This window comes from Nycticebus coucang, chromosome 13 (assembly GCF_027406575.1).
Source record: "Nycticebus coucang isolate mNycCou1 chromosome 13, mNycCou1.pri, whole genome shotgun sequence".
In the NCBI taxonomy this organism is placed as follows: domain Eukaryota; kingdom Metazoa; phylum Chordata; class Mammalia; order Primates; family Lorisidae; genus Nycticebus; species Nycticebus coucang.
This window is the reverse complement of record NC_069792.1, coordinates 65,360,863-65,432,642: the sequence shown is the minus strand read 5'-3', so window position 1 is coordinate 65,432,642 and position 71,780 is coordinate 65,360,863. Positions and strand designations below refer to the sequence as shown.

Here is a 71,780-nt window from a genome sequence, read left to right as displayed (position 1 = left end):
TTCTTCGTTTAATCATAGACATCCTGAGTTTTAGTTGGGCATCTGGGAGCCTGACTGGACATTATACTTCCCAGCCTCCCTTGCACTACCTGTGGCCAAGTAACTAGGTTCTAGACAGTGGAATGAGAGTAGAAAGGATATGTGTAACTTCTGGGTCATGCCCTTAAAAGGAAAGGATAAGCCTTGCCTTTTACCCCTTCTGTATCCTTGGGACGCAGACCTGATGATGGGAGGTGAAGCAGCCACTTTAGATCTGGAGACAGAAGCTGTATGTTGAGGATAATGAGCCGCCTTACCATCTCTGGACGCTTAGCTGAGAGAAAAATAAATGTCTATTTTATTTGAACCATATGTTTTTAGGTCCCCTTTTAACCAAAGTTTCTACTATATTCTATCTAACACACGTGTGTGTGTATGGCTTTTTTAATTAAGAAAAAACTAGTTAATTAGAAAAACATGCCATAGGGCAGTGCCTGTGGCTCAAAGGAGTAGGGCGCCGGCCCCATATGCCAGAGGTGGCAGGTTCAAACCCAACCCCGGCCGAAAACTGCAAAAAAAAAGAAAAAGAAAAACACGCCATGATGTAGGATCATGACCTACAATTATAGACAGTGCATGGGTTATGAATCAGATAGGTTCTGTAGAGTTGAATTTGTATGTAAGTTGGAACAGGTACATTTACCTATTACCTGTAATAGCCTCTATTCTTAAGTGCGAGTCATATGTCAGTTCAGTTGGGTGTTTGTAACTCAGAGACTGCTTGTATATGATATTTGAGATACTTGTTTAATGGGTTGGTAGTAAATGTTTAAAAACCAGCTCTCCAGATTTATAGCATCTGCCAATTTCCTTGGTGTAAATACTTCACCAGGGCTGATCTCTGCCAACATGAAGAGACTGAGCAGGAGGTAGGAAGAGAGGCACACAGCTGGCTCCCAAGAGGAGGTATGGGCCACTTGTAGCAAAACTCTGCAATTATCTTTGTGACATTTGGAGAAAAAACTTGAAATACTAATTGCCACAAACTATGGGCACTATCATACAGGAATCTCAGGAACCTCCAACATAGATGAATTAGAATAATTTAAAAAATGTTTCTTTACTTGTGAGACATTTTTCAGGCTAGAAAACTTTATAAACCATTAAGGATATTTAGTTTCATGTATCAAACTATGGGTATGGACTCTTTATAAGTTTCATACTTATTGTTATAATAGTAGCCAAATAATATGAATGCAAGAAATGATGCTGGAAACACTTGGTCATTCAACAAACACTTATCATACTCTCCGGAATGGCAGGGAAAGAGATAAGTCAGATACGGCCTGTGCCCTTAAAGCATTGGTGGTTTTAACATTCAATGTCTAGAAATAAACTCCATTTGTGAGTTGTTGAGATTTATCATAGTCATACCAAAGAATATTTCTCTCCCTCCAAAAATAATTTTTTTTTGGAGTCAGGGTCTCTGTCACCTGGGTTAGAGTGCAGTGGTGTTATATAGCTCACTGTAGCCTCCAACTCCTGGGCTTAATCAATCCTCCTGCCTCAGCCTCCGAAGTAGCTGGGACTACAGGTGCACAGCCACTATACCTGGATAATTTTTAAAAATTTTTAGTAGACATGGGCTCTTACTCTTTGCTCAGGCTGATTTCAAACTGCTGGCCTCAAGTGATCCTCCCACCTCAGCCTCCCACAATGCTAGGACTAAAGCAGTCAGCCACTCTGCCTGGTCCAACAATACAAATTAAGACAAAGTCTTTGTTATGGATGATTTACGTCAATTTTACCTAAGTTGAATCCTCTTGGTAACAAATAGCGCCAAACTCTGCCAAGGGCACACTCCTCAGGACAAACTGGAAAGGGGGTACCTACAGGAAGGGCTGACTACACAGAGTAATTGCCACAGTTACAACATTTTAAAATCTGAAGGACAGTGAGGTTACAATAACACATGCTGGACAGGCTACAGAAGTTGAGTAACCTTTTCCCTGGGGATACGGAGGAAGCCCTGTTGCCTCACCAAGTCGTGAAGATAAATTCCAAGGAGCCTGAGAACACAAACATCAGCTGGTCAAATTTCCACAGACCTTTCCCAGTGGACCAGTATTAAAATAAAAAAATATGGAGTGACCCAAAAGTTGCTCATAAAGTCACCATACGTAGGTAAATGAGAAATGGTAGCTAGATGGACATTTATTTACAAAATATTCATTACAAAATTTTATAAAAGATTTGCAAAATATTCTCTATGTGTTGGCCACCTCTTTGCAAAATTTTGTATATATCTAGGTGAAACAGCTAAAGATATATTCATGGCCTGAATTCTTCTTTTACTTAAAAACATCCTCAACACCTACAGCTTGCTTTATTTAGGTCAGAATCAAGTATCGTAGCCCATGGCTGTGACACAATGTCCAGTTAGGACAATACTCAGACATCACCTGCAATCCATGTAAACAAATGCCCTTAATGTCACTGCTGCATTCAGAAGGACAGGAGCTACGTCTACTCTCTAGCAGTCCCAAAGAGAAGGAAGAAGCATACTGGATCCCAGGCTTTCTTGCTAGTGGTGTCTGGTGTCATTGCAGGGGTCACCAGTGGCCCGGAGTAGATCCAGCTGGCGGATGGCTGTACAGCCTGCAGGGCTGTCCCGGGCTTATCTTCTTCTTGGCCACCAGCCCTCCCGCTGCTGCCCAGACTTGCATCAGGAGCTAGGGGCGGTGTCTGAGCTGCCCGATTCCACCACTGCTAATGTCCAGCCAGTCGGCAATGAGCTTCTGGGCAATTCTTTCAAGAGACTAGATTGACACCGGAGCCAGACTTTATCAGACTCACTGAAGTTTGACCCTTATAAACAGTTCAGTTTTCCAGAGATTTCTGGCTGCACGTGGTTGAAAGCACGACTCTGCCAAGTTCTGAGTCCAGCTTTGAAATGTTTCTCTTCCACCACCTGCTCCAGATCACGAGGTAAGGAAGTGGCCAAGGCATGTGGCCAGGTATGTGTGGGGCTGCCTGACACCCCCAGGGGCATGTGACTACACAGATGGCCACCAGCTATGCTTCTGGGCTGTTAGCTCCTGTCAGTTTCCCGGATGGCTCCTCTGACAGGCTGTGGCTTTGGATAGTACTGGGGGGACTGTGTTTTCTTATACCTATTGTCACCAGGAAAGCATTATATATTTTGAGTGTATATAACACTGGTCACCAGAGTTCCTGGGGGTTAAAGTGCGGTTGCAGTGATAAAACCAACTTGCAGTACAAATAACTACCTGAACCCTGGGCAACAAAAAATTACTAAGGCCTCATAAATGTGAGATACTCTTCCAGGAAGTGTGATGTGGGGGAAGAAAATACAAAGAAAGAAATACATGTGTGTGCGTGTGTGTGAGTGCTACACACACAAATATATAAATGGTCCCTATTTTTAGGGAACAACCACCTGGTAGAGACTGGAAATACATTTCCCATGTCTTTTCTCCTCTGTGAAGTCTGAATGGCACCCCCAACCTAGTCCAAAGTATGTGGGTTAAACCACATTTGGGGGTGAACCATACACAGCAGCTGTTTTTCCAGTCAAAAAAGTAGAATGTCAGCAACTTCATTTGGTTCAACCTAATAATCAGATCTCCCACAGCCCCTGCCTGTCCTCACTACAGCCATGTTTCACCTTATCTTGTCAATAATCAGGGGTTTGCACGACCTTTTCCTCCATTTTATTACAAAGCTCCTTGAGAAGAGGGACTTTGACTTTGTGCATCTCTAGCTGAGTACTGCACTTCACACATGGTAGGTGAACGCATGAAGGAAGAAGCAACTTCGATACAGACACATATGTGTGTGTGTCTGTGGTTCTGTGCTGGGTGCTGGGGATAAAAGGCTGAATCAACAACGTGCTTGCCCAGGACGAGCTTGGGCCTCAGTGAGGACACAAGGAGAGACTTTCACTCTATCGAGCAGGGTCTCTCAATAGTGGTGGCACTACTGAAGTATTTTGGAAGAAATGATTCTTTGTTGCGAGGGGTGGCTGTGCTGTGCATTTAGGATGCTCAGCAGCATCTCTGGCCTCTATCCACTAGACAACAGCAGGACGTCCTACACCCACTCTACGCCCTCAGTCATGAGAACGAAAACGTCTCCAGACATTGCCAAATGTTCCCAGAGAAACAACTGAGAAGCCCTGCCATAGATGTGCTAAGGCAGCAAGATGCTTCTCAATCTAGCGTGGTGGTTCAGAGAAACTTCCCAGAAAGAATTACACTTAGAGTAGATTTTGAAAGATGAGTAAGAATTAGCAAGGTGAAGAAAGGCAGAGGCCACTGCACAAGCAAAGACATGATGGCTGACCTGAACTTCACGTTGACTGGGGCACACATACATACACGTGACAGGCAGTGCATTCAATCCCAAAACTCAACATACTTGCTCCTAAAAAAGTAGACCCTGCCAAGTCTTAGTTTCTTTCTTTCTTTCTTTTTTTTTGAGACACAGTCTCACTTTATCGCCCTTGGTAGAGTGCCGTGGCGTCACAGCTGACGGCAACCTCCAACTCCTGGGCTTAGGCGATTCTCTTGCCTCAGCTTCCCGAGTAGCTGGGACTACAGGTGCCCACCACAACGCCTGGCTATTTTTTTGTTGCAGTTTGGCCAGGGCCAGGTTTGAACCCACTACCCTCGGTATAGGGGGCCAGCGCCCTACCCACTGAGCCACAGGTGCCACCCTAAGTCTTAGTTTCTGATGGAACCTTCTTTTCATGAATTCCTCCAGCTTTTAGCAATGCTTGGCCCAAACACAGAACCTTTATGAATTATGTGAAATGACTCAGAATAGTTTTAGTGTTAGTGCAGAAGCAACACCAGAAGTTACAATATACTATTTTTCTCTGGCAAAGTACTTTACAAGGGCTTTCTCTGTCTACTTCTTTGCATTAATTTCTTTTTTACTTTTTAAAAAATTTCAGGTTAATATGAAGGTACATACCATTAAAGGTTACATTCTTTGCATTTGTAAGGTAAAGTTCAAATTGCATTTGTGTCCTTTACCCAGGAAGTATGCCATAACTCTCCCATTATTCCTGCAAAGTAGGAACTCACTGCACCCCCTCCTTCTTCTTGAATTTAATTAGGTTTTTCTCTCATTCGAGCATGTTGTTGTTAATCTTCAAGTTTCAAATTAGTATTGAGGCTGGGCATGGTGGCTCATGCCTGTAATCCTAGCACTCTAGGAGCCTGAGGCAAGTGGATTGCTTGAGCTCAGGAGTTCAAGATCAGCCTGAAGGCCGGCAAGGTGGCTCATGCCTGTAATCCTAGCACTCTGGGAGGCCAAGGTGGGTGGATAGTTTGAGCTCATGAGTTCGAGACCAGCCTGAGCAAAATCAAGACCCTGTCTCTACTAAAAATAGAAAAATGGAGGCAAGAGGATCGCTTGATCCCAAGTTGGAGGTTGCTGCATAGCAACCATAGCACTCTATCCAGGGGGACAGCTTGAGACTCTGTCTCAAAAACAAACAAACAAACAAAAAAAAAACAAGCCTGAGCAAGAGCGAGACCCCATCTCTACTAAAAATAGAAAAACTGAGGCAAGAAGATCGCTTGAGCCCAAGAGTTGGAGGTAGCTGTGAGCTATGATGATGCTGACACTCTAGCCAGGGCAACAGCTTGAGACTTGGTCTCAAAAACAAACAAACAAAAAAAATCAAATTAGGGGCGGCGCCTGTGGCTCAGCGGGTAGGGCGCCGGTCCCACATGCCGGAGGTGGCGGGTTCAAACCCAGCCCTGGCCAAATTAAAAAAAAAAAAAAAAAATCAAATTAGTATTGAGTACATGTAATGCTTGATTTTCCATTCTTATGATACTTTACTTAGGAGAATATTCTCTAAATCCATTCAAGTTTTAACAAAAGATACAAAGTGTCCATCCTTTTTCTGGCTGAATCATATTCCATGGTATACATACACCACGGTTTATTAATCCATTCACATGTTGAAGGGCACATGGGTTGTTTCCACATCTTTGCGATTATAAATTGGACTGCTATAAATATTCAAGTGCAAATGTCCTTATAGTAAAATGAGCTGTTTTCTTTTGAGTAGAGACCCAGAGATGGGATTGCAGGATCAAATGAAAGGTTTTAGTTCTTTAGGACTCTGCACACTCTTTCCGTAAGAGTCTGCAGTCCCACTAACAGTGCGTGAGTGTTCCTTTCTCTGCACTCTTGCCAGAATGTGTTGTTTGGGACCTTGTGCTGTGGACCATTCTCACTGGGCTTAGGTGATATCTCAAAGTGGTTTTGATTTGCATTTCTCTAATAATCAGTGACAATGAACATCTTTCATGCATTTTTTGGGCTGTTTGTCTCATGAGACAAGATTCTGTTCATGTCTGTTGCCCAGTTTTTATTTATTTTATTATTTTTTTTCTTGTTAAATCATAGCTGTTGTTGCCTAGTTTTTAATGGGATTTTTTTTTCTTTTTTTGTTGATTTGCTTGAGTTCTTTGTAGATTCTGGTTATTAGCCCTTTGGTGAATTCACAGAATTTGCATTAATTTTTAAAAAGTGCTTTTCATTAGATGTTAAATATGTACAAAAGAACATTCAACATACAAACACACAGTGTAATAATAAAGCACTTAACCCTGTCTGCTGCCTGAGACGTAGAATACCACCTCCACCTCTGAAGCCCTCTATGTGCCCCTTCCTGATCTCATTCCCCTCTCCACCCCAGGGGAGTAAGATTTTGTGTTCACTTTTATTCATTCAACAAACATTTTATTGAACACCCCACTATACTATGGACCAGGCTATAAAGTAGCAAACAATACAAAAAATTTCCCCTCCCATACTTAAAGTGTTTCACATTAGCCATTTCAATTTTCATGTGTTCTCAATATCCCAATGAAATAACTACAAGCAATTAACAATTACTACCCTCCACTTCCTTTAACACATGAGGAAGTGGAGGCTCAAAAATACTGACTTGTCCCTGGTCACATGGTTTGTAGGTGGCAGAATGGGGGCAAGAAACCAAGCACTTATCTCTTGTCACCTCCTTCTATTGCACCACAGCACCTTGCCCCTTGTCACCTCACCTCATGGCATGCCAGGAGTTCAACTCACTGTTGCCCAAGGCCAAGCTCTGCAGGTGAAGCCAGGCAACTGCAGGGCAGAAGGACAGGGGGGACCTGGAGACCTAATAGCCCTGTGTGTGTGTGCGTGTATAGAGGGAAGGTTTCTCTCCAACAAAATAGTCTCCAGTGGTGACAGGTACCTGGATCCATACAAACCCCCCACATTAAAGTGGCATCCCATCATATAAACAAAGCCATCTATTTTGTTGTTGTTGTTGTTGAGACAGAGTCTCACTCTATCACCCTGGGTAGAGTGCTGTGGCATCACAGCTCACAGCAATCTCCAACTCCTGGGCTTAGGCGATTCTCTTGCCTCAGCCTCTGGAGTAGCTGGGACTACAGGCGCCCACCATAATGCCCAGCTATTTTTTTGCTGCAGTTTGGCTGGGGCCCGATTTGAACCCACCACCCTCAGTATATAGGGCCAGTGCCCTACTCACTGAGCCACAAAAGCTGCTCACAAAGCCATCTTTTTACTTTTCCATTTGATTGGGGGGAAAAATGTTTTGTTTTGTGTGCATGTGGTTGGTTTATTGGTTGAGTAAGTTGTATACACTTGGTACCAGTTATTAACAACTTAATTTCTTCTTTCCTTGTTGGTATTCTTTGGTAAAGACCTTCCCATAAACAAAAACATTGATGCCTCAGATGGCACAGATGATAAGTAAGACAGGAATCACAGGCTGCCCGAGGGTAAAATATGGCTTCCATCTAGAGTGGCAATTCTGATCCGACAGCAGTAGCTATCTGGGTGTTCTCTGGAGCAGGTCTGAGGGCTGCAATAGATTAGTATCCATGGGCTATGGAGGATGAGGTGAGGGCTCTTGTGTTACATAGTTATCAACATGGATGTAGCTTGTGATCAGCCAAGATTGACCAAACACCCCACTGGTCCACAGTGGCCAGTAGCTGGCCTGAGTTGTAGAATGCCAGACACTCTATGGGAGGCAAAGATCTGGTCCCTGGTTCTAGACTCATTCAAATAAGGATACAGCCTGATAGGGAAGTCCCAGCTCCAAACTGTGTGTTCCCTCTACATCAGCGGTTCTCAAATCTGTGGGTCGCGACCCACAGGAACTATATTAAAGGCTTGTAGCATTAGGAAGGTTGAGAATCACAGCTCTACATAGATCCTTCACTCCACAAATATTTACTGCCTGCTCCTTGGTGCCAGTGCTGCACTGGACACTGGCATCCAATGGTGACTAAACCAGAGACACTGTCCCACGGGTACTCACTAACCCCACAGTATAGTGAGGGGTAAGACATGGGAAATACAGGATCCTACCAGAGCTTCTTCACATGGGTGATCAAAAAAGGACGGCTAGCCATGCCACTAGGGCAGAGAAAAAATGTACAATGAGCCAAAGAATTCCTACCCTTCCTGGAAACATTTTTATGGGGCCATTTCGTGACATGTCTATGCTTTGTGGACTCAAGGCCTCTTTGCAATAAGGAACAGGATAGGAGCCCAAGACTGCCACATACTGCCATACAGGTTGTGACCTGAGCAAGGACACCTGGCTTAAAGGAAAAGGCAGGAGGTATGGAACGGGTGAATTTTACTACTTTTGCCCAATGTATTGTAGTTGCCAGCAGAAAACTTGGAGGAATCACATTTTTCAATTAACCTATAGCCATGGAAGGTAAGGCTGATGGGTGACCTTATAGCTGCTTTGTGTGCATGTGGTTGGTTTATTGGTTGAGTAAGTTGTATACACTTGGTACCAGTTTATACACTTGGGGTTTATACACTTTAATATCCCATGGACATTCCTTTGCATCTAAGTGGAAGGCTAATTCCCAAGTCTTGCTGTATTTAAGATGTAGGAAGTGTTTCTTGACTGATCAGTTCAATCAGGGAAGCAGAACCCCTGTGAGTTATAGGACAAGGGCCTTATTAATGGAATTAGACTTTATGAAACTGTGGCAGGATCCGGGGAAGTGAAGGCCCAGGAGGAATCGGAGGATAGAGAAGGAGCCACCAAGCGATCAAGTGTACAATAGGAGCACTTCCTGCCACTGTGGAGGGACTGCAAAAGGAATCCCGTGGGGAGGTCTTTGGGAAGCAGTACCCTGCACAGTCCCCCCTCAGAGGAATGCCACTGAGCATCTGAGGGAGGGCCTGGGCTGCTGCCAGTCCGAGCATCATCGGTCAGGACGAGGAGCTGGATGTGGGGCAAGGGAGAGCAAGGAGAAGCTGGAACCTACTGGAATCTCTGTATCTGTCTGTCAACATATGTGACACTAACGACCTTTGAAGAGCAATGGTCACTGCCTCACATCTTCCCAATCTTGTAGAAATTCCTCTTCTACCCAACTCTAACTCAAAACCACACAGGAAAGGGGATCTGAAAAAGCTAGCTCCATCTTCGCCAAGCTGACAGAGCACAAACCAGCACACTTAAAGAAAAGGCAGTGGGTGGGAGCAGAATATCCTGCTTTAATTACAAAACGAATACTGCAGAAGTTCCTAGTTCTCTCTCTGTGTGTGTGTGTGTGTGTGTGTGTGTGTGTGTGTGTGTGTGTAAATTGTATGAGGAGTTGTTGAAAAGATAAACTTGCAGACATCATCTCTTAAGAGTCTGGGGTGGCTACTAAATTTGAAACAAGTGCTCACCTCTTAGACCGCCCTCTTTCTATGCCTTCCTTTTCTGCCTTTTAACAAGCTTAATAAGTGATATTAACAAACACAAAAGCTTGAAAACCACTGTCCTCAACCTTATGAGCAAACAAATCTGTTTCTAATTAATTCAGATCTAATTGCTGGCTATTGGAAGACCTCTATCCATAACCCGCCATTTAAGGACACTGGGATGGTGACCCAGATGCCTCCATTACCCCAGATAGCCTCCTGAGCTGGACCTTGGGTCCTCCCTGCCCAGATGATTTTAAAAATAAGCTAAAACACAACTGCAAGACCCATACCTGAACTCCCCTGGGTGTGGGTTGACAGCAAGAGGAATTTCACACTGATACCGCCAAGGGCTAATGGATTGGGAAAGCCAAAGGTATGCTCCACCCTGCAAACTGGGTTTACTGGTAACTCACATAGGTGATTTATCTCACTCAGATGGTCACCACTTAACAGGGTGCTTCTGACACCCCAAAGGGTGTGGGCATCATGCAGGGTTCTTTGTGAAGCAAGTGAAAATAATAGGTACCTCAGATGGTGCCTGTAGCTTAGTGGTTAAGGGTGCTGGCCACATACACCGAGGCTGCTGGTTCGAACCCAGCCCAGACCAGCTAAAACAACAATGACAACTGCAAAAACAACAACAAATAGTCGGGCACTGTGGCGGGTGCCTGTAGTCCCAGCTACTTGGGAGGCTAAGGCAAGAGAATCACTTAAGCCCAAGAGTTTGAGGTTGCGTGAGCCGTGACGTCTTGACACTCTACCCAGGGCAATAGCTTGAGACTCTGTCATTAAAAAAAAAAAAAAAAGAACGAAAGAAAATAATAGGTACCTGCCTTAGAGGTCCTACTCATCAAAATAGAAACGTTCTACCTAGCTGCCAAAGCAACTGACAGTGCCAGCCTCTAGCTCCTCGGTCAGCAGAGGATGGGTAGGGCCCAGAGTGGCCAGGCTGAGCTGAGCAGGCTCTCCCTGCAGAGCACACAGGGCCAGAGTCCAGGCCGGTGTGCTCACCTCTTACGCTGCCTTCTTCCCGTGCCTTCCTTTCCTGCCTTTGTGAACAGAACCGCAAAGGGACTGAGGCTCATTAAAAGGCCTGCTTTCTCTCCCACCCTCTTCTCCTAGTATGGGTCAGGTTGGCACTGCTGACAGGCTGAACAAGCCAGGGGGCAGGGGTCCTCTAGTGCCTCCCCCACCCAGGGAGCTTGTCAGTCACGCAGATTCCTGAGTTCCACCCTCAAAGAACCTGACTCAATAAATAGGGGGACTCAGGAAACTACGGGTACTATCAGGGCTTTCCAGGCAGATGGTCAGGGACAAGATTCCAGAAAACCTGCACGGGGCAGATGCTTGTGGAGGGGGGGAGGGAGGGGAAAGAGAGACAGACCAGATTAAGACTTCACAGTCCAGCTGAAAAGGCAGATCACACACAAATGATACCTCTACCAAAGTCAGACGTGGCATCAAAGGATTGGATGCTGGTGGTGGAAGGCATCCACCCTGGTGCTCAGGAGACGCTGGCAGAGTTGTGAAGCCAGGAGAGGAAGCTTCCCTCTGGGCCCAGAGCGGTCAGAACCCCGACTGTGGGGAGTACCATCCTACCGCTTACTGATATTTCTCATACACAGCTTTGCCTGCCCCCACCTCCCCTGGATACTTTCTGAATCCTCTTCCAGCACCCCTGCTCTTCTGCCCTCACCCTCAGCTAGGGTGCCAGCTCAGTTGAGATGGGCCCCTCCCCCAGAGGGATGGGCACCACGGGGTGCCCTCAGCAGGGCTCTGTTCCCTGTACAAGAAGAGAGGTGCCATCCTTCACATTGTTCTTGTAGGCAGATTTCTTCCCCAGGTAAATTATGAGGAAACAGCAGGACAAAGGAAAGCCCCTACACTCCAAACTCAGAAGCCCCCTTCATCATAGACAAGGAGAACACTTTCTCATAGAAAAGAAGGCCTCCTCCCCTCTGAGCACCATGCACCCCTTTCTCATGTGTGCCCAGGGAAAGAAAGTTCCTAATAGGCTGCTTCTTCTGCGTACCAAGCTTCTTCTAAAGGGAGGCATCAGCCAGATGGTGGCCACTGAAACTCAAAGGCCATCTCTTAGAGAAACCTCTGCTTCAGAGGTTGGCTGTCAAAACTGACTTTGAAGCGCCGGCCCTAGGGAGTCTCAAACCCTGAGCAGACAGGTCCTGGAGGTGGACCATCAACCTCGGGGCCTTTCTATACCACATTCTTGTTAGTAGGTTTGGGCACCTTTTACACAGGTGTCTGGGGGAGAAAACCTACCCTTTGTTTTGGAGGATTATGCAAGTGATTTATTGGCCTCTGTTTAACTTTTACTTAATTGGTCCTAATTTACTAATTGCTCAATGCCACTAAAATCTCTGGTCCTAGGTTTACAGCCTGCCGAAAAAGTGATTAAGCTGTGTAAACCCACAGCAGGGAGGTTCTTGTCATAGTTCAGGTCATAGGGCCTGAGTGTCCACTCAGAAAAAGAAATGCTATTTGTTTGAGATAGTAACTTCCCAATCGGCAGAACTGGGATGATGGGTGGGCACTACAGGGAGGATGATATCCTCTTGGCACAGGAAAAAACATTTAGCAATTAAAATCGTTTAAAAATTAAAAAGTTTTGGCAGGGCAAGGTGGTTCGTGTCTATAACACTAACACACTGGGAGGCCTAGGGGGGAGGATCACTTGAGGCCAGGAGTTTAAGACCAGCCTGAGCAAGAGTGAAACCCCTATTTCTACAAAAAATAGAAAAAATTAGCTGGGGATTGCTATAGTCCCAGCTACTCAGGAGGCTGAGGCAGGAAGAGTGCTTGAGCACAGGTATTTGTAGTTGCAACAAGCTCCGATGACACCACTGCATTTTAGCTCGGGTGACAGAGAGAGACCCTGTCTCAAAAAATTAAATTAAAAAATTAATAATTATGTATTATTAAATACATAAAACTTAGTGGTGAATTTCTTCTTCTTTTTTTTTTTTTTTGTAGAGACAGAGTTTCACTTTATCGCCCTTAGTAGAGTGCCATGGCATCACACAGCTCACAGCAACCTCAAACTCCTGGGCCTAGGCGATTCTCCTGCCTCAGCCTCCCGAGTAACTGGGACTACAGGCGCCCACCACAACGCCCGGCTATTTTTTTGTTGTCGTTGTTGCAGTTTGGCCAGGGCCGGGTTTGACCCCGCCACCCTCGGTATATGGGGCTGGCACCCTGCTTACTGAGCCACAGGCGCCGTCCTAGTGGTGACTTTCTAAGGGCACAGTCACTAAAACTCTGTTAACTACCCACTTCCCCAGTTATAGGAAATATGTGTGATAACAATGTCTGTAATGCCACATTCAAGTACAAGTTATGATAATTCATGTTCACTAGTATACTTAAGAATGCATATTTAGGCTCAGCGCCCATAGCTCAGTGGTTAGGGAGCCAGCCACATGCACTGGGGCTGGTGGGTTCAAACCAGCCTGCGCCTGCTAAACAACGACAACAACAAGAACAAAAAAAAAAAATAGCTGGGCATTGTGACGGGCACCTATAGCCCCAGCTACTTGGGAGGCTGAGGCAAGAGAATCGCTTAAGCCCAAGAGTTTGAGGTTGCTGTGATCCATCATGGGTGACATTTTATGAGACTCTGTCTCAAAAAAAAAAAAAAAATGCAAGTTCCGAGCCTGTGGCTCAAGTGGCTAAGGCACCAGTCACATACACCTGAGCTGGCCAGTTTTAATCCAGCCCAGGCCCACCAAACAACAATGACGGCTACAACCAAAAAATATCTGGGCGTTATGGCAAGCACCTGTAGTCCCAGCTACTTTGGGAGGCAGAGGCAGGAGAATCACTTGAGCCCAGGAGTTGGAGATTGCTGTGAGCTGTGATGCCATGGCACTCTACCCAGGGCGACAACTTGAGGCTCTGTCTCAAAAAAGAAAAAAAATGCATATTTTGTATATATAGGGACAATATGGCATAAGTATATGTATATTTACAATTACTCAAATATTCATTCTCCAATTCCTTAAAGTTAGGAAGTTGAGTAGTGAAAATAGTCATTAATAAATCAATCATTTATAAAATTGATCCCTACTAAAACATTGCTTCTCAGCTAACACTGCTACCCCACTGATGAGGTCTGTATGGGTCAGTCTCCTGCCATCATAAAAATTCAGCAAATATAATATAAATATTATACACATTGCCTGCAGAATGGAGCTGCAAAACTTGGAAAAGTTAAAGGAGTTCATGAAGTTGACAAAGGTGATATTAGAAAATTGCTTGAATCTCAAGCAAAGACATTGCCAAATAAAGATTTGGGGCATTTAGATTGATTTACAAAGAGCAGAATAAAGGGAACATTGGTGCCATACAAGTCCTTCAAAAGATGATGATTTAGATTTAGATATCAAAGGATGAAGAGAGGCTTTGGGGAAAGCTGATACACTCTTAAATATTTTACAGAACAAACAAAAACAAGTTAATTAAGTGAAGTTATGATATATATTACTGTCAGAAAATTTTATTGAGAAAAGTAACTAATATGTAATTCATTTTTTAACAGTGCACAGTTAGAATTATAACCTAGATTTGTTAAACCTAAGAAAATATATTCTAATATCTTTTAGTTTCACTCTCAACAGGAAGTTCCAATCAAACTTTTCTCCCAGTCCTTATAAAACCATGATTCTGGCTCGGTGCCTGTGGCTCAAGCAGCTAAGGTGCCAGCCACATACATCTGAGGTGGCAGGTTCGAATCCAGCCCCTGCCGCCAAACAACAATGCGGCAATCAAAAAATAGCCGGAGTTGTGGCGCCTGTAGTCCCAGCTACTTGGGAGGCGGAGGCAGGAGAATCGCTTGAGCCCAGGAGTTGGAGGTTGCTGTGAGCTGTGATGCCACTGCACACTACTCAGGGCGACAGCTTGAGGCTCTGTCTCAAAAACAAACAAACAAACAACAACAAAAAAAAAAACCCAAACCATGATTCTCTTTGTAAGTGGGTTTATTTTAAATGTCCTTGCCTGGCAGCAATTATCCTCAGATGTAGGAAGAAAGAGTATGAGCAAGTTCTGCGCCCGTGGCTCAGTGAGTAGGGCACCGGCCCCATATACCCAGGGTGGAGGATTCAAACCCAGCCCCGGCCAACAACAAAAAAATAGCCGGGTGTTGTGGCGGGCGTGCCTGTAGTCCCAGTTACTTGGGAGACTGAGGCAAGAGAATAGCCTAAGCCCAGGAGTTGGAGGTTCCTGTGAGCTGTGACGCCACAGCACTCTACTGAGGGCAACAAGGTGAGACTGTCTCTAAAAAAGAAAAAAAGAAAAAGAAAAGAAAGTATGAGCAAGCCCCAGGCTGCTTCTCCACAGTTACCCAATTCTTCAGCTAACTAGCAATAAGAAACAAGGACAAACAGACCCCCTGTCTTTTCCTTAAAGGCTTGCAAAATGCAGAGAGAAAGACATTTCCTCTTATTAGAGAAAGCCCTAGAAGTTACCTGGTTCTTTTATCAGACCTGTTGGAAAGGTTTGTTGGTGAGGTTGAAGTAGAGAGGAACTCTCAGATCAAATACTTTTTAAAAGCTTCAGAATTTAGGGCGGCACCTGTGGCTCAGTCGGTAAGGCGCCGGACCCTTATACAGAGGGGGGCGGGTTCAAACCCGGCTCTGGCCAAACTGCAACAAAAAATAGCCGGGCGTTGTGGCGGGCGCCTGTAGTCCCAGCTAATCGGGAGTCTGAGGCAAGAAAATTACCTAACCCAAGAGCTGGAGGTTGCTGTGAGCTGTGACGCCACCGCACTCAACCAAGGGTGACAAAGTGAAACCCTGTCTCTAAAAAGAAAAAAAAAAGCTTCGGAATTTAAATTTCAACTTGACTTTCGATTGCCATTTGAAACTCAAGAGTTACAGAGCTAGAAAATGGGGGCAGGGTAGGAATCAAAATTGTATTGTTTTGAGCGGAGTACATTTGCAAGGTAATCTTACTTTATAGGTAAGAAAACTAAAGAGAAAATGGATATGTGCCTGGGCAACACTGACTGTTAATAGCTTAACTATATCCAAGTCTCCTGAATCTAGAGCTGTGGTTCTCAGCCTTAGCTGCACAGGAATCACCTGGGGAGCTTTAAAAACTATGAGGTCGGGGTCTCCCCACCAGAGATGCTGATTAAATTGGTCTTGGGTGCGGCTGAACTGGGGATGTGTAAGAGCTGCCCAGGTGATTCTACTATGCAGCCAAGGTTGCGATACAACCATCTTTCCTAGCTTTTGCTTTTTTTTTTTTTTTGTAGAGACAGAGTCTCACTATACTGCCCTCGGGTAGAGTGCCGTGGCGTCACACGGCTCACAGCAACCTTTAACTCTTGGGCTTACGCGATTCTCTTGCCTCAGCCTCCCAAGCAGCTGGGACTACAGGCGCCTGCCACAACGCCCGGCTATTTTTTGTTGCAGTTTGGCCGGGGCTGGGTTTGAACCCGCCACCCTCGGCATATGGGGCCAGCGCCCTACTCACTGAGCCACAGGCGCCGCCCAGCTTTTGCTTTTTTTTTTGAGACAGAGTCTCACTGTATCACTCTCGGTAGAGTGCTGTGACGTCACAGCTCACAGCAACCTCCAACTCTTGGGCTTAAGCGATTCTCTTGCCTCAAGTAGCTGGGACTACCGGCTCCTGCCAGAGCGCCCGGCTATTTTTTGTTGCAGTTAACATTGTTGTTTAGTTGGCCCAGACCGGGTTCGAACCTGCCAGCCTCGGTGTATGTGGCTGGCACCGTAACCACTGTGCTACGGCCGCCGTGCTCCTTGCTTTTGCTTTTGCAAAGGACCTGTATCATTTTCCACTACAGCCTTTCTCCCTACCCTTCCATTTTTTCCCTCCCAATTAATTCTATTCCTTCTCTAGTGCTGCTGTGTCCCAACAATTATTAAAGTCCAATGCCCCCAAAGGCGGAGCTGTGCGAATTCAGACAGCAGGCAATGGGCCACGGAGGGTGGGAGGGCTGGGACCCCGGAGCGGCGGGGAAGGGAGGGTAGAACGCTGCTCCAAGTCCTCCGTCTGCTTCCTACAGGACAGACAGAACAGACAGGATAGACCAGGGACTTCAAAGCTCAATGAACCAATGCTGCTCCTGCAGCAGCATTATACTCAAGTTTAAATATAAATATTCTGCATATGCTTGAGGTTTGGATTCAATCCCGGAGCAGCCGGCAGCAGAAGCTAACCTCTCCGAGTGCTAGCAGACCGCAAATGACTTTTGGAGCTGAAACACCCACTGCTGTGCTGGTGGGGACCTTAGAGCCAGGCTCTAGCCTAGACCAACCTGTTTCACCGCCGGATTGCTCTTCTCCTGGCTGTGGGAGTCTTCACATTCCACCCAATGGGGTGCGTAAAAATGAGTGTTAGCTCCCAGACCGAGAAAGGCAATGGTGAAAAAACAAATTTAAAAATTAACCTTTCCTTCTGAAAAACGATATCAGTACAACAAGAAAAGCCTGTTCCAAAAACCAAAGGCCTGTACAGGGTCTAGTCCACAGCAGTCATAACAGGGAGCGACCCTGCCCTCTGAGGGCGTGGCAGCCTGCTGCTCATCCTCCATCAGGCCACACCCCTCCCAGATGTTGCCGAAGACTCTGGCCCCGCCTCCTGAGGCAGGTGCCAATCAGGACAGGCCCACTTGCACCCCAACTGGGCGCGGATTCCGGTGATCTCTTGTCACCTGACAGTGCCTGCAGAGGTGGGTGCGGCGCTACTGCCGGTTTCCATCACCCGAAGGCGGAAGAAATGCAGACTTTCCCGTAAACGACCAGCCAGGTACATGGTTTACCTGCTGGTAAAGTGCATGCCAGATCTGACTGCACACAAGTATCTTCAATTTTTCTGAAAGATGCGAGGTCTCAGTAATGTACAACCACTGTTTCCCTGCACGGCTGTTCAACTCCACAGTTTCACACGTTTCTGCTCTCTGTCCCAAACCGTGGGAACCCAAGAGTCAAACGCTTTCATGGTATCTAGACTCCTTTTTAATTTTATGGAATCGTTCCTGGAGCAGACATGCTGCAGTGTTTTGAAGGAAAGGAAATAGGCATAGTATCTGATGCCTCAGAACACGAGAACTTTGACAACACTCTCGTTATTATACAGTGGCACAGTCCAGGACTATAAAGAGATTAGATTGTGTTAGTTGGAGGCCAGATTGTTCCACCATTTGGATTCAGGGATTGGGGAATCCATTCATTTCTCAAATGTTATTAGAAACGAGCCTGTAATGTGATTAGGTCTGGGCAGTGGACACAGGCAAGAACTTACAGTCAAATGGACAATAGAGATACCTGAATTATAGATGACCATGTTGCAAGGCATGCTTCAGGAGAAAGAAATACAATTAAGTGACTTCCCAAAGGATCTCTGTCAAATCAGTGATGTCACCAAAGCTGGGGGAAACAAACTCTCTGATCTAACATATTCTAACACATCTTTGTTGAAAGTGTCCAATCACACTGTTGTGGAGACATACTAAAAGTGAATGTAGCAAGAAGCCAAGATAAAAAAACGTTAGAGAAAAAAATAAGGGTGGCGCCTGTGGCTCAAGGAGTAGGGCGCCGGTCCCATATGCAGGAGGTGGCGGGTTCAAACCCAGCCCCGGCCAAAAACCAAAAAAAAAAAAAAAGAGAAAAAAATAAAAAGTCAACAGAGGAAATCCAAGACTAGCTATGAAGTAACAGTGAGGAAGATGGCACTTGAAATAAGGAGTCAGCTCCAGGTCATGTCGTGCTGGGCTGGACTGTAAGGGACCTTGTGTCTGATAGAGGGTTTGGGGGTTGGTTTTACTCTTACCAATCAAATTACCTGAGGAAATTTGAATTAAAAACTTCAGTTTTGGGTGCTGCCTGTGGCCCAGTCTGTAAGGCGCCGGCCCCATATACCGAGGGTGGTAGGTTCAAACCTGGCCCCAGCTGAACTGCAACCAAAAAATAGCTGGGCGTTGTGGCGGGCACCTGTAGTCCCAGCTACTCCGGAGGCTGAGGCAAGAGAATCGCTTAAGCCCAGGAGATGGAGGTTGCTGTGAGCTGTGTGATGCCATGGCACTCTACCGAGGGCCATAAAGTGAGACTCTGTCTCAATAAAAAAAAAAAAAAAAAAAAAACTTCAGTTTTAAAGCATTTCATCATTAATTCATGCAATGTTCTTCTCTTATTTTATTTTTCCTTTTTACCTCCAAACCTTAATTATATTCCCTTAACTTCACAGCACTTACTCTGATATGTTTAATATATCTTTAGCTATTGCATGCATATTTTCTTGCAAAAGGTATATTATTTTATGTGAAAGTGTCTTTATAGAAATGGTAAGGTTCTATATGTCCTTTTCTGTTTCCCGTGTTTTCCCCCTTACCAGTGGTTTCTTAAAATTTCTCAGTGATGCAGTGGCTGGTTGGCTCAGTTGTTTAGAGAGTAGTGTTAACAAAATTTGTCAGTGTTGACACATAGTTGTCAGTTGTTTCTTACTGCTCTTTAGTATTCAACAGTGCACATCTTCCATATTTTCCTAATCCCTTTCTCTAGGAATCCCTTTCACCCAGCCTGCCTCCAACATCCCCTCCCCCAAGCAATCCCATGATGAAATCCTTATTAAGTTGTGGGAGAATTTACTTGGAATAAATATAGATTCCAGAGTTTTTCAAAGGTTATAGGGCATGCACAGCTTAATCTCGATGAAGCCAGATTGTTATCCTAAATGGTGGTCCCACTTCCAGTTGATTCTCCCTCTCACAGTGTCCAAGAGTTCCATCTGCCACATTCTCAACTGCAACAATAACTATCATTTTCTTTCTCATACTGATCATTCTTAAAGTTTAGAGTAGATTCAATCAATAGGAGCTATCCAAGGCTCTTTACATCATGAAAGCCAAGAGAAAGGGGATGCTTTAGAAGAATTATACAGAAATGAATAATCTGGCTCACATCTTTTAGTTGAAGCATATATGTACTCTCTGGGCATACTGTGAGATATTCAACATTACAAATACAAAATATTTTCTGCATATACTTTTTATTTTGCACAAATATCCCATTCAATCTTTGGTCCCATCCTTCATGTTTGTTTAGTTCATACTGACTTGGCCTGCCTGAAGCATTATTTGACTTGGCTGTGGCCAGTTTTCACCATGGCCTGGTAATGATGGGATGGCAAAGGGAGGTGGAGCTGCAAGACCAGAGTGTCCTGCTGAGCAGAAGGTTGGCTTCCCTAGATGAGCTGTGTCTCCCTGCCCATCTCCAGCTGTCATTCTCATTGTTGGGTAGAATATTAAAATGATCACAAAAAAAAAAAAATCAGGGTGGTGCCTGTGGCTCAAAGGAGTAGGGCGCCGGCCCCACATGCCGGAGGTGGTGGGTTCAAACCCAGCCCTGGCCAAAACCTGCAAAAAAATAAAATACAATAATAATAATAAAATAAAATGATCATAAGTGGGCGGCGCTTGTGGCTCAGTGAGTAGGGCACTGGCCCCATATACCAGGGGTGGCGGGTTCAAACCTGGCCCTGGCCAAACTACAACAAAAAATATAGCCAGGCATTGTGGCGGGCACCTGTAGTACTAGCTACTCGAGAGGCTGAGGCAAGAGAATTATCTAAGCCCGAGAGCTGGAGGTTGCTGTGAGCTGTGACACTACAGCACTCTACCGAGGGCGACATAATGAGACTCTGTCTCTAAAAAAATAAATAAAATAAAATAAAATGACAATAAGTAATAACAATGAACATTTGTAGAGTACAGTGGACTCTTGCTACTCAAAGCATGGTCCTGAGAGTACCAGTTCAGGTATGACCTGAGATGCTGCTTGAGAGAAGGATCTTGGGGCTCATACAGAAATGAATAATCCGGCTCACATCTTTTAGTTGAAGCATATATGTATTCTCTGGGCATACTGTGAGATATTCAACATTTTGATTCAGTAGTTCTGGGCTTAGCCCAGATCCCCAAGGGATTCTATTCCCATTAGAGTTTGAGAAGCGCTGCTTCAGTCTCTGTCAAATGTTTCATGTAGATTGTCTTATTTAAAATCTTCTGGGCTCAGAGCCTGTGGCTCAAGCAGCTAAGGCGCCAGCCACATACACCTGAGCTGGTGGGTTCGAATCCAGCCTGGGCCCGCCAAACAACAATGACTGCTACAACCAAAAAATAGCCAGGCGTTGTGGTAGGCGCCTGTACTCCCAGCTACGTGCGAGGCAGAGGCAAGAGAATCACTTGAGCCCAGGAATTGGAGATTGCTATGGGTTGTGATGCCACGGCACTCTACCCAGGGCAACAGCTTGAGGCTCTGTCTCAAAAAAAAAAAAAAAAAAGTTCTAAACACCCCTGATTTCCTTGAGTATACTTATGTAAATCCCGTGTTATAGTTGAGGAAACTGAGGCTGAGCAAGTTAAAGTAACTAGCCTAAAAATAACCAGAAGAACCCCATGAAAACAGATTTCCAAACTCTCACGGTCATATTTCTTTTAGACCCCTCCTCCCTATGCCCCTTTTTTCTCACTCCAAAGGCCCATTGAATGTTGGAGCCTCTGTCCTTAGGATACAAATTGCCTGCTTGAGACCAAGAAACCCTGCTCTTCAGCCTATTTCATTAACCTCTGACCAAACCTTAGCATTTTTTTGTGTGCCATAACTACAGAAAACAAACCACAGTAGGATTGGCAGGACCTATGACTCTATCACTAACAAAAATTGCATTACAACTGTTACACATCTCAAAATCTCATTTATGCTCATAACTTCAATATTATTTCTTATTAGATCAATGCTAGATCTTGTTATTAAATATATTAATAGAGAAGCACTAAAGTGGCAAATTATCATTTTTTGACATTTCGATAACTACATTATCAACATAATGGTTTCCTTTATAGTCTTATTAATTTTTTTTTCTTTGATACAGAATGTCAATCTGGCTAGAGTGCATAGCCACAGTTACAGCTCACTGCAGCCTCGAACTCCTGAGCTCGAGCAATGTCACCTCCTGACTCAGCCTCTTGAGTAGCTGGTACACACCACCATGCCTGGCTAATTTTTCTTATTTTTTGTGGAGACCAGGTCTCACTGTGTTGCCCAGGCTTGTCTCAGACTCTCAGCCTCAAATAAACCAAAGTGCTGGGATTACAGGCTTGAGTTACTGTGTCTGGCTGAATTTCATTTTATGAACTTTAAAAGCATTATTTTGAGAAGTAGTTCATAGGCTTCCTTCTTTTTTTTTTTGTAGAGACAGAGTCTCACTTTATGGCCCTCGGTAGAGTGCCGTGGCCTCACACAGCTCACAGCAACCTCCAACTCCTGGGCTTGAGTGATTCTCTTGCCTCAGCCTCCCGAGTAGCTGGGACTACAGGCACCCGCCACAACGCCCGGCTATTTTTTGGTTGCAGTTCAGCTGGGGCCAGGTTTGAACCTGCCACCCTTGGTATATGGGGCCGGCGCCTTACCCACTGAGCCACAGGCGCCGCCCATAGGCTTCCTTCTTTAAACTGTAAAAGGGCCATTTCCGATTCTGAAACCTTGATTACCTCTTCCAGTCAGTTTCTGGTTGTTTTGGGGATGGTTTATGTCACCCTTGTATTTGTTGTATAAGTAGTATCTGTGTTCAGTAGCAACATAGCACTTAAAACCAAAAGGGCCTATGTACTTGTCCTCAGGAGAGATACAAAGGGTTTTCTGAGAAGACTGCATTCCATTGCACAGCCAGGTGTGGTGGAAGTGGGAGCTTAAGACTCTTAGGGGAGAGCACACGTGACCTTGCCTCCTCCTGGAAGATCTTCTCCACTTTCAGACGATTTCTATTAAAAATGCCACGTTGGGTGTGGTGGCTCAGGCCTGTAATCCTAACACTCTTGGAGGCCAAGGTGGGTGGGTTGCCTGAGCTCACAGGTTCGAGACCAGCCTGAGCAGGAGTGAGACCCTGTCTCTAAAAACAGCTGGGCATTGTGGCAGGAGCCTGTAGTCCCAGCTACTCAGGAGGCTGAGATAAGAGAATCGCTTGAACCCAAGAGTTTGAGATTGCTATGAACTATGATGCCACGGCACTCTACCCAGGGCAACAAAGTGAGACTGTCTAAAAAAAAAAAAAATGAAAAAAATGCTGCGCGTGTTCCATGTTTCCTTGTCCTTATACAGATTTATGTTATAATCTTGATTATGATCCATGGAGAAACTGGGACATGTTTGGGCTTCAAAAAAGGAACATTCTTCTGGGCCAGTTGTGGTGGCTCATCCTGTAATCCTAGCACTCTGGGAGTCTGAGGTGGGTGGATCACCTGAGCTCATGAGTTCGAGACAAGCCTAAGCCAGAGACCTCATCTCATTTATTTTTTTGCAGTTTTGACCAGGGCTGGGTTTGAACCTGCCATCTCCAGCATATGGGGCCAGCACCCTACTCCTTTGAGCCACAGGCGCTGCCCATAGTCTCTAAAAAAAGTAGCTGGGCATTGTGGAGGGTCTGTAGTCCCAGCTACTTGGGAGGCTGAAGGAAGAGAATCGCTTGAGCCCAAGAGTTTGAGGTTGCTATGAGCTGTGATGCCATGGCACTGTACCAAAGGTGACAAAGTGAGACTCTGTCTCAAAAAAAAGGAACACTCTCCTTTCATACTCTTGACATCAGGCAAGATTACAGAATTCTGAACTGGTAAAAATTAGTAACTGAGACTGTCCAGAAAAAATGGAAGCTCATATATTTTTTGTTTGTTTGTTTTTTGAGACAGAGCCTCAAGCTGTCACCCTGGGTAGACTGCTGTGCCATCACAGCTCACAGCAACCTCCAACTCCTGGGCTCAAGTGATTCTCCTCCCTCCACCTCCCAAGTAGCTGGGATTACAGGCGCCTGCCACAATGTCTGGCTATTTTTTGGTTGCAGCCATCATTGGAAACTCATATGTTTAAGAAGCAATAAAAGTCAAGGCACGGGGCGGCACCTGCGGCTCAGTGAGTAGGGCACTGGCCCCATATGGTGAGGATGGTGAGGATGGTGAGTTCAAACCTGGCTCTGGCCAAACTGCAACAAAAAAAATAGCCGGGCGTTGTGGCGGGCACCTGTATTCCCAGCTACTCGGGAGGCTGAGGCAAGAGAATCACCTAGGCCCAAGAGCTGGAGGTTGCTGTGAGCTGTGACACTACAGCACTCTACCAAGGGTGACAAAAGGTGACAAAGTGAGACTCTGTCTCTTAAAAAAAAAAAGGCAAGGCACAGTGGCTCACCTAATTCTAGCTCTTTTTTTTTTTTTTTTTGTGGAGACAGAGTCTCACTTTATGGCCCTCGGTAGAGTGCCGTGGCCTCACACAGCTCACAGCAACCTCCAACTCCTGGGCTTAAGCGATTCTCTTGCCTCAGCCTCCCAAGTAGCTGGGACTACAGGCGCCTGCCACAACACCCGGCTATTTTTTGGTTTTGCAGTTTGGCCGGGGCCAGGTTTGAACCCGCCACTCTCGGTATATGGGGCCGGCGCCTTACCGACTGAGCCACAGGCGCCGCCCCTAATTCTAGCTCTTTGAGAGGCTAAGGTGAGAGGTGGACTTGAGTTCAGGAGTCCAAGTTTACAGTGAGCTTTGATCACACCACTGCACTCTAGCTTGGGTGACAGAGCAAGACCCTCTTAAAAACAAAAACAAAAACCAAGCAGTAAAATCTTTACCTTTATAATTATTGATGTGCAGAGATGTTTGCACTAGATTAAGTGAAAAAAGAGGGCAGGTTACAAAGTAGTAAATTTTATAATCTAGAGAAAAAGAAGTGAGAAGGCAGGACAGAAGAAAAAGTCTGAAAATACAGACACCACAATATTAACAGGGGTTAATTCTGGGTGGTGCGATTATAGGGGATTTTGACCTTTTTTTCTTTTCATTTATTTATTAATTAATTTATTTATTTTGAGACAGAGTCTCAAGCTGTCGCCCTGGGTAGAGTGCCGCGGTGTCACAGCTCACAGCAACCTCAAACTCTTGGGTTCAAGCTATTCTCTAGCCTCAGCCTCCCAAGTAGTTGGGACTACAGGCGCTGCCACAACGCCTGGCTATTTTTTGTTGCAGTTGTCGTTGTTGTTAGCTGGCCCGGGCTGGGTTCGAACCCGCCAGCCTTAGTGCATGTGGCTGGTGCCATAACCACTGTGTTACAGGTGCAAAGCCTGTATATTTTATTTATTTATGTATTAATTAGACCAAGTCTCACTCTGTTGCCATGGGTAGAGTGCTGTGGCATCATAGCTCACAGCAACCTCAAATTCTCGGGCTCAAGTGATCCTCTTGCCTCAGCCTTCCAAGCAGCTGGGACTACAGGTGTCTGAATGCCTGGCTAGTTTTTTCTATTTTTGGTGGAGTTGGGGTCTTGCTTTTGCTCAGGCTGGTCTCTAACTCCTGAGCTCAGGCTATCCTGAGCTCAGGCTATCCACCTGCCTTGGTCTCCCAGAGTGCTAGGATTGTAGGCATGAGCCACCACACTGGTTTGTTTGTTTGTTTATTTATTTATTTATTTTTGAGACAGTCTCCCTCTGTTGCCCCAGACTAGAATTCTGTGGTGTTAGTCTAGCTCACAGCTACCTCAGACTTCCGGGTTCAAGTGATCCTCTTGTCTCAGCCCCCCTGAATAGTTGGGACAACAGGTACCTACTATGACACCGTGCTAATTTGTCTATTTTTAGTAGAGGGAGCGTCTCACTTTCGTTCAGGTTGGTCTCAAACTCCTGAGCTCAAGTGATCCTCTTGCCTCCACCTTCCAGAGTGGTAGAATTACAGGCATGAGCCACAAAGCTTGGTGCTGTATTTTTTATGATCAGCATATATTACTTTTGTTAAAAAGAAAAGCAGTACAGCTATTTTCGTTTTGCAAAAGTAAAAATGTTAACTGTATGTACTGTTATTTGGAACCTTGCAGAGCCACTTAGCCATTTAACTGGCTTCTCACCTCTTGGGGGAAATAAAAGGAACAAATGTAGAGTGAAGGAATTTAATTATTTGTACCAAAAAAATCACTAAGGTAAAGTGTTACACCATGAAATTTATATAGTGGGTCAAATTAGGGCCTCCTTATTTTTAGTGAACAAGCAGCAATTGGTGCAAGGTAGGCAGTCAGTCAAGGTAAACTCTCTTTCTCCCTATTACACATTGATTTCCATCTCAGCAAGCTCCCAGGAGTGCTTGTGGGTGGGTGGGATATTTTTCTTCCAGATATCCATAGTTCTCCTTTCTTTTCTTTTCTTTTTTTTTTTTTTTGGAGACAGAGTCTCACTATGTCCCCATCAGTAGAATGCTGTGGAGTCACAGCTCACACCAACCTCAGACTAGTGGGCTTAAGTGATTCTCTTGTCTTAGCCTCCCGAGTAGCTGGGACTACAGGAGCCCACCACAACACCTGGCTACTTTTTTGTTATTGTTGTTTAGCAGGCCTGGGCTGGATTCAAACCTGCCAGCTCTGGTGTATGTGGCTAGCGCCCTACCTACTGAGCTACAGGTGCTAAGTCCATATTTCTCCTTTCTTTAGGTTTTCAAACAATGTATTTTTTTTTGCAGTTTTTGGCTGGGGCTGGGTTTGAACCCGCCACCTCCAGCATATGGGGCCGGTGCCCTACTCCTTTGAGCCACAGGCGCCGTCCCTCAAACAATGTATTTCTTATTCTCTCCAATTTTTCTTGCTTTTATACGTTATCAATTTTCTAGTCCTCCTTCCTAGGGCTTTCTACCAGGTGTTTAAGATTCTTGAAAAAAAAAAGGACACTTACAAAATGACAAGTTTGAAAATTGTGGTTGTTATTCCAAAGCAGAAAAAAGCACACACCCAGTGTTTCAGTAATCTCTTGTAGGGTAGCAAACTACCCTGAAACCCAGGGACATGCCTGTGGACTGAAGCAGGGGTAGAAGCCCAGTGGAGGGCAGGCAGGAACTGCAGCCTGGGTGTTCTCCTACTTATTGTTCATGACTCCATGGGTCAGGGCTCAGTGGGATGGCTCATCTCTGCTCCTCCTGGTGTCTTCTGGGTGTGCATGACAGGCTGGAGAAGGTCCTGGGTGGCCCTGCTGTGTCTGGTGTAGTGGTCCTGGCTGTTGGTTGGGGTGCCTCAGTCTTTTCCATGTGGCCATTTTCCTTCCAAAATATTCTCTCGTTATTCATTATCTTAGCCTAAGTTTCTCTGCCTAGTGGCTGGCTGGTTTCCAAGAGGATGAAAATGTCAAATAGAGTCTCACTTTGTCACCCTCAGTAGAGTACTGTGGCGTCACAGCTCACAGCAACCTCCAACTCCTGGGCTTAGGCGATTCTCTCACCTCAGTCTCCCGACCAGCTGGGACTATAGGTGCCCGCCACAACACCAGGATATTTTTTGTGTTTTTTTTGCAGTTTTTTGGCCAGGGCTGGGTTTGAACCTGCAACGCCAGCATATGGGGCTGGGGCCCTACTCCTTTGAGCCGCAGGCACTGCCCCAAAATCTTAAGATCTAGAGACAGAAGTCCCACAGCATCACCTTGGACCCTATTGGTAAAAGGAAGTTACAGGTAGGGCCAGCCCAGAATCAAGGGGTGGGGAAACAGACTTTATCTTTAGAAACAATTTACTCACCATACAGAACTCAAGAGTTATTTATTTTTTTGAGACAGAGTCTCACTTGGTCACACTTGGTAGAATGCCATGGCATCACAGCTCACAGCTACATCAAACTCTTGGGCTCAAGAGACTCTCTTACCTTAACCTCCCTGAATAGCTGGGACTACAGATTCCCGCCACAACACCCGGCTATTTTTTTTTTTTTGTAGAGACAGAGTCTCACTATACTGCCCTCAGGTAGAGTGCCGTGGCATCACACGGCTCACAGCAACCTCTAACTCTTGGGCTTACGGGATTCTCTTGCCTCAGCCTCCCAAGCAGCTGGGACTACAGGCGCCCGCCACAACACCCGGCTATTTTTTGTTGCAGTTTGGCCAGGGCTGGGTTTGAACCCGCCACCCTCGGCACATGGGGCCGGTGCCCTACTCACTGAGCCACAGGCGCCGCCCTATTTTTTATTTTTATTTTTTTTGGCCAGGGCTGGGTTTGAACCCGCCACCTCCGGCATATGGGACCGGCGCCCAACCCGCTGAGCCACAGGCGCTGCCCAAAACTTTCTCTTTTTTTTTGGTTTTTTTTTGGCCAGGGCTGGGTTTGAACTCACCACCTCCGGCATATGGGACCAGCGCCCTACCCCTTGAGCCACAGGCGCCGCCCCCGGCTATTTTTTTTTTTTTTAGAGACGAGGTCTCGCTGTTGCTCAGGCTGGTCTCCAACTCCTGAGCTCAGGCAATCTACCCGCCTGTGCGTCCCAGAGTGCTGGGATTACAGGCATGAGCCACCACGCCCAGCCACAATTTGTTTTTAAAGAGATGGAGATCTCACTCTGTCATCCTGGCAAGGGTGCAGTGGCGCAATCATAGCTTAACCCTGAACGTCTAGGCTCACACCACCCTCCGGCCTTCTCCCAGGGTGCTGGGATTATAGGCATAAGGCACTTTGCTCAAGATTTAAAACTTTTTTTAATGGTTTAAAAACCATTAGTAATAGTGTAATAAAAATAGTTAATAATTAATAATCACCAGTCTGGGCCAGGCGTGGTGGCTCACACCTATAATCCCAGCACTCCGGGAGGCCCAGCTGGGTAGATTGGCCTGAGGTCATGGGTTCAATCTCAGCCTGAGCAAGAGCGAGACCCCCATCTCTAAAAAATAGCTGGGTGTTGTGGCAGGCGCCTGTTAGTCCCAGCTACTCAGGAGGCTCAGGCAAGAGAATTGCTTGAGCCCAAGAGTCTGAGGTTGCTATGAACTATGACACCATGGCACTTCACCAGGGGTGACAAAGTGAGACTCTATCTCAAAAAAAAAAAAAAAAAATCACCAGAGAAGATATTCTTCTTACTTCTAATCTAACAGCTTGTACTTTCTGAATCAGACTTCCTGTGCCTGTCTCTCATCTTCACTTTATTCGCAGTAGGACTGAAAACCCTGCCTGTGCATATAGGACACAAGTCCGTGTTACCCTTTGTCATTATTTCACCATGTTCCCGTTTCCTTTAGTCTCTTCCCTTCTACGCCTGTGGTTCCTCAGAAGCCCACCCACAGTCAATTTCTTTTCTGGGGTTCTTTACTAGCAGTCCTCAGGTTACAAATGAGATAGGTTCTGTAGGTTTGTTCTTAAGTTGAAAAGTTGAATCTGTGTGTAAGTTGGAATAGGTACATTTACCTATTCCCTATGATAGCCTTTGTTCTTAAGTACAAATTCTACATAAGTTAGATGTTTGTAATTTGGGAATTGCCTGCACCTTTCTTAGGGGACTTCATCCACTTCCCTGACTTCAACTGCAACCAATACCCTGATGACTCCCAAATTTTACTCTCCAGCCTACATCTTTCTCTCCTGGGCTCTAAGACTGAAATGTAGCATTTTCTTCCCCTCTCCCATAGCCTCTCTGTGACCGCTTCCTCAGGCAACAGGGTCCTGTTTCATCCAATGAATCAAGCCAGAAACCTGGCAGTCCTTCAGATGCCTCCCTCTATCTCATACTCACATCCAATCAACGATCAAATTCTGTTTGCTCTTGGAATCTCTAGTCCTGCCACCACTTCTTTGCTTAGGTCAACATCATCTTTGCTGCCCCAATTACTACAAAAGCTTTCTCACTGGTGACAGACTCCCTCCACTCTAGTCCACTCTCCATGCTGGGCCAGAACGAACTTACTATACCATCCCTTGCTAAAAACCTGCCAGTCGGCCCCACTGTCCTGAGGACAAAAGTTCCACTTGTACATTTTTTAGCATTCCCTAACAGCCTAAGCTCCTCATCCTGCCTCTCAAATCTGTGATCCAGACAGTTTAAAGCATCCTGAATTCCCCGTGCTATTTCTGCTCCCCATGCCCCAGCGGAGAGATCAATTGGGAGAAGCACTTCCTGGGTTCTATAGTAATGGCTGGCTCACTTATATACTTTTCCCACTACCCTGGACCTTCCTATCCTCTCATGAGTGTTTAGCTTAGAAGTGTCCTCCTCAGAGCTGACTGAGATGGTAGACTGAGATACTAGACTGATAAGATGATTATACGATGGCTACCATCTTGAGGCATCAGCCACCATGTGGCTGATAAAAGAAGGTTGGAGAGAGGTAAGGACCTGGTGTGGCAAGTCTAGTTAAATGCATCGTGTCAGCTGTGGAACCAGAGTTCCCTCTCGGAGCCCCCAAGTTTGGCAGGCTTTGAGCGGGAGCCTCTGAGCTCAGAGCTGATTCAGCCCCTCTCAGTGTGCGCAGCTGGAAGTGTGCTCTTTTTAATGGTTGTACCTTAGTGTTCAGCTAATGCCTGGCATATGGTGGGGCAATGAATAAATGGTGATGAAACTTATTAAGGAGCAAAAAGAAGATGGCTACTGAGTAGGAAGCGTTTGAACATTATAAATGAACTAAGGGATGTTTTATGGGTCAATCCTCTTCCTTTGTTATTCCAATCTAAGGAGAAACCAGCACCATCTGCAAGAAGGGTCAGCATCTATCTCAGGGACTGTTATGACCACTGTCAACGACTTTCTTTTACTCATGCCCAAGATGACAATTTCCCACTTCTGGCTCCACAATGACATAAGCTAAGGGTCTTCAGAGACAATCTACAATTGTACTTCCTCTCTTAAAGGAAGGAATCTTGCCAAGCTCATGCCTGTAATCCTAGCACTCTGGGAGGCTGAGACAGGTGGATTGTTTGAGTTCAGGAGTTTGAGACTAACCTGAGCAAGAGTGGGACCTCTTTTCTAAAAATAGCCAGGTAGGGTGGTGCCTGTGGCTCAGTGAGTAGGGCACTGGCCCCATATACCGAGGATGGTGGGCTCGAATGCGGCCCCGGCCAAACTGCAACAACCAAAAAAAAAAAAAAAAAAAAAATAGCTGGGCAGTGTGGCGGGCGCCTGTAGTCCCAACTGCTCGGGAGGCTGAGGCAAGAGATTAGCCTAAGCCCAGGAGTTGGAGGTTGCTCTGAGCAGTGTGACACTACGGCACTCTACCAAGGGTGATAAAGTACAAAATAAATAAATAAATAAAAATAAAAATAGCCAGGTGTCGTGGTGGACACCTATAGTCCCAGCTATTTGGTGGTGGTGGTGGTGGGGGCCTTAGGCAAGAGGATCACTTGAGCCCAAAGAATTTGAGGCTGCTGCAAGCTATGATGCCACATAACTCTACCGAGGGTAAACAAGTGAGACTTTTATCTCAAAAAAAAAAAAAAAAAGGATCTTGACTGCCTCATATAGAACAAATACTAGACTGAAAAAATAATTATGCCATGGCCACTATCTTGAAGGAGCTCAGATATGGGTGGAGCTTGGGCAGGATTCACTATTGTAAACGTGTCTTATAATAGAAATGATAAGTGCTCCACTCCCAGCATGAAGGTATGTACGAAGGGCTACAGAAGCAAAGGAGAACAACAAATTCATACTGAGTTGTTAAGGAAGGCTTCAACAAGGTGGCAGTAGAGCAAAGGCCTCGAAGGCCAGAAAGGCAAAGGGACTCTTTGAAGATAAAAATGTACATTTCTTCCAAGACAACATAGCCTCCCTTGCAACTTAAAGAAAATCCCCATTTCATACTGTAGGGATCATAGCGAAATCACCTCTTTCCTTTGGTTGGTTTGCTGAAAGATCAACTCACAATTAAAGCAGATTAACAAGAGAAAGGTTTCTATATCATGGCCTACAAATTTCTCAGCAGTCTGGCTCTCTGGCTTCACTCTCCAGCCTCATCCCTTCCCACTTTCCCCAGCACCCTCTATACCTCCAGCCACATTGGGTCACACTGGGCAAGCTCTGTCTTTGCTGTTTCTCCACTTGGGTGTACATTCCCAAACCTTCTTATCCTTTCATGAGTATTTAGCTTAGAAGTCTCCTCCTCAGGGTGAGCTTCTCCTATCTCCCACAGCAAACCACTCCCCAGGCCCAATCATATCACCCTATTACACTTTGTGCATTGTGGTGAACGTACCACTTTTTTTTGGAGACAGTCTCACTCACCCTGGGGTTGAGTGCCCTGGCCTCATATCTCATAGCAACTTCAAACTCTTGGGCTCAAGTGATTCTCTTGCCTTAGCCTCCTGAGCAGCTGGGACTACAGGTGCCCGCCACAATGCCTGGCTATTTTTTAGAGACGGGGTCTCAGTTTTGCTCAGGCTGGTCTCATACTCCTGAGCTTAAGCAATTCGTTCACCTCCGTCTCCCAGAGGGCTGGGGTTACGGGTGTGAGCCACTATGCCCGGCTACCCTGAATTTACCTTTGTAAGTGATACTTTGTTTGTGTGTTGTGTCCTCATCCAAGCTTTTGCAAGCAGGAACTTGGCCTGTCTTCCTCAGTACTGTTGTCCCAGTGCCTGGAACAGTGCCTCAGACATATAGTAAATGCTCAACAAATAGTTGTTGAACTGAGTGGATAAACAAAGGCATGAGCAACTGAGTGTTTTATGAGTGACGATATGGCATGGAGACGTGGAAATGCACCGTATGTTTGAGGAACGGCAAGTCGTTTGTTATGGCTGTAGGCAAGAGTAAGTCTGCGAGGGAGATAAGGTACTCAGTGTTGGGAGATTACTGTCACTGTGGTTGGAGGCGGACTTTATAGCTCAGAATGGAATGCCCTTTTATCTCCTGGCAATAGGAGCCAAGGATCATTTTTAAGTAGGGAGTGTTGTGATTGGATCATGTCTTTAAAAAAGCCATTCTGGTCACAGTGTGGAGTCTACACACTGGAAAACCAGCTGGGGTGTGGGTGGAGGTTGGGTGGGGAGATTGCAGATTGTTTAATCCAAGCAAGTGTTGATGACAGATTGACCTTAGAGCAACATTAGACTGGTAGAAAGTGAGGAAAGAGACATTTCTGATGTAAAATTGCTGGAACCTGTGCTTTGAGGAAGGAAGACACGGTGCACATATGGGAAGGAGTAGAAACAATTTTGGTTTGGGGTATATTGAGTTTGAGGTGCCTGGGGAAAATCTTTCTTTGAATCTCTAGGAATTGTGCCATCATACCACACTGTTCCTCCTACCCCTTTTCTCTTTTCTTTCCTGTTCTGAATCACTTCCACAAATCATAAATGCTCCTTGCTTCTCAGCATGGTGAAGCACCGTGCCAACAGGCCCTACATTCCTGAGGAAAAGACAGGGATCAGGCCTGGAGGGTTTGGCAGTGGCCACTCCAGGGGGCGGCTCCCTGACAGGAAGGAAGGCAGGCAGGCCTGCTGGTGGGGCACACACAGGAGTGTCCTTTGCTGCCACAGGTGCCTAGGGCCAGCTGCTCCAGCCCTCAGGTTCAGGTCAACAGGATGGGACAGCCCAGGCGGAAGGAAGCCTACAGGGAGGGACGCCCTGCAGACAGAGGCAGGGGTGTGGGGAGGAGGGGGCAGGAAGAGCTAAAGGGCAGTTGATTGGCACCCCTCCAGCAGATGAAGGACTGGCAGGAAAAGGAGACTATTTCCTCTTCCCCCTATCCTGGGCTTCGCTAGCCCTGGCCAGTGATATTATCGTTTACTATTGTTGTTAGCTAGCCTGGGCCTGGACCTTACACATACCAGGAGGAACCAACCGAAGGTGATCACAGATTTGGGAGTTTCTAAAACAATTAATTCTCTTTCTATGCTTATTCTGTGGTTTTGGGAAAGGAAGGATACTGCCTTATTAGCCTTTCAGTTACAGAGAAGTGAGACTGCTCCCAGGAGGAGCCGTGATTTCTGTCTCCTGTTTAGCCTGCTCAAAAGAGAGAAAAGTTCGGTTATCACTGCCCCCCTCTCCAACAACAGCTGCTGTGAACAGGCACCGAGAGCCAAAAGGGGGCAAACAGGGCACCAAAACAGAGCCATGGGCTTTCCTGAACAGAAGGCCCCATGCCCACTCCTAGGCACAGCAAGTGAAACGTCCAACTACTCCGAACTCAAACTCGAGTCCGCAGCGACAGAGAAGGATAAAAACGCGGGTCTATGGCTCCCTCCCACACCATTAGTTCAATTCTCCCGGCTTCTTGCAGTCCTCACACCTCCTCTCGGTTGCCCAGGAGGAAGGATGGGCGGGGCGGGCACTGCAGCCGGCACAACAGACGGGAAGGCCGAGGCAGCGCCAGCGGCTTGGACATGGGTGGAGGGCGCGCGAGCAGGTGCCCGCTCTATGACAGGATTTCCCCCACCACCACCACCAATCTCCACCCCTCGCCTCGGTGTTCCCCACGGCTAAGCGAGGCAAAACCCAGCACATGTTTCGGAAATGCAGCTCAGTCGGTCACCCGGTTCTGCGTTCTTGCCAGACGCACAAGAGGACTACGCTTGCAATGCAAATCTCTTGGCCTCGGAGCCTTGGCCAGCAGCCACCGCCTCCCCCGCCCGTCCAGCGTCCCGCCCACTCGGTGGCGGGCTGAGCCGAGGCCGGGCGCGGAGGGGAATGGGCGGAGCGGGCATCCCTCCCCACCCCCAACGTGGGGCCGGCCCTCTGCTGTGCCTGGGAGCGCCGCCGCCGCTGCGCCTCCCTGTTGGGCCCCGGCCCTCGGCACCGCCCCCTAGGCCAGAGCTGAGGACTAGCTGCAAAGGGCGGGCGAGGGGCGAGGGGCGTCAGGAATCAGGTGGCTGCGGGAGTTCCCCAGGGCAAGGCCGAGGGAACACGCTGCTGGGGATTGTGTACACGCTCCACTGACACAAGCTTCACGCTGCCGGGCAGCCGCTGATCACGCGTGGCCCCGCGAGCCCATTGGCCGACGCCTCACACACCTTTGCCCCCGATTGGCCATCCACAGGCTCCGCCCCCGCCCCCGCCCGCGGCGCGAGGCTGGCTGAGCGGCTACCTGAATGGGGAGGGGGCAGACAGCGCGGAGTGCGGCGGCGGCGAGAGCGGCGTCGAGTGTCTCTGGGCGCTCGTCTGTGGCCAGGCAGCCAGCAGCCAGCAGCCTAGCAGCCAGTCAGCTTGTCCTCGGCGGCCAAGCAGCCAACCATGCTGAACTTCGGCGCTTCTCTCCAGCAGACTGCGGTAAGTCACTTGGGGATGCCCCTGCCTTTCCTTGCGTCGTCGTGTCTAGGGGGCCATTGGGGACGCGAACCCAAAGTCCCTGACATCAGCCGCGCCTGAGAAGCGGAGCTGCAGCGGAGTCAGGGAGGAAAGGGGCTTCTTGCCTGCAAACTGGGCATTAGGGAGGGCGTGTGTGGCGGGCAGGGGTGTCGTTAGAGGAGGATGGAGATTTGGAGACCGGAGAGGGGTCTTATTCTGGGTGTACTGAGGAGCGCAAGGGGAGCTCCGCAAGGAGACCTCCGGAGGCAGGTGAAGCGGAGGATGACTGTGGAGGGGCGGGAGCACTGGGGAGGGGGTGCTGCCTGGTTACGAGGCTAGGAGAAGGTGTGGAAGGGAAATGGGGGAGGGACACGGGAGTTACCCTGCACCTGGCACTGGGGAGGGATAACCTAGTCTGGATCAAGAATGCGACTCAGGGTGGAGGGGGCTGCTCGCAAGCGAGGTGTCCACAGGAGATAATATCTTGGAGGGGCTGAACGGAATCTTGCAAAACGGGGGCTGAAAGATGAAGACCGCAGGGAGGGGGCTACTCAGCTGATAGCCGGAGACTGAGGAAGGGGGCGCCTGGCGTGGGCGCGGGTGATGACATGCGGGCCTGGCAACCGCCAAGGGGGAATCGAATTGCCCCCGACTCTCCAGGCGTCAGGAGGAGACTCTCGCGGCAGGGGCAGGTGGCCGCCTTCAGACGACCCCTTGGAAGGTGCGAGAGGGTGGGAAGCAGGACCCGGGAGCTAGGGCGGGAAGGTAGGCGGAGGAGTTGGGGCTGCGAGACGCGGGGGAGGTCGTCTAGAACTGGGCCTGTGGGGGCTGCACGTCTGGGAACCAGTGGAGACGCGCGGCGGGAGGGGGCTGAAGCTGCCGGAAGCCGCGGGGAGGGGGCGCGCTTCTGCAGGGAGAGACGGGGTGGTCCGAGGTCCCGAGGGCCGCGTGGGCGGGAAGCGCCGAGGGCTTGGCAGGTCCCGGGGGGTTGCAGGCAGGAGGAGGGCGGTGGCCGGGTTTCCGCGGGGACCCGGCTCCTCCTCTCGCAGCTGAGCAGGAGGCCGGGGGTGGGCTGTGAGCGGGTGCGCCCGGGGAGCTCTCGTCCCCGAGTGACCCAGTCCCGGCCTCCACCAGGGGCGGGAGCGAGGCCCGGCCCCGCTGTCTGTTCCTAAGGGAACGGCGGCTCGCGGCGAGCTGGAAGGGGCGGGCGCCTCCGGGAGCCGGGCCCACGGCCCCGCCTCTCCCCTCTCCTCCCCTCCCCTCTCCACGGGCTGGGCGCGCACTGTCGGGCGGTTGGCGGCGGCTCCCGCGGCCCCTCCCCGGGGCCGGCGCGCGGGCGGGGGCCCGCGGCTCAGGAAGTAGGGGAAAGGTGACGGCGCGGCAATTCCCAGTTCACGTTTCCTGCGCCTCCCAGAGCAGCCGCTGATCACGCTTTGTTCACATGCCTCGCCCTCTCCTCCCCCGCGCCCCCGCCCCGCGCCGCCCAGCCAATCCGGGCCCGGGCCGCTGGGCCGCCTGGCCAATGGCGGGGGCAGGGGATCCGGGACGTGCGAGCGGCGAGGAATGTTCCCGGTGACTCACCCGCGAGCCTCAGTGAGGGCGGCCCCGTCCGTCTGTCCCCGCCAGCGAGGATCTCCCCCGCCATCCGCCCCCGCCCGCGCCTCCGCCCTGGCTTCCCTTTCCTGCCTCGCGCCCCACTCCTTTTCTCTCCTCCTGGTTTCCCTTTCCTGTGCTCTCCGGCTCACGCTCTCCTTCCTGCTGCCTGTCTGCCTGCCTTTTTTCCTTTCCGTGCTTTGGCGTCTTGAGGCTTTTACACGTACACGCATTGTCCATTGCCTTTTACATAAAGAGGGGGGCGCGATTATGCAAATGCATTGTTAGTGATATTTCAAGAGCAATGGCTCGTTTTCTTAGGACTGCAACACGGAGAGGTCATGCATTTTTTAAAACAAGCTTTGTGAATAATACCTTGCAACGTAAAGAAGGCTTTTCAGTATTCTTATACAATCTCTGCTTTGATCAAACCAATCCGGGCAGTTTTTTTTCTCAAATGGAAGATGGACGAGATGGCGGGTAGTATTTTTTGAAGCGTAGTGCAAAGAACTTTTAATATAAAACCTTAGATAGAAGGAGCTGGACAAATGAACAGGGAATATGTGCTTTTTTTTTTTTTTTTTTTTTTTTTTTAGAGAGAGAGTCTCACTTTGTCGCCCTCGGTAGAGTGCTGTGGCGTCACAGTTCACAGCAACCTCCAACTCATGGGCTTAGGTGATTCTCTTAGCGCCAGACAGAACGCCCGGCTATTTGCTATATATATATATTTTTTAACATCAAGCTATTCTTTAAGAGATTAGATTACATTTTTAGTATTGCAGACTATAGTCAGGATTTTTGCAAAATTAGAGAAGAATATTAAGTGTTCTGATCATACAGTTTTTAGTGTTACTAAAACTGTAGTAAATTATCAGTTATAATTCATGCACAGCAAACCCTTGTGTCAAATGGATCCAATAAAAAGGAATAAACAAGAAAAGATTGAAACGACTAAAATAAAGCTTTGGGATTTTTTCCCTACATAGTTCACTTGATATTTATTTACCACAAATAATCAGATAATTTTAGATTTCAAATAACCTGATGCAATTTTAACTTGAAAGAGACCCTGAGGATCCCTTTTCCTTTCATTTTTATCCCAAAGTACAAAGTGACTTTCTAAAAAGGTCCTTACTTATATCAACAGGCCAGAGTTCTGTCTGCTACACTGGCCTTTTTTTCCTCGTTTAGAAATTCATACAGGGAAAGACCTTATACCATACCTATAGTAATGGAGAAAGATAACTTTTTTGGAGAGCCTTCCCTTAGTTATTTTGTCTGACCTAGCTGCAGGTGGCTACTCTGGAAAAACTATAAAATGTATTTTTTTTCTAAGCCTGCTTTTTTCTAAGTGTTGTCTTTTCTGGATCACAAATGCATTAATGATGCTGGTCTTGGGTCCCTTAATGGTAATAAGGTGTTTCTCTCTAGCTCAAAAGGTTATCAGGTGTTCAAGCTAAGTGTGAGCTGAAAAATGAGGAAGATTTTATTACCACTAAGTATGGGTCACCTATCTGACAAGTGTAGCTGAACTAAGTATAAGAGTAGGGAGGAGGAAAAACTTGTTTCAGATTTTAACTTGGAAAGTTGTGCAAGTTGTAGAAAAGATATTTATACATTCCTCTGTGTTATGACAAAAAAATTGCTTATAAGCTTTGATCTTTTGTTTTTATAGGAGGAAAGAATGGAAGTGATTTCTGAAAGGTCCAAAGAGAGTATGTATTCCTGGAACAAAACTGCAGAGAAAAGTGATTTTGAAGCTGTTGAAGCACTTATGTCAATGAGCTGCAGTTGGAAATCCGATTTTAAGAAATACATTGAAAACAGACCTGTTACCCCAGTATCTGATATGTCAGAGGAAGAGAATCTGCTTCCTGGGACACCTGATTTTCATGCAATTCCAGCATTTGTAAGTATTACTGTTTTTTAAGATGATGGGAAATTGCTGAATTTCATTTAACTTATGTAAGGAAGGAACTCTAAATTTCTGATGCTATTGCTTGTGTATTTCCCTTCTCTTTAGTGTTTGACTCCACCTTACAGCCCCTCTGACTTTGAACCCTCTCAAGTATCCAATCTGATGGCACCAGCGCCATCTACTGGACATGTCAAATCACTCTCAGATACCGCCAAGCTGCATATTACTGCACCCTTCAAGGAGGAAGAAAAGAGCCCAGTGTCTGCCCCCAAACTTCCCAAGGCTCAGGCAACAAGTGTTATTCGTCATACAGCGGATGCCCAGCTATGTAACCACCAATCCTGCCCAGTGAAAGCAGCCAGCATCCTCAACTATCAAGACAATTCTTTTCGAAGAAGAACCTACCTAAATGTTGAGGCTGCAAGAAAAAACATACCATGTGCTGCTGTGTCACCAAATAGGTCCAAATGTGAGCGAAACACAGTGGCAGATGTTGATGAGAAAGCAAGTGCTGCACTTTATGACTTTTCTGTGCCTTCCTCAGAGACAGTCATCTGTAGGTCTCAACCACCCCCCTCCTCCCCCCAACAGAAATCAGTGTTGGTCTCTCCACCTGCAGTATCCACAGGGAGTGTGCCACCTATGCCAGTCATCTGCCAGATGGTTCCCCTCCCTGCAAACAACCCTGTTGTGACAACAGTCGTTCCCAGCACTCCACCCAGCCAGCCACCAGTTTGCCCACCTGTGGTGTTCATGGGCACTCAGGTGCCCAAAGGTGCTGTCATGTTTGTGGTGCCCCAGCCCGTTGTACAGACCCCAAAGCCTCCAGCGGTGAGCCCAAATGGCACCAGACTCTCTCCCATTGCCCCTGCTCCTGGGTTTTCCCCTTCAGCAGCAAAAGTCACTCCTCAGATTGACTCATCGAGGATAAGAAGTCACATCTGTAGCCACCCAGGATGTGGCAAGACATACTTTAAAAGTTCCCATCTGAAGGCCCACACAAGAACGCATACAGGTACCAACCATTTTGTGCTTTGTCTAAGACTTACATCAAGGTGCTTTTTGTTTTACTCTCTCATATGATGATTCTGTACATGTTTAAAGCCTTTGAAACACAGTTGAGGTTAGAAAAATCTTTTCATTTGGGGCTTTTTTTTTTAAACAGGGTGTTGCTGTGTTGCTCAGGCTGATATAGAATTCCTCAGTTCAAGCCTCCCTCCCACCTTCACTTCCCAAATAGTTGGGAACTAAAGGCTTGAGCCACCAAACCTATCTGGCTTTTATTCGGGGAGGGAGGCATTTTTTTTTGTTTGTTTTTGTTTTTGGCCGGGCTAGGTTTGAACCCGCCACCTCTGGCATATGGGACCGGTGCCCTACTCCTTGAGCCACAGGCAGCCGCCCAGGGGAGGGAGGCATTTTTATAAATGTGATAGAGTGACAAGTTGAAATTGGAGTAGCACACATAATTAGATAATTAATTGAAGGTGTCATATCCATCGATTTAATAAATGCTGAATGATCTAAATTTCTTCCTTCCAGGGGAAAAGCCTTTCAGCTGTAGCTGGAAAGGTTGTGAAAGGAGGTTTGCCCGTTCTGATGAACTGTCCAGACACAGGCGAACCCACACAGGTGAGAAGAAATTTGCCTGTCCCATGTGTGACCGGCGGTTCATGAGGAGTGACCATTTGACCAAGCATGCCCGACGCCATCTATCAGCCAAGAAGCTACCAAACTGGCAAATGGAAGTGAGCAAGTTAAATGACATTGCTCTACCTCCAACCCCTGCTCCCACACAGTGACAGCTCGGAAAGTGAAGAATCAGAACTAACTTTGGTCACAGCTGGGAGCCAGTGGTGATATAAAAACGTTTCCACTGCAAGTCTGTGGCCCTCCAGTGAGGGCTTAAAGCAGAAGCCCCACAGCCTGGTGTGAAGGCCAGCCTGGGTTAGATGACAAGAAGGGCTTTGGCCACAGGCAGGTCACAGAATGGCAGGTTTCATTTCTTATCACATAAGAGAGATGAGAAAGATTTTATTCCTTTGAATATTTTTTGAAGGTTTCAGATGAGGTCAACACAGGTAGCACAGATTTTGAATTTATGTGCCCATTTGTTACTTTTGCTGTTTATACTTGAGACCAGCTTTTACATGTGATTCTTGTAAAGCACTGGTTTCAAGAATATAGAGACTGGAAAGAAACATTACGGTACAGAGATGGAGATGTAAAATCAGTTTGCATTATTACAAATATTATCATCTTTTTCTAGAGTTATCTTGTTTACTATTCCTGGTCTTTCCAGTCAGCTTTGTGGATGTAGTTATTAAATATATCTAGAACTATCATTTTTACATTATTGTTAATATTTGGAATTGAAAGGCTGTATATTGCTACGAGGGCCCAAAGAATTGGAATCCTCCTTAATTTAATTGCTTTGAAGTATAGCCACAATTTTTTTTTTTTGCAATTTTGTTTTGAAAGTTTAATAAATGACTATATCTAGGCATTTTATTATGCTTTGAACTTTAGTTTGCCTGCAGTTTCTTGTGTAGATTTGAAAATCGTATACAAATGTGTTTTCTGTAGACTCTAAGATACATTGCACTTTGTTTAGGACAAAAATCTGAGGATAAAAATATATATTGTAAAGAAGGGATATCAAGAATTTTAGATAACTCCTTGAAAAAGATGGCTTATGTCATCAGTAAAGTACCCTTATGTTATGAGGATATAATGTGTGCTTTATTGAATTAGAAAGTTAGTGACCATTATTCACAGATGGACAAACGTCTTGTCAATTTATAGGAGTTCTGGGGGATGTGGAGGTAGGTAGGTAGAAAAATTAGAGCATTCACTTTTGTTAACAGTATTTCTCTTATGTTCTGTTATATAGTGGATGATATACACAATGGTAAAACAAAAGTAAATTGTTTAAAATATATAGTGAAAAGTGTCACTATATCTTCCCATTTAACATTTTTCTGTATATTGAGTGTAGATTTCTGACATCAAAACTTGGACCCTTGGAAAACAAAAAAGAGTTCTCTTAATTAAAAAAAGATCCTTGTGACTTAAAATTTGCACAGTATTTCTTTTGTTGTACTTTATATCTTGTTTACAATAAAGAATTTCCTTTGGTATATATAATTGGCTCATTGCGTTTGTTAAAAACCATTATCATTCTCACCTTGACCTTGCTTATAAATACTATCCAAGGACTTAGTGTCTGAATTTTTCTGAAGAGTCTCATTCAACTTTAGAACTACAGGAATTTGTCTTTAACATGAATCAATTCAGAGAGGATACAATGTGAGGCCAGATAATCTATCTATATATTTCGGGAGGTAATGTGTGAGCTAGCCAGTTCTAAGAAACTATTTTAATTTTTATTTATTTATTTATTTATTTATTTTATAGAGACAGAGTCTCACTTTACTGCCCTCAGTAGAGTGCTGTGGCATCACACAGCTCACAGCAACCTCCAGCTCTTGGGCTTACGTGATTCTCCTGCCTCAGCCTCCCGAGTAGCTGGGACTACAGGCGCCCACCACAATGCCCAGCTATTTTTTTGTTGCAGTTTGGCCGGGGCTGGGTTTGAACCCGCCACCCTCGGTATATGGGGCCGGCGCCCTACTCACTGAGCCACAGGCGCCGCCCCGAAACTATATTTTAATTTTGAAGACATTCTTGTATATATTGATGATTTAGTGTTGGGGATAATATAACTTTGGCTCAGCAAAATCTTTTTTTTTTTTTTTTTTTTTTTTATTGTTGGGGATTCATTGTGGGTACAATAAGCCAGGTTACACTGATTGCATTTGTTAGGTAAAGTCCCTCTTGGAATCATGTCTTGCCCCCTAGCTCAGCAAAATCTTAAGTAGCATTGAAGTTAAAGGGAACATCACCGTGAATAATTAGAAGCAGTGAAACTGCTGTGGCAAATGAAATAATGCTGACTTTATTTAAATAAGAGTAATTGCTCACGTCTACAAGTTAAAGTAACTCCCACTATTAAGTGATAAATACAGTAAAGGTATTGGTACTTAAGTTACATGAAAGGCAATCCACCTCTGAAGAGGAATGTAGCAGATGATAACAATGGTAAGACAAAAGTAAATTGTTTATAATCATGAATGCTGTTAGTCACTCTATAGAAAGAATTAGGGGCTGTAGATGCTACCTGATGTATGGAGTATACTCTGTAGATTAGTATTTTAGTTTGCACTGAAATACCCTGTGATCATGAGAACATTTTTCACAATGCCCAATTTACCTTTGGACCTAGAGGTTGGCTCACTGTTGACCATCATGGTAAGGGATGGTATACTGACTTGGCACCAGTTGTAGGACAAGGGTCTCCATCATTTGTGCACCTGTTGCTACTTTTCTTGGCATCTTTTTTTTTGTAGAGACAGTCTCACTTTATTGCCCTTGGTAGACTGCCATGGCATTACAGCTCATAGCAACCTCCGACTCCTGGGCTTAGGTGATTCTCTTGCCTCAGCTTTCCGTAGCTGGGACTACAGGTGCCCGCCACAACGGCCAGCTATTTTTTTGTTGCAATTTGGCCAGGGCCGGGTTTGAACCTGCCACCCTCAGTATATGGGCTGGTGCCCTCCCCAAGGAGCCACAGCTGCCGCCCCCTTTCTTGGAATCTTAATATCGCCTAAGTATGACATAGCTGCTGGAGAGAGGCCTTGTCATTCTGCAGCTTCAGGGTTGCTTTGGTGTTGGGAACCCGGACCATCCTAATTCCCCTGACGTTCCTAAAGTGTGCATGTCTCCAGAAGTGGGAATGGAGGAAGATGGCTGACGTATTCTCTGCTTACCCCAGTGCCCAGTTCTTTGTAATTTCATAGCCAATGGAACCATGCCACCTGTTGCTGTGCTTTTCCTAGTCCTGGTTGGCATCTGAGATTCTTCTTTCAGAAATCTTATAAATAAATTATTTGAAATTTTTGAGTTGAATGTTGATGCAGGCCCTGATCTTGATGAAAAAGTTTCCCAGAAACAAGTATATTTGTAGCAGGTCAGCATAATGTCGTATTAGTGTAGCCTTGGCACGTCAATTCTGATTGTTTCCTGTTTAGCATAGATTAAGAAGTACCATATGAAATTGCTGATGTTCAACTGTCTTAATAGTCAGTTCTTTTTAAAATAATTTTAGACTTTAGAGAAAGGTGCAGAGAGTTCCTGTATGCCCTTCATCCAGCTTCTCCTTGCACCATCTTACATAGCTGTAGAATATTTATCAAAACTAAGAAATTAACTTTGGAATAATACTATTGATTTCACTAGTTTTTCTACTGCCTTTTTTCCCATTTAGAACCTAACTTGGGATCTCAAATTTGGTTTAGTTGTCAAGGCCCTGTAACCTCCTCCAATCTGTAGTAGTTCTTCACTATTGTCTTTTCAACAGTACTTGTTGGTTATTTTATAGAATTCCCCTCAATTTGGGTTCGTCGATGCTTACTCATGATTAGATTGAGGCCATGCTCAACAGGGAAAGACACCCTGGCGTGATAATGCCTTCCTCAGTGCACTGTACCGATGAACACGTGAATCCATCTGGTGAATCCATCTGTATTGAGGGTCAGGCTAACCTCACTTACTTGGCTAAGGTGATGTCTGCTGGAATTTAACCCTGTAAACTTAACTACTTTTCTCATTACAATTATTATACTTATCAAATATTTGGAGGGAGATACTTTAAGACTATGCAAATAACCTTTTTTCTGCTTTAACATTTCTCCGTTCATTTTAGTATTCTTACATCTTGCCTGAGGTGATTATTACTGTGATATGCTAATTCCTCATTATTTACTAATTGGGATTCTTCTGTAAGAAAAGAATTGTTGCTTCTCCATTTGTTATCCAGTTAGTTATGTCAGCATGGATGTGGATATGTAAGTCATTCCTTGAGTTATCACATTTTGTGACTCGACTGTTCCAACTTTGACCCGTGTTAGCTCCTTCTGTGTTTAACCATTTTGATACACAGATGGAAATTCATCCTATCATTACTCATTGGAATGAGAACTGTTTGGTATTAGTGATTCCACTTTTTAAAAGTACCTGCATTGGGAGACCTGAGCTGTCACCGAAGCCACTGAAGCCAGAGATGGCCCTGTAGAGGAGAGATCCCTTGTAAGGGAATTGCAGGATGTGCCCTGGCTTTGGATGCGAAATGTAAGATTTATCCCGTAAACACTAGCAACAGTTTCCTGTGCAGAGGATTCAATGAAAATCCATTTAAGTGAAAACGCTATTCAAGTATAAAAAACTCACTTCGGCCAGAATTCAATCAAAATCTGATTGGGTTACAGAGGAGGGGCAGGGTGTGGACCAGTTGGGTGGAGAGACCCTCTCCTATAAAGCCCCTGGCAGGTAGGTCTCACTCCAGATCTCAGCAGTCCCTGGAAGCAGCTATAAGCCAGAGGAAAACCTACTACAGGAGAGATTTTTTTTTTTTAGAGACAGAGTCTCACTTTGTCGCCCTGGGTAGAGTGCTGTGGTGTCACAGCTCACAGCAACCTCCAGCTCTTGGGCTTAGGCGATTCTCTTGCCTCAGCCTCCAGAGTAGCTGGGACTACAGGTGCCCACTACAACGCCCGGCTATTTTTTTGTTGCAGTTTGGCCAGGGCCGGGTTTGAACCCACCACCCTTGGTATATGGGGCTGGCACCCTACCCAGTGAGCCACAGGCGCTGCCCAGGAGAGATTTTTGTTGTTGTTGTTGTACAAAAGGTTTTTATTGGCAAGGGAGGGATGCTGCAGAGCAGCATCAAGGAGGAAAGAAAAGGAGAGAGGGGAGAAAAGAGAGAAGAGAAAAGGGAGAGAGGGAGAGAGGAGAGACCCAGAGAGACAGGAAGAGAAAGGAGGAGAGAGGAGGGGAGAGAGAGGCCAGGAGAGATATTAATATGTGCCCAGGAAGGTTGTGAACTGTCAATCCGCAGCTCTGCATGCTTATCCCAGTCCCCTCACTACACAGGTAGAAAGTGCACGTTCAGTCAATGCTTCTCATGTCACCTCACTGTGGAATAAGACACATGTGGCTCCTAAATTGTAAGTTTTGGTGGGGTGAGAAAATAACAGTGAAATGTGAAATTCAGGACAGGGATTACTCTCCAGGGTGAGCCTGTTCTGTGGAACATGTCAATGTCTCTGCTTTCATGGAGAAGAATCCCGGGACACTTTTCTGAAATGGGAATGTAACAGTGGTATGGACCTCACTAGCATGGCTGGCTCTGTTGTCCCTACCATGCTTTTTCAGTATAATATCTTAAAAACCGTAGGGGAAGTGGCTGTGAAAACCATCTTTCCTCCCCTGATTGGGGTTGGGACACTGGCCAATGTCCTTCTGTTCTTCCATAATGTCTCTCCAATCCTGACCAGTCTTAGGATGAGGCCCCCACATGATTCTTGCCCACCTGGCCATGGCCAACTTCCCGGTCCTCCTCTCCACTGGGATCCCTCACATAGTGGTGACCTTTGTCCTGAGGAAATCCTTGTCCTTCCCTGAGTGTAAATTAGTCTATTTTGTTTGCCTAGTGGCTCAAAACACCATGCCATGCTCCACCTGTATCCTGAGCACCTATTAGTATCTCCCACTCCTCCCTAGGAGCCCAGGGACAGCAATGCTCAGAGGAAGAGGCCCCAAGGCCAGTGATCCTACCTGTGGCACCTGCTGGGTGTTCAGTGCTTTGTGGAGTATGTATATTCCTGTGATAATGACTAGTCCACAGGACCCAGATATTGACAACAACACACAATACAATAGGTTCTACTCACACTCAACTTCCACTGCAGTTGTGATCTATTAGTGGTCACCCAGTTCCTGCTCTTGAACTGTAGAAAACAATGACTAAGGTGTTAAATTCAGCAGGTAGCACAGCAACAGCCACAGTGACTATTCAGTTACTACTGTCTGAGCACTCCTCTCTTCTGTTAAACCCACAATGACCTTGGAAACTCAATGTGACATTGATGCTGTGTTGGTGGGTTTCACTATTGTAGATCAAATTATAGGTGCAAAAATTTCATAGCACTTTGGGGACAAATTTCCTCTTTAGCCAGTGAAATTGTCTAAAAAAAAATTTCCTCTGGCAGGGGTCCTCAAACTATGGCCCGCGGGCCACATGTGGTGGTGTGATTGTATTTGTTCCCATTTTGTATTTTTTACTTCAAAATAAGATATGTGCAGTGTGCATAGGAATTTGTTCATAGTTGTTTTTTTTTTAAACTATATTCCGGCCCTCCAACAGTCTGAGGGACAGTGAACTGGCCCCCTGTTTAAAAAGTTTGAGGACCCTTGAGTCTCCAAAGTCTATCTGAATTTGGATACTAGATGAATTGTGCTCATAACATTTAATATCCCCTTTGGCCAATGAAATTGTCTAAAAGAAATCTCTTGCATTCAGGATTATGTAAAGAGAGACCACAAAGTTTATCTGAATGTGGATTCTCAGAGGAACTGTGCTAATAATTTAATCAATAAAAAAATAAATAAATAAAAGTACTGGGAGACGCCATCTCCCAGTAATTCACCAAAATGACAAACACAAAGGGAAAGAGGAGAGGCCCCCAGTACGTGTTCTCTAGGCCTTTTAGAAAACATGGAGTTGTTCCTTTGGCCACATATATGCGAATCTACAAGAAAGGTGATATTGTAGACATCAAGGGAAAGGGTACTGTTCAAAAAGGCATGCCACACAAATGTTACCATGGCAAAACTGGAAGAGTCTGCAGTGTTACCTAGCATGCTGTTGGCATTGTTGTAAACAAACAAGTTAAGGGGAAGATCCTCGCGAAGAGGATTAATGTTCGTATTGAGCATATTAAGCACTCTAAGAGCCGAGATAGCTTCCTGAAACGTGTGAAGGAAAATGATCAGAAAAAGAAGGAAGCCAAAGGAAAGGTACCTGGGTTCAACTGAAGCGCCAGCCTGCGCCACCCAGAGAAGCCCACTTTGTGAAAACTAACGGAAAGGAGCCTGAGCTCCTGGAACCTATTCCCTATGAATTCATGGCATAATAAGCATATAACATAGCACACAGGAGTACCATGTTTTTAGGTGCAAGAATCTATTTATTCCCCATGAGCCCATGACATAATAGGTGTACAGCATAGCACACGGGATAACCAATGGCCCCCATGTAACAGTGATACAAGGTGCTGAAACCTATTTCCCATGAATTCAAAAGTCAATCAACACTTTGTCACATTCAATGGCAAGATGCCTCCCTGAGCTACTGGAACCTTTTCCCTATGAATTCATGGCATGGTAGATACAAATAATAGCCTTCTGCTACTGTAAAAATGTTTCTCGTTCATTCACTAAAAGTGTGATATTTTTTCCCCAAAGAAGTATTAAAGCAAATTTTAAAGTGTCCTAAAAAAATGAATAAATAATAAATAAATAAATATATAAATATATAAAAGCACCTGCATTGGCCAGCAGGGTGGCTCACACCTGTAATCCTAGCACTCTGGGAGACTGAGGCAAGTGGATTATCTGAGCTCACAGGTTCAAGACAAGCCTAGGCCAGAGCAAGACCCCCATCTCTAAAAATAGCCAGGCATTGTGGCAGGTGCCTGTAGTCCCAGTTCCTTGGGAGGCTGAAGCAAGAGAAGCACTTAAGCTCAAGATTTGAGGTTGCTGTGAACTGTGATGCCACGGCACTGTACTGAGGGTGACAAGTGAGACTCTGTCTCAAAAAAATAAAATAAAATAAAATAAAATAAAAGTACCTGCATCGCTACCACCTTATCTAATCTACCATCTCTCACCCGAGCTGTGCGGCTGTCCCTAACTGGGCTCCCTGCCTATGGGCTAGTCTTCTAACTATCTGGTCTCCGCATTACAGAGCATATCTGACCATGTCACTTCCTCTGTTTAAAACACTTCAGAAACTTCCCAAAGCTATCAGGATAAAATGTAGATTCCATAACAAGATCCATGGCTGTGGTATCTAGTAGAAAGACAATGTAAACCACATACATAATTTGAACTTTTCTAGTAGCCATGTCAAAAAAAATTTTCTAACATTTTCATATAACCCAAAACATCCAAAATATTATCATTCCAGCATGTCATCAGTATAAAATTGTTAATGAGACAGATTATGCCTTTTTCTGGTACTAGTCTTTGAAGTCCAGTCTGTGTTGTATGCTTACAGTGCATCTCCATGGAACCAGCCTCATTTCAGGTGATCAGCAGCCACAGGTGGCTAATGGCTGCTGCCAGGTGCTGAGCCGGCCCACCTGCACCATCAGGATCCCACCAGCCTCCGGTACCACTTCCATCTTACCCTCTAGGCTGTATCCAAGCTCTGAGCCTTCACGCATGCTCTATCTTCCACTGGGAATGTTTCCCCTGCCCTTTTACCTTGACATTTCCACTGTCATAACAATCATTACCCTTTAATGAAATTGCTTCATGTCTTTTACCCTTGACTGTAAAACTTCTCAAGGACAAAGATGCTGTGGGCCTTGCTCACTGCTCCATCACTGGCATCTAGTGCTGTGCTAGAGCAGGGGCTTTACATACTTTGTCAAACTGCCAATTGAACCAAGAGGAGTCCTGCGCGATTTTGGGAAGGGAGAACAATTAGGAGGTTGTTCCATAACATAGAGGATACAAAGGCGATGAGAAGCTGAAAATTGCCTTTTTCTCATTCCCATAATTCTTGCTAGTGCTGGAAGGACCATTTATTTGTTCCACCTTCCACTCTTACAGGGTCTCATGGCCTTTAGACTCCCTTCATTGCATCTTCAAGAGGGCAGGGAAGAAATCTGATCAAGAAAGACATACATGAGGCTCACCAAGGCCCTTCATGTGAGTCTAATGCTGGAATGGCTGAGAAATGTTTCAGACTTTCAGAATGAGGCAGGGACAGACGTGGAGACTTTCTTCAAGGGCTCTGGGCAGTCAGTGGCACATTGGAGCTAGGAAAGATCTTTTGAGAGATGACATCAAGGGAGACTTTTGTGAAAATCTTTCTTCTGGAGATGTCTCACTGACTTTGATCTGATGCCTTAATTCGGTCCTAGCATTTTCCTGACCAACTTAAGACCAACTTGAGAAATGACTGAGTTGATCTTTTTTTTTTTTTTTTTTTGTAGAGACAGAGTCTCACTTTATGGCCCTGGGTAGAGTGCCGTGGCCTCACACAGCTCACAGCAACCTCCAACTCCTGGGCTTAAGCGATTCTCTTGCCTCAGCCTCCCGAGTAGCTGAGACTACAGGCGCCCGCCACAACGCCCGGTTATTTTTTGGTTGCAGTTCGGCCGGGGCTGGGTTTGAACCCACCACCCTCGGTATATGGGGCTGGCGCCCTACCGACTGAGCCACAGGCGCCGCCCCCTGAGTTGATTTTCTAATTGCACTGTCTCTAATTTTCTACCCTGGTAGCTGTGCCTTGGAGAAAAGTGTCAGTATCAGGGAAAGAACACTGATTGAATTAAAAGACCTGGTGTATTAGGGTTCTCCAGAGAAATAGAACCAATAGAAAAGCCAGAATATATACACCATATGTATATATGGTGTATGAAAATACGTGTGTATATATGTATGTGTGTATGAGAGAGAGAGAGATTTTATTATGAGGAATGGCTCACATGATTATGGGGACTTACAAACTCCAAGATCTGCAGTTAAAAGTTGGAGACCCAGGAGAGCTAAGGGTATAGTTCTAGTCCAAATGCCAGCAGGCTCAAGACTCAGAAAAAGTCAATGTATAAGACAGGAAAGCAATAATATTCCGGCCTGAAGGCAGCCCAGCAGCCTCCCTGGGTGTGGATGAGTCCCACCCACGTTAAGGAGGCAATCTGCAGCATTCAGTCCCCCCACTCAAAAGTTACTCTCATCCAGAAACTCCCTCCCAGACACACCTAGAATGTTTAACCAAGTACATGGGCACCTTGTAGCCCAACTAAATTGACACATAAAATTAACCGTCACTCCTGGGGTCTAGTTCTGGTTACACTGATAACTGGTTTATTTCTTGGGAAAGTTACTTTATCATTCTGGTTTCAGTGTCCACTTTTAAAAATGGGGCTAACCACATCTGCCTTTATTTAGCTCATAAGCCACTGCCAAACTCAAATAAGGCTACATACACAAAAGTCCTTTGAAAGTAAAACACAGTCTATGTTTTTTGTTTGGTTTTTAGAGACAGGGTCTTGCACTGCTAATTAGGCACGATCACAGTGGCATCATCATAGCTCACTGCAGCCTCAAACTCCTGGGCTCAAGTGATCCTTTCACCTCAGCCTCCTAAGAGGCTGGGACTACAGGCAAGCATCATCATCTAGCTAACTTTTTTCATTTTTTGTAGAGATGGGGGTTACACTATGTTGCTCAGGCTGGTCTTGAACTTCTAGCCTCAAGCTATCCTCCTACCTATGCTTCCCAAAGTGCTGAGATTACAGGCATGAATCACCCAGCCACATTCTACGTTTCTTGGCATAGTTACAGGAGTCATGTCTGAGAACACACACATGGCAGTGAATGCTTTAGAAAGCCCACCTGGGGTGGCCACCTATTCTGAAAAAGGGAAGTGACCCAGAATTGCATAACCAGAGAATTTCTAATCCAAGCTCCCAAACTTCTACTTATCTAATTATTTGGGTAACCCATTACAAAAATTTCATTGCAACGAGGCCAGTCTGATGGTCTGATGGGAAGAGAAGCACAAAGCATAAAGCCATGGCCATGGCCATTTGCTGGGCAGAGCTAAAGCATAGGTACTTGACATTTGATCAAAAGCACAGGTTTCAGGAGGCTGAGGCAAGATGAACACTTGAGCCCAGGAGTTCAAGGCTGCACTGAACTAAAATTGCACCACTGCACTCCAGCCTGGGTGACAGAGCAAAACCCAGGCCCGGGTCAGGTTCAAACCCACCACCTCCTAGTGCCAGTGCACTAACCACTAAGCTACAGGCACCCAGCCATAACCCGGTCTCCTAAAAGACAGAGAGAGAAAGCACAAGTGTGAGCAGAGTTACGATAAAGCATCTACTACATGAACTGAGTTGTCAGTTTACTGAGTTCCCTTTGTTCTCCTTGTAATGTCCCCAGTTTGAGTGAATTCTCCAAGCCTAAATTTAGCTAATTCATGAAAAGGTGCCCAATCTCAAATGTTCCGTCAAGCATGGGCTAAAAATGGTATAAAATTATGCCAGAGCTTTAGGGTTTAAAATCCCAGGGGGATGAGGATCAGCATGAGTGACAAAAACACATTTGCCCCCAGGAAATTTTCAGACCACTCCTGTGCCAGCTCTGCCCAAATAGTGTGACCTCACTTTGACAGACACACAATTCCACAGAGCACAGCTCTCTCATCTTTGGCTTGTTCTAATGGAAGGAATAAAACCAAACGGGGTCATGTGCTGTTAGAAGCTTCCTCTGCCAATTGGCATCCTGATCCTGACAGAGGTTAGACGTTTCAGCTCTCTGCTCAGTGGATGCCAACAGTCTCAGTTTGACCTTGATTGACCTGCTTGGCTGAAAGGAGGAAAGTACCCCAAAATATTAAAAAGTGATACCTTATATTTCTTTAATTTTCTTGGAAGAATTTGTGAATTCTAAACTCAATTGCTGATCAGTAAATGCACAGCCTGGGTTTGGAAAAATCTATATGAATTTCTGAGAAGAAAATAAAAAAGTTAAGAAGTAACGAGAAATGAAGAAATGCTGACCCAGTGGTAAGCTTTGATAGAAGCAAGTTCCTATTTCACTGATTAGATTATATCTGCACCTTGACTATCGGTTTCAAAAAGGCACCCTTTTAGTTTGCACAGTCTCATTGAAAAGATAAATATAAGTACTGAGTGTTTATTACCACTAGGCAAAGTAAAACAGTGTGGCCTTGTGAAAGGAACCTTCTCCTGGGGTCATGGCCCTGTGTGCTGGTTGTTTTTGAGACAGAGCCTTAAGCTGTCGCCCTGGGTAGAGTGCTGTGGCATCACAGCTCACAGCAACCTCCAACTCCTGGTTCTAAGTGAGTCTCCTGCCTCTGCCTCCCAAGTAGCTGGGACTACAGGTGCCTGCCACAATGCCCGGGTATTTTTTGGTTGCAGCTGTCATTGTTTGGCGGTCCAGGCTGGATTTCAACCCGCCAGCTCAGGTGTATGTGACTGGTGCCTTAGCCGCTTGAGCCACAGGCGCCTAGCCCAGTCTGACTATTTCATGGCTCTTTTTCATTATCTGTAAGATGGGGATTATAATGCTCATCTAATCTGGTTTCCAGGATAGAATTAAGTTTGAAAGTGGTGGCTTAGCACCTGTAACTCAAGCAGCTAGGGTGCCAGCCACATACATCAGAGCTGGCGGGTTCGAATCCAGCTCAGGCCCGCCAAACAACAATGACAACTACGACCAAAAAATTGCCAGGTGTTGGGGTGGGCACCTGTAGTCTCAGCTACTTGGGAGGCTGAGGCAAGAGAATTTCTTTCTTTCTTTTTTTTTTTTTTTTAATTGTTGGAGATTCATTGAGGATTCAAGAAACCAGGTTACACTGATTGCATTTGTTAGGTAAAGTCCCTCTGGCAAGAGAATTTCTTAAGCCCAAGAGTTTGAGGTTGCTGTGAGCTGTGATGCCACCACACTCTACTCAGGGCGACAGCTTGAGACTCTGTTTCAAAACAAAACATTGAAAGTGGTAGTGGTGGGGAGGGAACACCGAGAAGGCTACCCAAATATACCAGTACTGGGGATTGCATTGTCATAACTCAGATGAAATATTAAGACATGGGTGGCACCTGTGGCTCAAGGAATGGGGCACCAGCCCCATATACCAGAGGTGACGGGTTCAAACCCAGCCCTGGCCAAAAACTCCAACAAAAAAAAAAAAAAAAAAAAAAAGAAAGAAATATTAAGACAGAAAAGGCCCCTATGGGTAGGCAAGCAATATAATGGCCTTATGGAAATTGTGATGGCATGGTCCCTGTTAGGAAGAAAGGTCAAATTTCAAATGTTCATAAAATTGGGATGGAGAAATATAGCAGCCACTTCTAAGATGAATTTTGCTGTCCAGTATTCATGCCCTTGTATAGTCTCCACCTATGTTGACTAGGGCTGATCTATGTAACCAATATGATGCTGCAGAAATGGTGGTGTATAATTTCCTAGAGTCTTCATAGAAGACAGTGTCGTCTCTGGTATGTCCCTCTTGTATTGCTCACTCTGGGAGAAGCCAGCTGCCATGCTGTGAGGACACTCAAGCAGCACTATGGAGAGGTCTACATGCCACATGCCAACCATGTGAGAAAGCCACCTTGGAAGCAGATGCCTCAGCATTTGTCAAGCCTTCAGATGACTACAACTCGAGCTGATATCTTGACTGCAACCTCTGACAACTTTACTCAAACCATCCAGCTAAGCCACCTCCAGATTTTCTTTTTTTTTGAGACAGAGTCTCATTATGTCACCCACCAAACAACGGTAGAATGCTGTGGTGTCACAGCTCACGGCAACCTTAAACTTTTGGGCTTAAGCGATTTTCTTGCCTCAGCCTCCCAAGTAGCTGGGACTATAGGCACCTGCCACAACGCCTGGCTATTTTTTGGTTGCAGCCGTCATTGTTGTTTGGTGGGCCTGGGCTGGATTCGAACCCACCAGCTCAGGTATATGTGGCTGACACCTTAGCTGCTTGAGCCACAGGCACCAAGCCCTGGCTATTTTTTTTGTTGCAATTGTCATTGTTGTTTAGCTGGCCCTGGCCAGGTTCGAACCTGCTGGCCCCTGTATGTGGCCGGCGCCCTACCCATTGAGCTACCAGAGCTGCCCCAGATTTTCAACCTACAGAAACTGAGAGGTATTAAGTGTATATAATTATTTTAAGCTATTACATTTCAGAATAATTTGCTAATACAAATTTAATGATAGGTAATACAAATAGTGAAGTATCCCTATAGTGTAGGCAGTAAGGCCCCAAGTACTGAAATAAAGGCCATGTTCAATTTTGTTCAGTTTCCATGCTGACTTTAGCTCTCTGTTTGGACAATATATTTTGGGGAGAGGCCAAAAAATAGCCGGGCGTTGTGGCAGGCGCCTGTAGTCCCAGCTACTCGGGAGGCTGAGGCAAGATAGAGAAATGGTGAGCATATAAGTTTTAGGAATTTCTACTAATTGAGATAATAGTATCAACACTTCTAAGATTTGATTACTTTTTTAAAAATAGAGGAGTGTCTGATAGACAGTTTATATTAGTTTGCTAATGCTGCCATAACAACCACAAGTCAATCAACAGAAAGATATTTGATCAAAGTACTGGAGGCTACAAGTCCAAGATGAAGGTGTTGGTAGGGTGGATGTTGCCTGAGACCTCTCCCTTTGGCTAGTATATGGCCATCTTCTCCCTATATCTTCATGTGGTCTTCCTCTGTGTCTGAATGTGACCTAATCTGTTCCTTAACAATGCCAGTCATGCTGAATTAGGGCCTGTCTCAATGACTTCATTTAACCTTAATGAATTCCTTAAAGACCCTGTTTCCAAATACAGTCACATTCTAAGGCACTGGAGGTTGGGACTTTAGCATACCTATGATTTGGGGGGTGGAGGGAAGTTCAGTCTGTAACATTAGTCAACATATGTCAGTCTATATTGCTCCTTCTTTAGACTATTGTCTAAACTGGTCTGAAGTACCCATTTCTAGCATCTGGTAACCTCCCTGTGAGAGCTAAGTGCCCCCACTTCTTTATCCCATGTCATGAAGTGACATTTATACCCAGCACAATGTGTGATTCTTAGCCAATAGGGAGACATACTTTTTAATTATGCGCTCAGGTATTTCTTAAGGAATAGAGGAATATTCTTAATCCTCAACAAAGTTTTCCTTCATTACACACTTACAAGTCTTATTTGTGACAATCCCCCCCCCTTTTTCTCTAATTATCCCACAAAATAAGGTTGTCCTGACTTGGATGTAAATCAGATCCAGAATCTTCTCTCTGATCACAACAATATTATTAGTGGGATAGCCATCACAACAGCCTTTTGTTGGTTGTCCATATTTAGATTTGCTCAGTTTGCTTTTCCAAGAGATTATATATTGTCTTTCCATTTTTTTTTTTTGTAGAGACAGAGTCTCACTTTATGGCCCTCGGTAGAGTGCCATGGCATCACACAGCTCACAGCAACCTCCAACTCCTGGGCTTAAGCGATTCTCTTGCCTCAGCCTCCCGAGTAGCTGGGACTACAGGCGCCCGCCACAACGCCCAGCTATTTTTTGGTTGCAGTTTGGCCGGGGCCAGGTTTGAACCCGCCGCCCTCGGTATATGGGGCCAGCGCCTTACCGACTGAGCCATAGGCGCCGCCCGTCTTTCCAATTTTTAATGTAGTTCAACCAGGACAATTCAATCAAGGCTCTCGTCAGCCTTGCTGGTTAGAGTTGCACCTGGCCATGATGACTTTTGGTACCATTCATCACATCCATTCTGTTCTTAGTGTGGTTGTAATAATTTTCAAGTGGAAAGGAGACCTGGATCCCCACCCTTATAAAGATCGTAAAGGTGAGTCTATCTGATGTTTTAGACTCTGCTTTTCAGACACATGGCAGCATTGCACTTCCCTCTTGTGGCTGGGCAGAAGAGGGTGGTCATGAATTCAGGTCTGGCCAATGGGCTGTGGGTGGAAGTATTAATAGCATGTTCACTCCTGGGCTGCTGAATGTAACTGCCAGCATTAGACCCTCCACAGCTTTGTTTCCCTTCACTGTGTTGACCAGCAATATTCTGGCCAGTCAGCTTTAGTTCTGCAGCAAGTATGACAAGGAATCATGAGAGAACTAAACCTTGGTAGTTTTAAGACATTATGATTGGAGAGATTGTTTTGTTACTGCAGCATTACTTTGACTTACATGATGTTTTTGGACTAATACAATCCCCTTTGTCCTATAAGGCTGCTTTGCTCAAAGTGAATTTATTCCCTCCTACCAAGGACCACTTCTGCATATCAAGAGATATAGAAAAGGGTGACTTTATTAGAGACGGTCTCACTTTGTCGCCCTCGGTGGCCTCATAGCTCACAGCAACCTCAAACTCTTGGGCTCAAGCGCTTCTCTTGCCTCAGCCTCCCAAGGAGCTGGGACTACAGGTGCCTGCCACATTGCTTGGCTACTTTTAGAGATGAGGTCTTGCTGAGGCTGGCCTCGAATCTGTGAGCTCAGGCAATCCACCTGCCTTGGCCTCCCAGAGTGCTAGGATTACGGGAGCAAGCCACCATTCCCAACCCAGAAAGGGGTGACTTTAAAGGATAGAAAGACCTGTAAGACTCTTCCCTTACTGCAATGGGTACCCTATATTTGCACGATTAAGAGGGACAGGGTCCCAGTTTACCGGGTCTTGAACAAAGAAGCTCTGCTACAAGGTGCTGTGGGAGGGCCCACCTGATCTAGCAGACACAGGTGCATGCTGCCTCAGCCTCCCCATCATGCTCCACCAGAGCCACGGTTAAGCTGCTGGAGACAAAGCAAAGCTATGAACCACTGTTTTATTTTTTTATTTTTTATTTTTTATTTTTTTATTTTTTATTTTTTATTAAATCATAGCTGTGTACATTAATGCAATCGTGGGGTACAATTTGCTAGTTTTAACAGTTGCAATGACACTATCTACATAGCTCATAAGGCCTTCTGGAGTTAATGGCTTAATTTGGGGACTCACAAGTATTTCAGGATGATAATTTACTCCTCTCACCTGAGGCATCTTGTGGGTGGAAAAGATAACTAAAAGGTGAAGCCCTCTGGGAAGGAAGCAGGGAAGGGCAAGCAGGTAGGTAGCCCAGAGTTTTGTACTCAGCAGCTCTACAGAGTAGGGAAGAGAGAATGCAAGGCCAGCAATTGCTGCCTGATGCCTGGTTTTGATGGTGAGGATCTTACAACTGCTAAACAAGAGAAAGGCTGATCTCCTCCCCAAATCTTTTAAGAAAGGCAGAGAAGTATGGTGGTTAGAAGCAATTCAGACTGTTGGGTTTCGAACCCTAATTCCACCACTTATTGGCTATGAGACTTGGCAAGTTAGGAGGATGTATGAGGACAGGATAAATTAGCACACACTGTGCATAAAGCGCCGGGAACCCTGACGCACAGTGAGCCCAGCTGAAGTGTTGATGAGAATGAGGATGTCAGGGCGGCACCTGTGGCTCAAGGAGTAGGGCGCCAGCCCCATATACCAGAGGTGGTGGGTTCAAACCCAGCCCCAGCCAAAAAAAAAAGAGAGAGAATGAGGATGTCTGCATTTCAATAGCCACAAGGACCCTATCTGGGTATAAGATCGACCTATTTGGGATCTTTGCCTCTAGTGGTAAAAAAGGGAGTTCTACTGGAAGATTTTATAGGAACAGTTCTTGGAGTGAGTAGGAGCTGTTGGAACATAAAAATCCAGGGTTAGGCAAGACAGCTGAGCCCCTGACTGTCTGATCCTGGGGAGGGAGGGTGGGGGGCCCTGTGGCCACAAGTTGGCTCCTTCTCCCCAGGCCTGTTGCTTGAGAGAAGGTTTCAACCTTTCTCTTGGAATCTGAACATTTTGGGGGGATTGTTTGGTTTTGTCTTCAGGCTTTCTTCAGCAGCTGTGTAGCAAATCCTTGTTAATGAAAGTAAATGGCTGTGCCCAAACCACTCTGCATTTCTTGGCCAGTGTGCAGGCACCCTGGGTGGTCTCTGCAGTGGCCAGCAGCCACTGAGGACAGAACTGGAGCAAGATACTTGGCTCTAGCCCTGACTTTTCTGCTCCAATTTGGCTGGGTTAGCACCAGGCCTGCCCAGTGGCCACGTTTGGAATGGAGGTTACTAGGCAAGAGCTACTTTAGGTCAGGCTACTCCTAGGAAATCAGACCGGGCCCAGGCTAAGCCCTCACTCCTCCCAGGGGACGATTAGAGTGAACCTTAAGCACCAATTGCATTCTCTGCTTGGAAAGTTAAAAACAAACCAATGTAATCTTGGGTTCAAACTCTGGCTTCCCCACTCACTAATCTTGGGCATCTTGTTTAACTTCTCTGAGCTATATTTTTCTAGGACGTGCTTGATAAATATTGGTTATCACTGTTTTTGGGTTTTTTTTTTTGTGGTTGTTGTTATTGTTGTTGTTGATTTGAGACAGAATCTCAAGCTGTTGCCCTGGGTAGAGTGCTCTGCCGTCACAGCTCACAGCAACCTCAAACTCTTGGGCTCAAGCGATTGTTTTGCCTTAGCCTCCTAAGAAGCTGGGACTAGAAGTGCCTGCCACAACGCCTGGCTGTTTTTTTGTTGTTGCAGTTGTCATTATTGTTTTAGCTGGCCCAGGCTGGGTTCGAACCCACTAACCTTGTTGTATGTGGCCGGCGCCCTACCCACGGAGCTAAGGGTGCCGCCCAGCACTGTTATCCTTACTCCCAACTTTCTCCCCACTGCATGAGCATCTTGTCAGTGCCTGTTCTGCTCCTATTAATTCTCTTGTCTAGAGACTCTCTGCTCTCCACTATCCACATACCAATCTTGTTCCTTATTAATGCCTATTTTGAGGCAGGGAAAGGGAAGGGCCCATCCTGAAACCTGCCAAAAGGAGTCTGTATTAGTTAGTTTGTTGGGCTGCCCATAACAAAGAACCATCAACTGGCTTCTCAGGCCAGACAGGAGAAGGAAGAGAAGGCAAGAAGAGATGGAAAGAAAAGAACAAAACTGGAGTTTTCCAGGGAAACTGCATTGGCCTGAAATCTCCACATCAGCTAAAGGCAAAGCTGCCTGCAGAATGAGCCACCAGCTGCCATCTTTGTTCAAAAGCCTGGGCTTTCACTCCTGGAGTACAAATTGGGCATGCTGGAATATTAGCAGAAGGCTAATGAGCCCTTTCTCTGACATTAGACAGGGCACTTCTAACCCCCACCCCGACAGGTCCTGGTGCTGCAGTGTGCTGGGCCTCGGGGAGCGAGCCCTCCATGGCATGTGCTTGCTCTTGGGGTCTGTGCTGTTCGTGTAAGAGAGAAACTGAAATATGTGATGAGCATAATGTTGACTTTTGAGTTCAGTCAGCTACTTAGTTGTTATTGTGGTTTACTCTGTGCAGGCAGTGCTTCCAGAATTGGTGTTCTCTGCTATGGCTCATAAACCTGCTACAGAGAGTCACTCCATGGCCCACAGGGCAGGGTCCAAACTTCTCATCGCATTCACGTACTCCTATTCCAGCACCACCCACAGCCTCCCATGAACTGCAGTCTCCACGGGTGTCACGTTCCTGCCTTTCAGAGCTCAGTGTGGTGTGGACAGAGGCCTGAAGCATCTTCACAGATAGGGTACAGCCAAGCTCCCTAAAAAGGCCACTTATGCTATGCTGGGTGACAAGCGTGGAAGTGGTGGGGACGCAGGGCAGTGCAGCCTGGCTTGCAGTCCCCATGCTCTTGTTCCTTGCCCACCCTTCTTGGCCTCATTCTCACCAGCTTCCTTTCTCAAAAGAGCTGTGTCTCTTCCTGCCCTCCCAGCCTACACCGCAGCACCCATGTGGTCACCTCCTGGATGCAAGGACGCCTCTCAGTGACAGACTATGTGTTTCCACCCAGCCCAGGTACTTCCCAGGGAACCTGGTCTGGGTTCTCCCATCCTGTCCAGCCCAGTGGCCACACAAGCCTTCCCTGTGCAGGTCTCTGCTGTGCAAAGCCATAAGGTCTGCGTGGGGTGAGAGAGACGGCTGGCCGGTGGGCATCACCCACGGGATGTGGGCTGAGTGCGAGCAGGGCCCCAGCCTCCAGTTTTGTTTTGTGATGTTTTTTGGAGGGGGAGGATCTGGTTCTCAGCTTCCTAGTTCTGACAACAGGACTTTCCAGTGTATTCACAGAGGGTCCATCTCTCAGTGACAAACTAGTATTACAAATTCTGCAAGACTGATGTGCAAGCCAGAAAGACAATTTATCGATTTATGTGGGCGGTATTAGTTAAAGTAACTTTGGTTACCTTACAGATAAATTACACATAAATCCAGAAAACAGATTCTTTTTCTGTTTTTTTTTACTGTCTCCTCTAGTTAACATTGCCCCCACACTGTGGGTAGGTACGTCTGCTCAGGCCACTCCCAGGGGTGACTCAGGAATCCAAGCCATTCCATCTGCAGCTCCCCAGCCTCAGCCTGTGGCTTCCAACATCACCCTGGGGACTGCCCCCATGCCAGCTAGCCAGAAGGGAGAGAGCAGGAAAGACTGTGCACAGGAGGGTTTTGGGCCCCATATCAGTTCCTAGGGCTGCTGAAACCAATGGACTCTAAACCATTTTGGTGCATTAAAATATCAAAAATGTTTTCTCCCACAGTTCTGCGGGCCAGAAGCCCAATATGCAGGCAGCAGCAGGGCCGATTGTCTGGAGGCTGTGAGGGGAACTGTCCCACGCATGGTGGCTACTGGCCATCCTTGGTGCCCCGTGGGTCTGGCCTCTCCCTCAGTCTTCGCATGGACTTCCCTCCTGCTTGTTTCTCTATGTCTTCTCCTTTGCTGTCCCTTACAAGGACATTTGCCTTTGGATTTAGGACCAACCCTGATCCAGGATCTCATCTCGAGATCCTCACCTTAATTACCTATGCAAATGACTTTATTCCAACTAACATCTCATCCTGAGGCTCCGAGCAGATTTGAATTTCAGACAGGATACGGTTTGACCTACTACACAGAGTGCACCTGGATTGGGCACCTTCTGTGCCCACTTGCTATAGGCCAGCAATGAGTCACGGGGCCGTACTCAACTACAAGAGATGCTAGAAAATGTGTCTAGCTGTGCCCAGGAGGATAGGAAAACCAATCTGGGAAGCAGCTGCCAGTCTCTACCACAGGGAGGAAGGTCTTTGTCCAGGACTAGGAAGTGCAGGCTTCCGGGAGGAGGGCTGATTCCTCCTCAGAACTGGATATACACTGACAGCATCTTGTCTGTGGCGAACACTGGCCAATCTGTCCACAGACATTTTCTCATATATACATAAGCTTCAAGGTCTGTTCCGCATGCTCGAGGTGGGCAAACACAGCTGGTTTCACCACCTGTCCTCCAGGAGAAATCGTGAGGCTTTCCTGCCTCCCCGTAGGCAGTCACTCCCTCATCTTGTCATACTTCTGGTTGAGGAATACTTATTCCTTATTCTTTTTTTTTATTATTATTAAATCATAGCTGTGTACATTAATGAGGTCATGGGGCACCATACACTGGTTTTATATACCATTTGACATATTTTCCTCATACTGGTTAACATAGCCTTCCTGGCATTTTCTTAGTTATTGTGTTAAGACATTTATATTCTACATTTAGTAAGTTTCACAAGTACCCTTGTAAGATGTACCATAGGTATGATCCCACCAATCACCCTCCCTCTACCCATCCCCCCTGCCTCCCCTCCCTCTCCCCCTTCCCCCTATTCTTAGGTTATAACTGGGTTACAGCTTTCCTATGAAAGCCATACATTAGTTTCATAGTAGGGCTGAGTACATTGGATACTTTTTCTTCCATTCTTGAGATACTTTACTAAGAAGAATATGTTCCAGCTCCATCCATGTAAACATGAAAGAGGTAAAGTCTCCATCTTTCTTTAAGGCTGCATAATATTCCATGGTGTACATATACCACAATTTATTAATCCATTCGTGGATCGATGGGCACTTGGGCTTTTTCCATGACTTAGCAATTATGAATTGGGCTGTAATAAACATTCTGGTACAAATATCTTTGTTGTAATGTGGTTTTTGGTCTTCTGGGTTTATTCCTCATTCTTGTTTTTTTTTTTTTTTTTTTGCAGTTTATGGCCAGGGCTGGGTTTGAACCCGCCACCTCCGGCATATGGGGCCAGTGCCCTACTCCTTTGAGCCACAGGCACCACCCCTTATTCCTCATTCTTGATGCTGCCTTTTGTGTGGCAGGAACTCCACTAGCTATAAGCTCCCAGTGACCTCCCATGCCATACTTTACTCTGCTTGAAGTGGGAGCGACCCTGTCAGGTTGGTGATTTTGGAAGGTGAAACATAGCTTCTTCCTCTTTGCTTTCTTTTAGATGCTGATTTCCAACAATAAACACAAGTTATGGGCAGAACCTGTGGCTCAAGAAGTAGGGCGCTGGCCCCATATACTGGAAGTGGTGGGTTCAAACCTGGCCCCGGCCAAAAACTGCAAAAAAAGAAAAAGAAACACAAGTTATATTCTGTTACCACAGCTGGATTGGCAAGCCACTGAATTCAGAGGTTATATTTATAACCTCTATAAATATAAATATAAGCCTATAAATATAAGCCAGATTTATCCTCCACTATCGCCCTAATAAAGATGATAGTTTCAACCCCAAATGTCTTACTTCTTTGTCTTATTGCTCATTTAATTTAGCTAAGAAGTTTGAGAAGTCCTCAACTATTCTGCTAAAGTCCTTTAAACTTCTTACTATACTTAGTTAGATACATACTTATTTTTTTTTTATTTTATTTTTTTTGTAGAGACAGAGTCTCACATACCACCCTCAGGTAGAGTTCCGTGGCATCACACAGCTCACAGCAACCTCTAACTCTCGGGCTTACGCGATTCTCTTGCCTCAGCCTCCCAAGTAGCTGGGACTACAGGCGCCCGCCACAACGCCCGGCTATTTTTTTTTGTTGTTGTTGTTGCAATTTGGCCAGGGCTGGGTTTGAACCCACCACCCTCGGCATATGGGGCCAGCGCCCTACTCACTGAGCCACAGGCGCCGCCCGATACATACTTATTTTTAAGGGCCTTTTACAGTGCCTGAAACACAGTAGAAGCTTGTATTTGTTGAATGGATAAATGAAAACCAAGAAAATTATATATGTGTCTAAGGAAATATCATCTCTACAAAAACCTGCAAAAAAATAAAGACACTATAAATTCCTAGTTTTCTGAAATATAATTTGGTGATATCTGTCAAGAACCTGAAAAGTGTTGATACTTCAAGAATTTCACTTGTAGGAATTTATCCTAAGGAAATACAACAGATATGTGCAAAGAATTCTGTCTGGGGATGTTGGCCACATTACTTCAAATAGCAAAAGTTGAAACAACCTAAATATTTTCTTATCAATCATGGTTCATTGTTATAAGCAACAGAAACTAAGTCTGGCTATTTTAAGTTTAAAAAGAAAAGGAGAAACTTATTAAAGAACACTGGAATCTCTAGGAAATCAGGCCTGAAGTAGATACAGCACTCAGATCCAAGCTGCAGCATTTAATGAAGACATCCCTGCTGATGAACAACCTGATGCAAACGCTATCACTAATACCACTGGCGTCACCGTTGCTGAATGGTAGGTTCTGGAACCTGATGGAGCAGCCATTCCTGCCCCATCCTTAGACCTCTGCTTCCTCACACTCTAACTTCTAGTTCAAAGTTGAGGCAGATTCATCTCACTGGCAAAGACCAAGAAGTTTTGGATCACACCATAGCTGCAAAGGAGTCAAGGAAAGTGAGAATTATTTCTATCTACATTGTGGGAGGAGGTAAGTTCTGTCTCACTGGGCCAGGGAGTCTCCAAACACAGGAATAGGGTTCAAATACACAGGTATCAATTGGCCTGTAAGAATGACAAACATCTACTACGGTATTCAAACCTCAGCGGACTACTAGGCAAACGGATCAGACACTATATCCAAATGTGATACTATGGGAATCTGTGAAAAGTTGAACTGAGGAAATTATTATGATATATTAAGTGAAAAAAAATCAAAGGATGAAATAACGTGATCCCAGGTCTGTTTTTAAAAATTCTATGTATATAAAAAATGGAAATGCAGACAGGAGAATGTTAATAGGACTCTGGGCGGTAGAGTCATAGGGATGTTGAAGGAGGAAACTGATGGCACATCACCTCACTAAAACCTCAGGCTGGGCATGATGGTTCACATCTTTAATCTTAGCACATTGAGAAGCTGGGGATGGGGGGGTTGCTTGAGGCCAGGAGTTTGAGACCAGCCTGAACAACATAGTGAGACTCCTGTCTTTACAATTTTTTTTTTTTTTTAGGTTTATCTATAAAGGTTTTATTGTGCACAGAGGGAAGGGGATTTCAGTCCTTCTTGGCAGCTGCTTTCCTCATGGCGGCCAGGACGTTGCTCAGCTCCTCCCGCTTCCTTTTAGCACAGATGTGTGTCCCCACTCTTTTCTTGATGAACTTGAGGGCCCGTTTGTCCTTGGAGACCTTGAGCAGCTCCATGGCATGCCGCTCATACCGGGGCAAAGCCACACACTTCTCGGATCATGTCCCGCACGAACTTCGTGTGTTTGGTGAGGTGCCCACAGCGGCGGCTGTGCCTCACTTTGCTCACGTTCTTGGTCACCTTGTGGCCCTTGTTGAGAACCACGGCCATGGGGTAGCACAGAGCCACGGCTGCAACAACAGCGGGCAACTCCAATGGCTGCCGCCGCAGAAGGACGGACCTCTTTACAAAACATTAAAAAAACAAATTGCCAGACATGCTGGTGCATACCTGTAGTCCTTGCCACTTTGGAAGCTGAGGCAGGAGGATCGCTTGAGTCCAGGCATGGCTGCAGTGAGCTATGATTGTTCCACTGCACTTCAGCCTTGGCAACAGAATGAGACCTTATCTCTAAAATAATAATAATAATAATAATAATAACAACAATCTCAGATGCATCAGCATCTCCTAGATCCGTGAGGTCTTAGGAGACACAGTCCCAGCCAACTTACATTTTCCATAACTATCATCTTGCCACACTCATTTGAGGAGCATTTTATGTAGGAATACCCCTAAGAGGAAGCTTGGGGGCACCATTCTGCACCTTCCCCACCTAGGGTGCATTCAAGGCCAGGGACACAGTGTATATAAATATCCCCGATGGCCTGGGTGGTGTGGGTGGCAGAGCTGGCTTGGGCCCCAAGGTTTGGCTGTGGAGTGACAACACCATCCAAGTGGGATGGGACGTAGGTGGAAATAAACTGATGGTTCCAATTTGAGCTCCCAGACATTTTTCAAAGTGAGAAAGAAGGGGTCAAGTCTCCAGGAATTTAAAAGATGGGAAAAAAAAGTTGTGACAACTAAAAGTGTTTTTTAAAAATGGCTAAAGGCAAAAATGAAGCAAAACTCAAAATTAGTGAAGGAAAATGCAGCCAAAGGTTGTTGGCATTGAAGAGAAGAAAGAAGCCAAGATACTTGTAGGGTATCACCAATTTGCCAGGCAGTAGGCTTAGGGTTTTAGGGCATATCTGTCTCCTTTTAGCAGGTTAATCACTCTGAAGGGGGCCCTAGTGCAGCTCAGGCCAAGGGTGTGACAGATTCAGGTATAATTTTCCTTTTTAAAGGATTTTAAGGCCAGGCATGGTGGGGCATGCCTATGATCCTAAAACTCTGAGAGGCTGAAGTGGGAGGATCCCTCGAACTCGAGAGTTCAAGACCAGCCTGAACAAGAGTGAGACCCCACCACTACTAACAATAGAAAATTTTGCGGGGTGTGGAGTCACGTGCCTGTATTCCCAACTGCTCAGGAGGCTGAGGCAGGAGGATCACTTGAACCCAGGAGTCTGAGGTTGCTGTGAGCTAGGCTGACACCATGGCACTCTAGCCTGAGCAACAGTGTGAGACTCTGTCTCTAAATAAATATATAAATAAATAAAGGCTTTTGAATTCTCACCAATAAGATTATTCATTTTTGTGCTGTGTTTACATCAGCTGGAGGGGCTTACTAAAATGCAGATACCTAGGCATGCTGAACCTCCAGAATGTTCTAGGAGGTTCTAGGGACCTGCTTTGCACATGTGCTCCCGAGTGAGTGTTAAGCACCATAAAGTGGCCTGCTAACTTCATTAGCTTGGAAGGTTCAGAACTTCTTGTTCTAGGGGGAAAGAGGTTAGGTGGGACTGTGGGAGGAGTAGGAAGGGCCTGCAAGTCTGGAATCCAGGGATTGTGTGGGGCGGCCAGGAGCAGTAGCAAACTAAAGTGAGCCCAGAAAGGGCAGATGTTCCTCTTGGGAAGCCCGGGTGGCAGCTTTGTGTGGTTTACTTGGGGTTAAACAGCCAAAGAGTTCCTGTGGCCTCTCTTGGGGCCAGCCTCCAGCACCACCCTCCTGGCAAGAGGTGGTGTGGCTGTCTGCGAATCTGAGACTGGTTCCCAGTCAGGCAAATTCCAGTCCTGAGAGCCAAGCTTGGTTGGTCTGGCAGTTTGTCAGAGAGAGGAGTGTCTGACTACAGGGTGGCCTTGCAGGGCTTTGGACCAGAGCTGAGGCTGTGCAGATGTGGCTAAGCCCTAATGCAGGGCAAAGGGAGATGAAAGGGCTAGACCCAGAGATGCCAGACCCCAAGCAAGAGTCCCGGAGGCCTCTCTCTGGCCTAAGCAGGCCTGACCCCTACAGGAGACCCTTCCTCTGTGAGCCAGCCCCCAGCACCCACCCAAACGACAGTGGAGCCACCTCTGATATTCCTTCGTTCATTCATTCGGGAATTGCCGATCACTGGCCAGTCATAGACCCTATGCCAGTACTTAGGAAGACCGCAGTGGACAACACACCATTCCTTTTTTCAAGGTTGCTTATAGTCTAGTGGTTTTTACTCTTGAGTGTGTGTGGAAATCCCTGGAGAGCTTGTTAAAAAGGCTGACTCCTGAGCCCCGGCCTCTGACATTCTGATTCCACAGGTCTAAGAAGGGAAGGAGCCACAAGGGCACCTGTGACTGTGTTGTGGGAGGTCCTCCCCCACCCCTGGGCTTGCAGAAACACAGCTCTGGCCTCAAATTCTTTGGAGAAGAACCTGGTGAGATTTGGCCTTCGAGAATGTCCCTGTTTCAGGGTGACCACCCAGAGAGGCAGCTTTAGAGTCAGAAGAAGAGGGTGGTGCCCCTTAGTGAACTGGTGGGGTTGTTGGGAGTTGGAGAAGGGCTTTCTCTGGGTGGGGTGACCCGCTTTCCTCTAGGAGGGCTCCTTTGCTGGCCAGCCTGCCTCTCCCCAACTATGCTGACTTTCCGCACTCAGTGAGATATTTAGCCTGGTGGGATGGCTCACCTGGGGTGGGATCCCCATGCTTTCTAATTGTCAGCTGTTGGCTCTGGCTTGTGCCTTTTGGATTTTTTTTTTTCTGGACATCTTGCTCTTTTATTTTCCGATCTGGTTTTCTGGCAAATTGTGAGGCTAATTTTATAATTTCCACCACTTCAGAATCTCAATATTTCTTTTCAGACTTGGGAAGCTATTGTGATTAACAAGACCCACCTCAAAACCATTTTAATTTGGAATCTAGATTAGGAAGCCTCCTAAGTGTGAACAATGAAATCAGAACTCATCAAGTTTTAAAATTCTGTGTCAAAACTAGAATAACTATTTGGAAGGTAAATAATTAAGTTTTAAAAAATTTTAGTCTGGGGGAGGAGGATGAGGGATCAGCAAGCTCTCACCTAAAGGGAACAATGTAGGGGTATATGGCAAAAGGAAAGGGCTTGACTGGGGAAAGGGCTTGACTACAACTTGGAATTTACCTAACAAACGCAAACAATGTAATCTCTTTATTGTACCCTTGCATTAATCTGAAATTAAAAAATTTTGTTTTAGTCTGGAGGAAAATAGATTAGTTCTTGCATCCAGAATATATTTGGATAAGATTTTTGCTGTGCTTGGGACAAGGATTTTAATTTTGATTATTTTTCATAGCTTTTCTAATAGTTTTTTTAAAAATGGGCAGTTTTTGAAAAGAAAAAAAAGAATTGAAAAAAGAAATGAAACTTCCCAAATCTTAGAAAAGCTCAGATGGTTTTTCGTGTTCTTGGAAGAATAGCTCTGGCATTGATTATGCAGGTTTGGAACAGCCTGGAGAACTGACTAAGGCGGTTGGTTCTGTGTCTGGGCTCTGCCCTCACTCTGCCAGGTCCCTAAGGCTGCACCATTAACCATGTGGCCTCAGGCAAGCTTCCTAATTTCTGGAATACTCTGTGTCCTGCTTTGTAAAATGGGGACATGAGGACTCCCTTGTAGGTTCATTAAGGAAGTTTAACTGAGATAATCTGTGTAAAGAGTTTAGCACAGAGATGCTTGAAACAGAGATGTACTAAATAAATGCCTGCTATCACCATCACCACTATCACCACCAGTACCACCACCATCACCATCACCACCACCACCCTCACCACCACCACCATCACCATCAATACCACCACCACCAGCATCACCACCATCACCACCATCACCACCACCACCACCACCACCACCAGCATCATTATCACTACCACCATCACCATCACCACCATCACCACCACCACCATCACCACCATCACCACCACCACCACCAGCATCATCACCACCACCACCATCACCACCATCACCACCACCACCACCACTGTCATCACTACCACCACCATCACCATCACCACCACTACCACCACCATCACCATCACCACCACCACCATCACCACCACCACCAGCATCATCACCACCACCACCATCACCACCATTACCACCACCACCACCACCATCACCATCACCACCACCACCACCACCATCACCATCACCACCACCACCATCACCACCACCACCACCACCACCACCAGCAGCAGCAGCATCACCACCACCACCATCACCACCACCACCATCACCATCACTGTCATCATCTCTCAATGTTATGAAAGAAGACAGCATATATGTAAGGTTGTTATGAAATTTTGAGATACACAGAAATGAAGAAACATAAAATCCTGCACAGACTGAAACAGATGAAGCCCTCCTAGCAATACTGATAAGCTGAGCAAGTTAAAACTTGCACAGGACACTGTTGACTGTGTTTCTTGAAAGTGAAATAATGAACCATAACACAGCCTGTCTCAAAACTTTTGTAGTAACCCACGTATGCGGTCTCTACCACCTCCTTCACCGTTGTCCTGCCTCCTGCTACTCTTCCCCAAAGCTTACCTCAGAGGGATCCCTCTAAACAGCTGGGATCCTCCTTTGCTGAATACACACTGGGCTTTACTGCTTCCATGCCTGTGCTTAGGCAGTAACTTCCCCCTGGATTATTCTTCCTGCCACATCTCTGTCTTTCCGTGTTCTCTACCTCTTCCCATGGATTCTTCAGGGTCCTATTTACATATTGTGTCCTTGATAAAAATCTTTCTAAATCCCCGTAGAAGATGTTGCCTGTGTAAGCATGAATTCAATCCACAAACATTACTGCCTGCTTACTGGGATGATGACACCAGGTACTGCCTGAGATGCCGGGCCCCGAGGTAACAAGCACAGCCCCGTCCTCCAGCTGTCTGCAGTCTGGCAGTGGACTCCACACCCTCTGCTTCCTCCAGCCTTTCTTTTTTTTTTTTTTTTTTTTTAGTTTTTGGCCAGAGATGGGTTTGAACCTGCCACCTCCAGCATATGGGGCCGGCGCCCTATCCCTTTGAGCCACAGGCGCCACCCACCTCCAGCCTTTCTTGATCCACTCAGATGCCGCTGCCACACTTTGCTGTGTGGTTAATCTCCTCTTGTAGAGTGATAGCACAGGTCTAAGGATGAGCACATACTACAAATAGTCTGCAAAGATAACATTACATAATTGAAAAAGGAAACTTGGTTCACTTTGGGATATTCATGCAAAAGAATTGAAAACAGGGACTCAAACTGTAATTGACACACCCATGTCTATAGCAGCATTTTTCACAGCGGTGGAAAGGTGGGAGCAGCCCCCTACCCATTGACTGATGAGTAGGTACACAAAACAAGATCTACATATACAACGGAATATTATTTAGCCTTAAAAAATAAGAAAATGTTAGCCAGATGTGGTGATTCAGGCCTGTCATTCCAGTAACTCTGGAGGCTGAGGTGGGTGGATCACTTGAACCCAAGAGTTCAACACCAGCCTCGGTGATATAGTGATATCCCATCTCTACAGATAACATTTAATAAGAAAAAAAATGACTGGGCATAGTAGCACATACCCATAATCCCAGCTACTTGGAAGGCTGAGGCAGGAGGATCATTTGGGCCCAAGAGTTTGAGGCTGCAGTGAGCTGATTTTCCCGCTGTACTCCAGCCTGCATGGATATAGTGAGACTATAAAAAAAAAATTGGTAGTAAAGTAAATAGCAAATAAATAATAGGGAAATTTTGATACATGCTACAACATGGATGAACCATGAAAACATGCTGAGTGAAATAAGCCAGTTGTGAAAGGACAAATATTATGTGATTCCACTTATATGAGGCCCTTGGTCAAATTCATAGACAGAGAAAGCAGAATGATGGCTGGCTGGGGCGGATGGGGAGGAAGAAATGTGAGTTATTGTTTAATAGGTACAGAGTTTCAGTTTGGAAGCTGGAAGTGGATAGTGGTTGTGGTTGCACAACATCATGAATGAACTTAACATCACTGAATTGTACACTTGAAAATGATTCAAGTGAGCAATTCTGTGTTCTGCATATTTTATTCCCCCCCAAAAAGAAAGAAAAACCAGAAAAGTAAATAACTTAGCCTTTTTTTTTTTTTTTTTTTGAGACAGAGTCACACTATGTCACCCTTGGTAGAGTGCTGTGGTGTCACAGCTCACAGGAACCTCAGACTCTTGGGCTTAAGCGATTCTCTTGTCCAAGTAGCTGGAACTACAGGTGCCCACTGCCACAATGCCCAGCTGTTTTTTGGTTGCAGTTTTGTCATTGTTGTTTAGCAGGCCCAGGCCAGGCTCGAACCCTCCAGCCTCAGTGTATGTGGCCGGCGCCCTACCCACTGAGCTACAGGGGCCACCCGACTTAGCCATCTTTAAAAGCATCTTTCTCCTACATTCGGCTCAAGCCAACATCTTGTCAGAGTAATACATGAGATATATTATTATTTTTGTTGTTGTTGCAGTTTGGCAGGGGCGGGGTTTGAACCCGCCACCCTCGGTATATGGGGCCGGCACCTTACAATATATGAGATTTAAATGTAGGGACCCCAAAGAGGAGAATGGGGAGAATTAAGGACTCACTTCAGGTACTTCCTACTTGACAGGGATGATGAGCTACAATGTCATTCACAGAAAACAAACCAAAAGAAGTGAGCTTAAATGGCTGCTGAAAGAGGTATACATTTTTTCTACCAGTTTACTTTTTTCTTTAACTGCTGGACAAATTGGTAATTATTAAGACTCAGGGTGTCAGCTGGCTGGAAGACCAGGGCAGCAACCCTGTCCTGCGTGCTCCTGGTCCGGGGGAGCCAGCATGCTGGGCCCAGTTGTCCGTCACCTTGTGGCCCAACCCACCCCCGCCTTCCGGAGAAAGCTGTGAGCTGGAAAGATCCTCCCCTGCTCTTCCACCCACCTCCGTGCTCAGGAAAGTCCAAGCTTTTGAACCCAACGCTGGTAGGCGTGGAGGACACTTGCTAGAATATGTTTTAAAGAGACACAGGTGCCATTTCTCAACCCCCGTGCTGACTCCTCAGGGAGGGATTTGGCCGCCATTGCATTTTGTGAATTTTGATGCAGCTTTGACTCCCAGAGTGGGCCAGCTATTTTTAGGAGAACCCTGATCTAGATCAGAAGGGTAATGATTGCTCCTATTTCTGTCCTATTCTCTGTTGCTCTGCCTGGG

General features: G+C 46.0%; 1 protein-coding gene and 1 pseudogene across 1 annotated transcript; one reads left to right on the top strand and one right to left on the bottom strand.

The window, feature by feature from the left end:
• The first annotated feature begins 34,425 nt into the window (after positions 1–34,425).
• On the top strand, positions 34,426–41,430 carry KLF10 (KLF transcription factor 10). The gene is made up of 4 exons (XM_053559150.1): positions 34,426–34,764; positions 38,051–38,284; positions 38,399–39,308; positions 39,833–41,430. The coding sequence occupies exons 1-4, from the start codon at positions 34,729–34,731 to the stop codon at positions 40,090–40,092; spliced, it is 1,440 nt and encodes a 479-aa protein (XP_053415125.1). The 5' UTR covers positions 34,426–34,728; the 3' UTR covers positions 40,093–41,430.
• A 22,866-nt stretch (positions 41,431–64,296) lies between these two features.
• On the bottom strand, positions 64,297–67,259 carry LOC128563416 (60S ribosomal protein L36-like; annotated as a pseudogene).
• Between the last annotated feature and the right edge of the window lie 4,521 nt (positions 67,260–71,780).

Excerpts from the sequence above, each read along its gene's own strand:
- KLF10 (XM_053559150.1), top strand. The coding sequence starts at position 34,729 with ATGCTGAACTTCGGCGCTTCTCTCCAGCAGACTGCG. Across the intron at positions 34,765-38,050 it reads CTTCTCTCCAGCAGACTGCG|GAGGAAAGAATGGAAGTGAT; the intron begins GTAAGTCACTTG and ends TTGTTTTTATAG. Across the intron at positions 39,309-39,832 it reads CCACACAAGAACGCATACAG|GGGAAAAGCCTTTCAGCTGT; the intron begins GTACCAACCATT and ends TCTTCCTTCCAG.